This window comes from Marmota monax, unplaced genomic scaffold, assembly GCF_021218885.2.
Source record: "Marmota monax isolate L192 unplaced genomic scaffold, Marmota_monax_Labrador192_F-V1.1 WCK01_AAM20220418_F8-fsc00097, whole genome shotgun sequence".
NCBI lineage: Eukaryota > Metazoa > Chordata > Mammalia > Rodentia > Sciuridae > Marmota > Marmota monax.
Genome location: NW_026694162.1, coordinates 3028970 through 3097652, shown reverse-complemented (window position 1 = coordinate 3097652; position 68683 = coordinate 3028970). Strand labels below are relative to the sequence as shown.

Here is a 68683-nt window from a genome sequence, read left to right as displayed (position 1 = left end):
AGCCTAGGTAATGAATGCAGGTTCCTAGCAACTCTTTTTATTATGGAGGAAATGTTCCTCTTTCTGACTTCCCCCTTGTGTTCCATTGACCAGGACTAGGCCATGTGTTGCTGCAAGGCGACTGAGGGCTTGAGGAGTGGAACTTTCTGGCAATTATTGGAGGTGGGTTGTATTGTCAAGGAAGAAGGAGGGAAGGAGGGTAACTATTCGGGGAGGAAGCAGATGGCATCATTCCTCATTTACAGAGGAGAAAAACTGAAGCTTATAGAGGTTAAGTAATTTACCTAGAATGTGTGGTGCTGGAGTTAAAATCTAGTCCTGTGGAATTACAAAGCCCAAACTCTTTAGAAGGGCTCAGAGTCCAAGCCAAATGGACTTAGGTTTATATCTCAACTTGGCCTGTTTTTATCGGTGACCCTGATTTGTATAAAGAAAAGTATACCATTGATCTCGTTGGGTTTTGTAAATATTAAGCAGTTAATGTACATACAAAGTGCTGAGCACAGTGCCTGCTGTAGTGAGACTACTGCCATCATCATCAGTAGTAGAAACTGAGAAACTGATGACTCCATTTAAAAAAATAAGTAAATAACAGCAGCTTCTACCTCAAGGCCAGTCCTAAGGAAGGGACATGAAGTTTGTCCTTGGAAAAACTCACAGAGCACTCCTAAGCACATACCCACCCTGCTGAGTTGTTTGTCTGTAAATAACAGGAGAGGCCTGAGGTGCCAGGTGTCCCTGACTCAGTTAGGCTAGGTGAGGGCCCATAGCAACCCCCCTAGCAACCTCCAATCATCATGAGACAGGGAAAATACCTGGGATGCCAGATGACCCCCCAAGTAGTTTATGGTGGTTGATAACATGTTGGGAAACCATTTAGTTTAGCATGTACACCCCTAAACCAATCAGTTCAAATGAATCCCCCTATTGTACTAACCAATCACCCCTGCCCAACTTGTTCTTGCCAGTGAATGTGTTAATCAATGTTAAGAGTTGTTGTTTGATTTTCCTGCGGTATAGAATGATTTGCTGTGTGATGTTGTGATGTATAGAGTATCCCCCAAAACCTATAAAATCTCACTGAACAAAGGACCAGGACTCACTCCCTGGGACCACTGCATCGGGAATAGTTGTGAGTTCAGGCTCGAGCTTGCAATAAAGACTCTTGTGTGATTGCATCAGATTCGGCTCCTTGAGGTCTATTGGGGTCCCATGAATCTGGCATAACAAAACCTTAATCCCTGTGGTGTTGGGAGACCACGTGTTTCACAATATTTGGCGTATGGAGTTTTCTTTGTCTATGGCCAAACTTATTTGGCTTGTGTTTTTCACTTATCCAAACACTCCTTAAGGGCAGGGACCCAGTAGTATTTCTCTTTGTAGTTTAGATCTCTTGAGAAGCATATGGTGCATAGTATGTGCTTGATAAAAACAATTTTTGAATAAAAATATAGGTGAGAGTAGGAATAGCCTTATATATTAGAAACATTAGAAAGCTATAAAAAATTAACACTTTCCAGAAAAATATTTGGTTACAAATATCGATAGATAGTCTAATGACAAGCTTAACCAAGTATTGAATAAAAACCAAGTATTTTCAAATAAAAAATATTTTATTTCCTCATCCTCTAAATAAAGGGCTAGTGTTATATAAATATTTTTCTTTCATTTTAAATCTTAATGTATTTTCATTGATTAAAATTTATAGTAAGGTGTCAACAAATTTTAGCCAAAAGTTGTTTATTGTCCAAGTCTCAAGAAATATCCATATGTACTACCAATTATGGTGCTTAGAAAATTCAGGAATAACATTTAAAAACTACAGTGGAAATACCCTTTGGAAGAAGATGGAAAATTCATTCATTATAGAAACAATTCAAATAACGTTCAAATTAAGAAAAATGTCCATTTCTTAAAGTTGATTCCAATTCTCTACCGTCCTTGCCTCTAAGGTAGTAAACAACTCCCCAACACAGGTTTACTAACAGACAATTATGGCACTCACCCTGAGAGCATATAAACACCCTCCCGTAAGTAGATGCTGCTCTTTGTGGAATTGATATTTCAGTGGAAGTAAACACAGGGCAGACGTGCCGGCATCTTCACCTGCTCATCGTTCTCATCACACAGAATTAGATGCCTCACAGAAAAGGAATTCCAAAGGCTCTAAAACATAGGATAAGTTGCTGAAACTCACTTAAAAAAAAAATTCCAATTAATAGCCAGTCAAGGTGGTGTAAGGGTAAAAGAAATTGAAGTTAAAGTGTAAAAGACCAGGCATTGTAAAGTTTCTAAGCTGCAAGGCCTGAGTTAAAATGTAAAGGACTAGGTATTGTTAAGTTCCTATGCTACATGCAAAACCTGAAATTCCTGTAGCTGTTAAGACAATACTCGAACTGCCCAGTAGATATTCCCCCTGATCGCCTGGTTGTTTAATAACTTAAGGGCTCTGTGTGGTCTTGCACGTAGGCATCGCAGGGCCTGGACCAATCAGTTTGAATGTGTACCCCGCTTTAGAACTGACCTATCACCCCCGCCCGACCTGTTCCCGCCAATGAATGAACTAATCATGTTTAGGAATTGTTGTTTGATTTTCCCGCGGTGTATGATGATTTGTTAAAGGAGACTGTGATGTATGTAAAATCCCCGCCCTACCCCCAAAAAGTGTACTTAAGCAGTGCTCAGCCCCTGCTCGGGGCTCTGGGCTGCTTTCCCTTCTCGAGTGGGCACGGAGCCCCAGCATGCTGGTTCAATAAATCCCCTTCTGCCAATTGCATGAGTGGTCACTTGGTGGTCTCTTTCTCCGACGCTTTGCCGGACCCTTACAGTGGCACAATCCCAGAGACTTGTGAGGCTGAGGCAGGAGGATTGCATGGTCAAGAGCAGCCTGGGAAACTAAGGAGTAGGTTTGTAGCTCAGTGATAGAGCTCCCCTAGGTTCAATCCCTAGTGCCACACATAAAAAAAGAATTCCAATCAAAATTTTAATGGGTTTCTTCTCTGGGAAAACACCAAATGACTAGTGACAACAATGACACTTGTGCAGCGGGAAGTCCTGGTCCGGCTTCCATGGAGGCTTCCTGCAGGCAACTGTAGGGGCCAGGGCATGGCGGCGGGGCTCATGGAGGCCAGGCAGAAGACAAGGAGTGGATCCCAGTCACCAAGTTGGGCTGCTGGTCAAGGACGTGAAGATCAAGTCTCTGGAGGACTTTGCCCATTAAGGAGTCTGAGATCATTGACTTTCTCCTGGGAGCAAGATGACAAGACGCTGTGGTTCTGTGCTGGTATGACTCATCCCTGCCCCCAGAGGTACTGGCATTGTCTCAGCCCCTGTGCCCAAGAAGCTGCTGCTGATGGTTGGTATTGATGACTGCTACACTCTGCTAGCGGCTGCACTGCCTCCTTGGGCAATTTCACCAAGGCCACCTCCAAGACTTACAGCTTATTTGAGCCCGACCTAGAGAAAGAGACTGTTCAGCAAGTCTCCTTATCAGGAATTCACTGACCATCTTGTGAAAACCCACACCATAGTCTCTGTGTAGACTCCAGGTGTGGCTATAAAATAGGAACTAAATAAATAAATAAATGGAATGAAACCCGTTTTTTTTTTTAAAAAAAACTTAATGGTACATAATTTTTTGAGATATTATTTTTTGCCTAACAGCAGATTAGCAAAAATTAAAACATTTGGCAATATGCATTCAGAAGGTGCCGCAGTCTGGCTGGGCACAAAATCATGAGCCACTCACAGCCTTGTAGATTCAAACAGCACTTCTTTATTCCCGAACTCTCACCGGCACTCTACAAACACCTTCTGGGGAATTCACATTCTCTGCCCAATTCACGTTCTGGGCGAAATCCCAAATACTCTCTCTGAATCCCACGAGAACTCAACGGGAACTCAAGGAGCAGGCGCGCCTGAGGCAGCAGGATATGCCCTATTCCCAGCAGGGTACACCTTAATCCTGGAACCGCCCTAAACCCAGATTGTCCTAAACCAGGAATGCCCTAAACCCCGATCCGCCCTAAACCCCGATCCGCCCTAAACCCGGATCAGCCCTGGTCCTTGAGCAAGGTCACCTTACATGCAATGACACTGCAAATGACCTGGGTCATGCCATGCGTCATTCTTACTTAGCAATGGCCCTCAGAATCTCCCCCCTTCTGATTAATTAAACAACAAGCAATGTTTTTTTTTTTTTTTCCTAAGGTTTGTACATTCACCCTTAGTTGCTTTTTTTTTCTCTTAGTTTTCTTTTGTTTCCTATTTTGTAGGTTTAAAATTATTGTCTTCCTACATCTTTTTTATCTTTCTACATCTTCTTTATCTTTTTTCTTTTTAACTTTCTATACTTCAGTCTTTAAAGTTTTTCACTTTAAATTTTTAATCTTCTTTATCTAAATATCTTTTATCCTATTATCTTCCCATTTTTTTTTTAAGTAATGCCTTTACGATTAACTAGGCTTCAAATGATGCAATCTTTCCTCCGTCATGAAGGCATTTTAACCACCTTCAATTTAACCTTTTAAAGCCTTTTGCAACTTACTTAGATATTTTACAACTTTTTACTTTACCACACAGAGATTATCTCATCTAGATACATTTCTTTTTCTTTTAACCTTCCATATTAAAATATATTTCCACATCTTGAATCTTTTTATATCTTTTTTCTTTTTTCCACCCTGAAGGTATCTCAACCACCTTCAATTTAACCTTTTAAAGCCTTTTAATTATCATCTATACTGTACTTTTAAATGTACTTTTTCACCACCTACAACTTCACTCTTTTAAACGAGGCTTAGATTCTGTTTACATCGCTTCAATGTTAGTTTACATGGCTGCCCTTCAACCAAAGGCTTTTTTTTTTAAACTCCATTAAGAAGCTTTGTCTCAATCTGCCATGTACAAATATCTTTTTTTTTTCTCAAGCTTTAAAGTAAGTCTAGTTTCCTCAAAATCTTTTTAAATGGCATTTTAAAACTTTTAACTTTACCACACAGAGATTATCTCATCTAGAAACATTTTTTTATTTAACCTTCCATATTAAAATATATTTCCACATCTTGAATCTTTTAATACCTCTTTTCTAGCTGTTAACCCTTTTTATAAATTTACATTTTGAAACAACTCTTATAAAATTTCTGATTTAGACAAATTACTCCACTTTAATAAGATGAAAGACTTTCATGTTTTTTATGATACTATAATACTATAATTGAAACCCAACTGAAAATTTTTCTACTGTTTGTATATAAATTACACATGATAGAATCTTAACTCTTAGTAACCTTGTTTTAGCAAAGACACAGACACAAAGCAATATTAAACATTTTTCCATTCACCAATTTATGAAAATACACATAATGTTTAAATATGTTACCTTATGGAACTTAATAAGTAAAGAGTACTTGATTTCATATTTAGTGGTTGATATTTTAACACTTTAGCTTTGTAAATTAATCAGATGTCTGTAAAAACCAAGATCTTAGACAAATAGAGTAAACAGAACTAGCCCTCTCTTTCTTGTTGAAGAAAAATCCTTCTAAAGGATACCATGATGGTCCCATTGATATACTTAATAACTCGTCTTTAAAAAGCCATGGGCTACATTTTTGTATTGTATCAACATATGCCCTAATTGTTCTTGGTCTCACTGGGGTGCCTCCTTCCTCTAACAATTTCTCTTGCTCGGAGGCGAACAACTTCAAACCTTGAGTCAACCATTTTCCCCAGTTTGCCTGAGAAAGTTCTAGGAACAGGCAACTTGAAATAAAAACAAAATAAATCAAAACAATAACACATTGTTTTTTGAAATGTTCACCCATTCTTTCGCTCTTCCTCAGGGGCGAGCAATTTCACTTACCTCTAAGCTTCAGAAGTTCCCCGTACGGGCCGCCAAATGCCACAGTCTGGCTGGGCACAAAATCACGAGCCACTCACAGCCTTGTAGATTCAAACAGCACTTCTTTATTCCCGAACTCACACCGGCACTCTACAAACACCTTCTGGGGGAATTCACGTTCCGGGCCCCAATCACATTCTGGGTAAAATCCCAAATACTCTCTGAATCCCACGAGAACTCAAGGAGAACTCAGGAGCAGGCGCGCCTGAGGCAGCAGGATATGCCCTATTCCCAGCAGGGTACACCTTAAACCTGGAACCGCCCTAAACCCGGATTGTCCTAAACCGGGAACACCCTAAACCCCGATCCGCCCTAAACCCGGATCAGCCCTGGTCCTTGAGCAAGGTCACCTTACATGCAATGACACTGCAAATGACCTGGGTCATGCCATGCGTCATTCTTACTTAGCAATGGCCCTCAGCAAGAAGGATTTGGAAAAACAGGGACTCATCCTAGTAGAAATAAAAATTGATCTAATTTTGTGGAGTATCTGTAAAAATTTCATATGAATGTGCTTATTAATACAGCAAGGCCTTTTCTAAGCATTTACTGATATATTAATTCATCTCTAGATTACTTATAATGCCTAATTTAATATGAATTCTATGTAAATAGTTGTTATACTGTGTTAAAGAATAATAACAAGAATAGTCTGTACACATTCAATACAGGCTCGATTTTAAAAAATATTTTTTCAACCTGCATTTGGGAATCCACAGATACAGAACCCATGAATACAAAGGGCTGATTATATATGCAAAAAGTATCTTTGGAAGAACGCACAAGGAACTGGTAATATTATTTGGCTTTGAGAATGGAGATCAGATCACTTCATTGTATCCTTTGAATTTTGAAGCATTTGATTTTATTGTCTGTTTTAAAAATTAAATGGAACAAAATTAAATCTTTTAAGTTGAGTAGGTTCCTATAACCACAAAAAATAGGTTGAGTCATAATGGGGCAGTCCAAAGAAGAATAAAAGAAATAACTCAGCAAAAGGTTAATAACCAGGACCTATTGTTCCTCTAAATACCCAATTGTTAGGTAGTCTGGATTATCTACTCTCCATGCCAATCTCGTAGCAGAACACTAACCAGTGCCAGAATTTCCATGGCAGCTGAAATTAGGCCTTGAGCAGCCCACCCCTCCCTCCCTTGGCTTGTTAGCAATGAGGCCAACTCCCAGCCTCCTCATTCTTTAGCAAATGGAAAACTCAGTGGAACAAAGTATTGGAGCATGTATTAGTCAGCTTTTTGTCTCAGTGACTGAAATATCTGACAAGAACAACTCAGAGGAGGAAAAAGTATTTTGGCTCATGATTTCACAGGTTCAGTTAATGCTCTGGGCCCAAGGTGAGGCAAAACATCATGGCAGAATGGTGTGGTGGAGGGAAGTTGCTCAGCTTCTGGCAGCCAGGAGACAGACAGAACATGTGAGTTTCCAGGAACAAAATATAAACCCCAAAGGCATGCCTCTAGTGACCTACTTACTCTAGCTACACCCTACCCACCCACAATTACCATCCAGTAGCATAGCACTGTAAAGTATTAATCCAGCAAATGGATCAATCCACTAATAAGGTCAAAGCTCTCATAATCTAATAATTTCATCTGTGACCATTGCTTCATTGTCTCACATGAGCTTTTGGGGGACACCTCACATCCAAACTACTCTGTTCTGACAGAGCAGCTGGGGCAGTAATTACAGATCTTATGTCATCTCCCCTTATCGTACCAGCCCCTAATATCCTCTAGTCTTGCTCCAGTGACTAGAGATCCGATTGCATCAGTCACCTAGCTATAAGTAGGAGGAGGCAGATAGATGAGACCCAGGTGAAGCTGGTCTACACACATATCTTTACTTTTCTCCTTTTTTAAATTTGAAAGCAATACATTTACTCTTGTTTAAGTGGCAGATGGATTGCTCTTTAGCTATAGGCAAACTTCTCAGAGGAAAGTAACCCATATGGCCTGAAAGGGGAAAAGAGGGCAACTGTCAAGATCTGCATCTAATTGCTTAGCAAGATCAGGTAGAAAGCAACTTCCAAGAATACATTACTCCCCCTGCCTCAAATGTTTTACCTTTATTATTTCTCCACAACTAAGGAGTAGTCATTACTATGATTTCCATTTTGCAAATGAGGCACCTGCGGCATGGAAATGTTATCTAATTTGTTCAAAGTTACCCAACATATAAATGGCAGAACTAAGATTGACTCCAGAAAACGTGGCTACTCCACTGTGCTCTCATCAAACACATGGCATCCTGTGTCATAGGTTTACATAGAGTATGATGTGAGCATGAAAAATAAATTTTGCTACATTTATCCAATTCTGAAGCTCACAGATCACAGTGTATAATCTCCGTTTCCTTTAGTCAATGTTTCCTGCTTTGCTGACCAACATTTTTTCTTTTGAAAATACAAAAGAGCACATACAACAGGAACCATATACAACACTAGTTTTCCTGAAATAAACACTAGTTCTCCTTATCCTGTTCCCCTCATTTTTATCCATCCCTTTAAATCAAAGAAGTGTTTTGTTTAACATATGTATCATCTAGTGTGAGAGAAGAAAAAAATAAATAAAACAAAACAGGAATCCTTTAAATGACCATGCCAAGCCTAGTGGGCTTCTTGTTCAGAGCCAAAGGACACTGCCATCCTCTTTTCCCCTAGATGTGGAGAGGATGCACTGGGAGAGATTTATGTTTATGATACTCCTATTTGCAAAAGCCATGCAGTTGGTGATAGAGAAGCTTGTTCAAAAGCTGACAAGAAGAAAGCACAACAAAAGAAGGAAGGCATTGTAGAATTGATGGAGACTTAGTTCTTAAAACTCAGAAGTAATAAGATAGCTGGAAAATGTTAGAAAGCTCCTGCCACATTCTGAGTCTTCTGAAGGAGAACCTGAAAACTAGAAGAGTTAGCTAGACACCAGCACAGTGGAATTAGGACACTAGCTCTTGACTCCCAGTCATGACTTACCTGGACTAGACAAAGAAGACTAAAGTTAGGGCAACCTCACCATGCTCTATCTGGTTCTCACTTTGAAATTGCTCTGGTTCTCTCCACGCTCCTGATAACTTTTAAGATCCTCAGGAAAAGCAGACATTGGGTGCTGAGAGCCATTAGCCAAGTAGGTATGACAATTTCCTTGCCAGCGTACCCCATGTTGCAGTGACATTGAATGTAGGTGACCTTGCTCAAGGACCAGGGCGGATTAGGGTGTTCCCGGTTTAGGATAATCGGGTTTAGGGCGTTCCCAGTTTAGGTTCCAGGTTTAAGGTTTAAGATTATTCCTGCTGGGAATAGGGCGTATCCTGCTGCCTGAGTTCCCCTTGAGTTCTCACGGGATTCAGACAATATATTTTGGGAGATAGAAGCCCAGTGGAGTGGATTTGGGCAGAGAACGTGGATTTCCCCAGAACGTGATTGTAGACGGCTGGTGTGAGTTCGGGAATAAAGAGTTGCTGTTTGAATCTACAAGCTGTGTGGTGGCTCGTGATTGTGTGCCCAGCCAGACTGCGGCAATTGGGATGCTGAATGACAGAGCATAAAACCCATCAGGCTTTTTGGTCAGACCACTGGCTATTTCCATGACTCCATCATCCTCTTGCCTGTGATGTAAGGGACATTACTTCTCCAGCTCGTTCCTGGGACATATATTGGATATAATAAGACTAACCACACAGGAATATGGGTAATTTTGAAGATAATGTAAGTGAAGCAACTGACATAGTAGGTGATTTTTAAAAAGAGACATATTATTACCAGCATATTTCTCTAATTTATTTATCTTTTTTTATTCCTCAAATCACTGCATGTGTAAGGCACATCTATAGCACTTAACTGCAAGTGTGTGCTAATTAAAAAAATGATTATGAACTATTTCAAACATACAGGAAATCATGACAAATAATGTTTATCATCACCAATGTATATATTCATTTAAAATAGTATCATATTTTAAAACTTTGAAAATGGTATCAGGTTGTCTATATAATTTTATAATATACTCCCCCCTACACTAGTTATGTTTTCAAGATTTACCCAGGTTCATACATGTAGTTTTGCTGATTATTTAGAATATTCTATAGTGTTCCATTATATGAACCTACCATCATGTATTTCTGCATTCTCCTACTGAAGGTCACCTAGATTGTTTCCAGTTTTTCACTATTACAAAGAATATTACCATAAGCATTCTCCTTATATGTGCTTCTTTGGGTTTCTGTGAGAGTTTCTCTAAGGTAGAATTCTAGGTTCTTAGGATATGCCTCTCTTTAACATTGCTAGCCATTGCCAAATTGTGTTTCCAAATCACTCTAGTGTTTGTTGTTGTTGTTGCTTCTGTATATATATTTTTAGTTTCATTGCTGAGATACAGTTTACATACCATAAAATTTGCCCTGTAAATGGACAACTCAGTGGTTTCAGTGTATTTGCAGAGTTGTACAACCCTCCCACAATCTAATTTTAGAACATTTTTATGTGCTAGTGTTATTTATAAGTATAAATAAACATACAGAAATCTGTAAATCTGGTCATGTGTCCTGTACAATATACCCAATAAAAATCCCCCAGGAACAACTAGTTTACTGAGATTTATTTGTTTTAAACCCGTAGTTTTGAACAAAATAGCTGGAAGGAACATTCCTAATTAGATTATGAAACTGCTTAAGTGCAGGTTCCTGTTATTTGCTAATTTTAAAAGCATTCCTATTTATTCACCTCAGCGTAAAATGACTCACAACCCATTTTGTTTGAAGAGAACAAGGACAGTGCTATACTTAATAAAGAATAAATTTCCCCAGAACCATTCTTGCTCATGCCAGAAGGGAAGGGAGCTGTGAAAGAGGACAGATGTGGGAGTAAACAGTTGTGAGAGCCAACACACTGGCAAAGGAGGGAGACCCACAGTCTTTATTTTTATTTTTCACAAGTTAACCTGTTGGAAGTTTTAATCAAGTACTTTTCATGCTCTGAGTTATTACTAATGGTATTTTCAAATACTATTTACCCCCACTAAAACTTAATGAGTTAATTGTCAATGAGATTTGCCAAATATGATTTGGAATAACACACACACACACACACAAATGTTGAAAAAAATATATGTTATATAGATATGTAATACACATATATGAATGTTGTTCTTACCCAGACTCTAAATGTTCAAAATTTTGAATATATATTTTTCCATTTGGATCTTATAAGGAACATCAGGTTTGTGGACGATGACATTGGTCCTCTTCTCTTCATTTTAATCATTAGCTGAAGGGCACCCATTTCCAGATGCTCTCATTAGTGCTTGGCAGATTTCTGAAATTTCCTTTTTGCTCTTCAGACCAGTAGGGAGGGTAAAGTCACATTCTGTGACAGTGCGGCCAGTCACCTGAATGAAGAGGAGGAAAGCTACAGAGGCAGCACTGATTACTACAGTGAACTGCCTCCCACCTCACAGCAGTGCGGTCCTGTGGTTAGCTTCTCATAGGGCCAGCCCCACCCCATAACAGACCAACAGTCTTCACCCAAAGTTGGAGACAGCCTAATTCAACAGTGTGTCATGTGGTTTCTTTGTCTGCACTGAGATTTTTTCTATCTGCAAATTGCACAGGCAAAGAACCTGAACTGTGCACCCTCTGTCCTCCAGCACTTGGGCTTCAGATTTCCCCCACAAGGAGTATGGGAAAGCACCTTGATTTCTTTTTGCAGGATCTTCTGCTGGGCAGAGATGGCTTGGCAAAATCTCACCTGTGTGTAATTTTGTAATTGCTACCTGCAGATGAGAAGATTGGCTTTTTCTGACTTTGGAACAAAGTCCACACTGAGCAACTGGGCTTGGGGTTTAGGATTGAGCTGCAGAGGATGAGATAGTACAAAAAAGTTGCTTCCATAACCAGTGGTGTTGCACCCTGTGCAGTAAGAAGATTTCAGGTCCATTCCAGGACCAACTAATAGCCTTGCAATTGCAAAGGCGAAGGGCAAAGGACCTAGATAGAAAACAGCCCTGAATTGCCTTGGAAAGGATTGACCCAGGCAAGCAACCTGCTGAATCCTGGGTAGAAATGAAGTTAGATGGGAAAACAAGGAGCAAAGCAGATCTGTGCTTCTCTCACTCCTCCCAACTGTCCAACCCAAGGGAAAGATTGTAAACTTCAGCCCATTTCCAAATGAGGCAAAATTATCTTGGAGTTGTTGAGCCCACAAAGGGGCTACATTAAATGGTATACTCCTTCTGCCCAAACTCCAGTGTATACAGAACATTCACAGTGTTGTGCAAATACCATATTTCGGCAAACTTTTTATCATTCCAAACTGAAACTATGTACCCACTAAAAAACAACTCCCTATTTCTACCCCTCCAGCCCCTGGTAACTTAATATATATCTGTCTTATGAATTTTCCTCATGTAAGTGGAATCATACAATATTATCCTCTTGTGTTTGGCTTATTTGACTTAGCATGATGTTTTCAAGGTTCATCCATGTTGTAGCATGCATAATAATTTTATTCCTTTTTAAGTCTGTGTATATTCCATTGCATGTTAAGAACTTGGATTTGAATGTCATTTTTAAGCTGCCATACCTGGAAAAAATCTTGTTAAGTTTGGTAACTGTATCTATGGTTTAGGCCATGTGGCATTGGGTTTTCCAAACTAATACATAAACACAACTTACAATTACCATTAGATGCCCCATGATGGGCAATAGGTGTGTGAGCTTTAATGTGGGTGTGGTGTGGAGGAATCTGGTGGCACGGAGGAGAAGGGAGCATGGCCTCATACCTCTAACAACTTAGGAAAGTTGGGCCATAAACTAGAGAAGCAGGAAAACAGAGCCTAGCAGTGTCAGCTTTGAAGCCAGTCCAGGGGAAGGATGGTCAGATGCAGATGCCTTCAGCTGTGTTTCATGGATTAATTTACCATTTTAATCATTTTTTAAGTGTACAATTAAGCAGCATTAAGAATATTCTGGTGAAGTTCCAGGATGGGCCACAGTCACAGAGTGCTCAAAATGAAAGCTCCCTAGAATTTCTGCATGTGTGTTTATTTATATCTATGCATGTGCACATGGATACACAAACATGAAGAAGCACACACCTTTACCTCTTTTCAGCCTTGGTTTAGCTATTTTGATATTCTCTTTTTATTTTTTAATTTTTCTATGTCAAAAGATGGCAAATTCAGCTGTGAATTAAGGATATGATCCATCTAGAGGGAATTAAACATGCATGTAGGCAAAGGAAGGCAAAAGAAATCAAGTATCCTCTGTTTCCCAAAGACCTTAGGCATGCCAGGTCTTCTTCCAAGTTGCTACTTGATATTCTCTTTTTATAATTGTTATTTTTTCTCTCTTTTTCCCCTTCTTTCATAGGGTATTGAATCTAGCAGTGTTCTTCCACTTATATCCCTAGCCTTTTTTATTTTGAGAAAGTCTAGATAAATTGCTAAGGCTGGCCTCAAACTCGTGATATTCTTGCTTCAGTCTTCTGAGTAGCTACATTTTTTTTTAAGTGCTGGGGATTGAACCTAGAGGTGCTCTACCACTGAGCTGCATCCTCAACCCTTTTTATTTATTTTGAGACAGGAACTCACTAAGTTGCTGAAGCTGGCCTCAAACTTGTGTTCCTCCTGCCTCCTGAGCGCTGAGATTACAGGTGCATATCACTATGTCCAGCTCAATTTAATTTCAGCAATACAGTTATTTAGCATTAACATTTTGCTTCACTCTAACAAAATACCGAACTCCAAATTGGCTGAGACATTGTGCCTGGTGCTCTCTGGAGGAGTACAGATTGATGCTTCTCTTCAAAACACTTTTCCACAGTCTTTATTGGAGCTAGAAATAATCAAGTTCAGTCAAGGATAAAGGATAAAAACATTTATTTAAAAAATACTATCCAGAATCAATTCCAGTTCAGCAGGCATAAAGGGTGGGTGGTTAATGTTTTATTATGATGTGAAATTTGAGATACAGGAAGCATTATTGCAAAAAAAAGTTAATACTTATTAAAAAACTGAAAAAGAAAAGCGAGTAGTAAGCTACTGTAACAAAAAGAGACATTAAGGCTGAGAACATGTCACGACGCAATGAAAATAATCTCGTCCTTTAATACGCACTAATAGAACAGGAGGTCTGATTTACTCACATTTGGACTGTGGCTGGGAAGAGGTGAACTGCAAGAAGATGTGAGTAAGCCCAGTACCAGCAGGGGATACAGAAAACTGGGGATAAGGTGAAAGAAAAATTAGACAAAGAATGCCTTTGCTCAAGGGGCCCTATAAAAATGTATTTCCAGGGCTGGGCTTGTGTCTCAGAGATAGAGTGCTCACCCAGCATGCATAAGGCACTGGGTTCAATCCTCAGCACCACACAAAAATAAAACATATTGTGTCCACCTCTAATTAAAATATAAATATTCTAAAAGAAGTATTTAAAAAAATACTTGAGAAATATATGACTATGAAAGTTTAATGGACAGCACTAAAATGCTAAAAATATAAAAATACCCTTTATTGTAGGCATACACAATGCCTTCTGCAACTATGATAAAATACCTTGTGAAATTCTCTGTGCTTTGTTTCCTTTTTTTTCTTTTAAATATCTTTGCTTTATTTATTTATTTATTTATTTATGTGGTGCTGAGGATCGAACCCAGTGCCTCACACATGTGAGGCAAGCACTCAACTACTGAGCTACAACACCAGCCCTGCTTATTCCCTTTTTTGCGGCCTAGTTTTTCACAACGAGGAGGGGACAAAAGCCTTTAGAGGCCATCAATCCAACTTTGATTTCACGGCTAAAGGAGAGTAAGTAACTTGTTCCCTGTCACATCCATCCTTAGTGGCAGAGATTGGGCCAGAATCATGTCTCCTGCCCGCCATGAATGCTTTTCTCATTTCATCCCCCATCTGTACTTGGTGGCACTCCCACAATGTCGGATGGGCAGAAGGGCTGTGAGGAAAAGGGATAGGTCTGTTTGGGGTCTCTTTGGCTTGTATGAGCATGAGGCATTACAAGCAGAAGTGATAAAACACATTTCTACTTCTCCCTTAAGCCTTTAAAAATAATCAGAAACACACACACACACACACACACAGAGTCAGGTCACAGAGTAGAACACTGTAGGTGAAGAAAACTTCTAAAAGACTATTATAAGAGCGGTTATTGATTTTAAACGAGAATATCTCGCTAATCACACACAATCATGCTTTTCAGAAGCTCTGAAAATAAAACCCTGGTTACAGATGGTGACTAACATGGAGAGTCTGGGGCCAGGCACATCTCCAGAGTCCCTAACTGCCACACTATGGAGTCCTACCACCATTCCATGGAGTCTCTAAAGACCACACTGTCAAAAGGACTGTTAATCAGTGGTGGGAATTGCCTCCAAATATGCAAATTCCAGCAGAAAGAAAAAACACATTTGACTGTATTCTTTTTAAAAACCCTCCCATTCTCACATCTATTTCTGATTTCACATTCATCAGCACTCAACATTCTAAATGTTCTATTCTGGCAACCAGTATTTCTGGGTCTCAGTTCCTGGAATGCTTTCTTGAAACATTCACAAGTGCCTCAAAAGGAGGGTGGTCAGACTTCTTGGGGTCATTTTCTTTTATGTGTCTTTTGAGAACAAAATTCAGAGACTGAAGTGGTGTCACATTTTGAAAATATCTGTCATATGTGCTTTTGTTCAAGGCTCGATTCAAGGAATATGAAATGAGAATATCTTTTGTCATATCTGTGAACAAGGAAAACCATGAGAGGAAGGTTCTTGAGTTCACTGAAACATCAAAGAGTACCACAATTCTACAGATGATCCAGCAGAAATGTATGTTTCTTGTGCTCCACAGGTTTCTGTAAGGGCAGGCTCTTTTATTAAAACATTTCTCAGAAATTGCTTTCTCAAGAGAAGATTAATCATTTGGCTTACAACTAAACAGGAGCCCGCCATGTGTTCTGTGTTTCATCTCAGGCAATAAATTGTCTTTGTGCCAAATTCCTTGTCTCTCTCCATATAGTTTGTTGTGTCTTATATACAGACTCCTGAAAAATTCTTTCTACTTGTGTAGAAAAGCCACGACTTTCTTCCTCTAAGGCGTTGATGGTTTGCAGAGCAAAGGGAGTCCTTTCCCTGGGAAGGGGACTGTTCAGGGGCCGCATAGGTATGACAGAGTTGTATTTGTGCTGCCTGTTCACCGAATTCATTAGGGATGTATAGAACTGAAAATTACACCAGGTATCTCTTAAAAAGTTCTCAGTCAATAATAGGATTGTCCACGCAGACCCATTGACAGCATCATCTAAATTCTGTAAATGTGGTCGGCCACATGGCATCTCAGCAAAGATGATTCCAGGCTTGATACCAAAGTCATTTTGTAGCAGATTCTGGACCCGGAGGGCTTCATCTGTGTCATCTTCTGCATGCAGTATCACAAATTTAAGGAACACCTCTTCTTCTGCTTCCACTTCAGGAATTTCTTCCCTCGACTCAGCTCCTTCCTGCCCACCTATTTGCTCCTCTGTGGTATTGTTCTGCTCCACAACATCACCCAAGGAGATGTCTTCCAATTTCTTGGGCTCTGACTCACGATGGTCTTGACTTGTATAAACACTGTGGCTTTTACCCCAAGAGAGAGAAAAAGGGCAGATCCCTACTTTAGATTTCCCGATACCCATGATAAATGTCCAAGGTGGAAGAGGAAAGTTTTATTTACTTCTCAGCATTTCTTTGCAATCTAAAAGAAGAAACAACAAAGCAGAAGATTATTGTGAATTTAATTACAACATTAAAAATGAAAACTTTAGTTCAACCCCAAAATCTCAAAAAGGCTACAATAGTCAGAAAGAAATGGCAAACAGGTAATTGGGAAATTAAACTACTAGTCTTCTGAGAACTTTACAAGGCCTCCCAGAGGGAGTCCTTGGTGAGCTAAACAGAGGGTTCAGTTTAATATAGCAAGAGATATTTGGGAAATTTAAATGACATTATATTAGCATTATATTAACTTCCAGGTTAAAATAAAATTCTTTGGCATTTTAATGAAAAGCTAACATACTAGTCTACCAATATGGGGTCTAAATTCAATTTCTCCAACAAATTATTATATAGACTAGAAGCAGGAAAATATTTTAAAAACCAGAATATTCAAATATTAAATAAGAATTTATTTTTGTATAAAAATAAGCACAAATACCAAATAAGATGCAAATATCTTAGAGATGGATATCAGCAACTTTAATGATTCAGCCCAAAGAGAAAATATGAAACAGTGTCCACTTTTCACTTTTTTTTTTTAATGTCTGGAGTCAGGCCTTATTGTTGTAGCAAAGCTGGTAGAGAAATTATAATTAGGAGGTGTGAAAAGTAAGGAACATATTTTTCCATCTAATCCTAGAAATACTGAAGAAAATTTATTTATTCACCTACAGTTAACATCTCAATAGGGAAACAAAATCTAGAAACCAAGACTTGTAATTTTCTTTAGTGAAATCAACAAAGACCAATGTAGTCTAAATTCATTACTTTATAATCAAAAATTCTAAATTTTGAGTGAAAAAATTAGATTAGTTGTGAAAGAAAAAATACCCCAATGTGAAGTGTTGTTTAAATAACTCTACAGAAAATTGGCAAGGTTACTAGTGATTCCTGCCCCCCATAAGCAGTTCTTCTATCAAAAGATAGAAAGTTTAGAATGAATACAGGTTTCATTATTTTATAATATGAGCCACAGGCTATATTCCAAAACATTTTTATTAGTTATCTATGGGCAAAGTCCAGAGTTCAAAAAGGAAGTATAATTATATTCAGAATGACTTAAGTAACACAACTACATATACCTAAAATCATTCAGATTGAGAAGAAACTATTCAACAGAAGTAGTGAAACTGTTAAGAAAACATTAAAGAAAAAAAAACACAGCATTTCATTTTAATGTATATAAAGAGTAAAAGTGTTTGCTGCTGCCTCTGTCTAATAAAGGGATGAAAATTGCTGGCCACTGCCTGTCAACACTACATCTGTACTTCAGGATGTGGTTCTTTGGTATACAGTTCTAGTTACAAAGAGGTATTCTAAGACATAATAACTCTAAAATATGACAGCCATACATCTCAAATAATAAAACCAAATTAATTTGGGCTCTCTCCATTGGTTAGGATTTACTGGTGACTTCTGTTACTGCATTATGAAAAAGGTTCTACCATGCAAAACTGCAAAAGAAGCTTCCTCCGCATAAGAACACAATTGTTAAACCAATTGAGGCATCTATTTACCAGTGTAGTGCCAATTAAAATGATCTTTGCCTATCACTAGCCAGTGCAAAGTGATGCTCTTCATCAAGAAATATGTAACACTTCTAATATAAACTTGTATGCAAGCCAGATCACAAAATGATTTGAAATAAATTAAACAACGAGAATCATGAATTTGTCTTATTTTTCTTAAATTCTAGTCAGCATAAAAAGAAAAAAAAAAGACTTCAGAAATGTATAATGTGTTGTGCCAACTTGAAAGCACTCTCAGCTGCCTAGTCAGACCAGAGAAGAAAGTGACAACTTCTGAAAAATGCTGTAACCTTCTAATTTGGAGAGAGGGAATAAGGAGCCAGCCAACAGGAAGAGAAGTGTAAAGCTCTTTGCTAGAGATCCATGTTTGCCACCAGCACCATGACTCCTGTGACTGATGTGGGGAGATGGTAGGACTCATCACTGTGGTTCCTAGGGCTGGGAGAAAGGAGAGGACCGGACTGTCCCAGCTCTGAGCCAGCAACTTCATTAATAAAAAGGGCAGCAGAATAGAATAGACATTATGATTGCTGTATGTATATAGGTGACTCTATGACCAGTGTGATTCTGCAATCTGTACAATTAGAAAAATGAGAAATTATACCCCAATGAATTAAATGTATGAATTACCAAGATCATTGTAATGTCATGTGTAGCAAATAAAAAAAATAATAAAATAAAACAAATTAAAAAAAAAAAAGAGGGCTTGCCCTGCGCAGTGGTGTGTGCCTGCAATTCCAGTGACCTGGGAAACTGAGGCAGGAGGATTGCAAGTTCAAGGCCAGCCTCAGCCACTTAGCGAGACCCTGAGCAACTTAGCCAGACCCTGTCTCAAAATAAAAGATGAAAGAGGCTGGGGATATGCTCAGTGATTAAGCACCCCTGGGTTCAATCCCTGGTACCAAAACAAAAACAAAATAGGGATAACAGGAGTGAAAGAACAAGACAGCAAATGTGCTATGGCAAGCATGCAAAAAGATTGCAGGCAATTAAATAACAGGTAAAGGCATATCATAACATATAGAAGACAAATTCAAAACTCCTTTTCTATTAAAGCAATGCAGCCCAGAATCTGACAGCCTGCATGTAAATCCCAGCCCTGCTATGAAACAACTATGTATCTTATTGTACAAGCTACTCTATATCTTTGTGCTTTGATCTCATCATCTGTAAAATTATGATAATTACACTACCTATATTTAGGGTTTTTATGAAGAGCAAAACGGCTTAAAATGGCACATGGCACATAGTAAATGATCTCTAAATGTTAGCAGCTTTGTTATGAAATACATAACAAAGAAGCTGAAGAAAAAGTAACCAAATAAATATTTTTGTTCTATGACAGTGTTACTCAAAATGTTGTTCATGGACAAGCTGCCAGACTTTGGACTGTTATCAGTCTATAACAAGATAAGGAGACTATGCCTAGATTTAAATCAACTATATCAGTAAGCAAGCCACTTAGTTCAGCCTGTGCTTTTTTCATAGCAAGATACTCTCAGTGAAGGAAGAAACATGGTTTTCATTCTAGTGCATACTTCTTATGTTGTCAAGGACAAATATTTTGAGTGACGTTGCTCTAGGAGACACTAAAGAGAACATGTAATCAATGAAACAAAGGTATCAGAGATGAGGTGAAAGAATGAGATGAAAAGAAAGACTAGACACATCAAGGACCCCAATACTATTAGGAAAAAATAGAAATAGAAAAGAATGAAATAAACACAACTCAAAGCCAAATCAGTTAAACATGGCAAAAAGGACTGAGAAAAATAACAAAGTATGAAAAGGAAAAAGACCATGAAAATAAAGAAGTCTGAACACAGATATAGCTATGGTGATAAAAATAACCAATATAAAGAAAACCAGTGCACCTGAAACAAAGAATTTAATGAATGTAACAAAAAGATCAAAAGACACAAGGATCCCAACCCTCACTTAAATGATCAGTCTTAGTGTTGCTGATACACTATGTGCCTCCTGATGAAATCTGATATGCCAAAAAAGTTTAACCTGACTCTAATAATTTCTTTTCTTTTTTTTTTTTTTAATTTTTTATTGTGGGTTGTTCAAAACATTACAAATTTCTTGACATATCATATTCCACACTTTGATTCAAGTGGGTTATGAACTCCCACCTTCACCCCATACACAGATTGCAGATTCACATCAGTTACACATCCATTGATTTACAAATTGCCATACTAGTGTCTGTTGTGCTCCGCTGCCTTTCCCATCATCCACCCTCCCCCCTCCCCACCTCTCCCCTCCCCTCCCCTCCTCTCTCTCTACCCCCTCCACTGTATAACCCTGAGGGTCTCCTTCCATTACCGTGCAATTTCCCTTCTCTCTCCCTTTCCCTCCCACCTCTCATCCCTGTTAAATGTTAATCTTCTTCTCCTGTTCTTCGTCCCTACTCTGTTCTTAGTTACTTTCCTTATATCAAAGAAGACATTTGGCATTTGTTTTTTAGGGATTGGCTAGCTTCACTTAGCATAATCTGCTCTAATGCCATCCATTTCCCTGTAAATTCTATGATTTTGTCATTTTTTAATGCAGAGTAATACTCCATTGTGTATAAATGCCACATTTTTTTTTATCCATTCGTCTATTGAAGGGCATCTAGGTTGGTTCCACAGTCTTGCTATTGTGAACTGTGCTGCTATGAACATCGATGTAGCAGTGTCCCTGTAGCATGCTCTTTTTAGGTCTTTAGGGAATAGACCAAGAAGGGGAATAGCTGGGTCAAATGGTGGCTCCATTCCCAGCTTTCCAAGAAATCTCCATACTGCTTTCCAAATTGGCTGCACCAATCTGCAGTCCCACCAGCAATGTACAAGTGTACCCTTTTCCCCACATCCTCGCCAGCACTTGTTGTTGTTTGACTTCCTAATGGCTGCCAATCTTACTGGAGTGAGATGGTATCTTAGGGTGGTTTTGATTTGCATTTCTCTGACAGCTAGAGATGTTGAGCATTTTTTCATGTACTTGTTGATTGACTGTATGTCCTCCTCTGAGAAGTGTCTGTTCAGGTCCTTGGCCCATTTGTTGATTGGGTTGTTTGTTCTCTTATTGTCTAATTTTTTGAGTTCTTTGTATACTCTGGATATTAGGGCTCTATCTGAAGTGTGAGGAGTAAAGATTTGTTCCCAGGATGTAGGCTCCCTATTTACCTCTCTTATTGTTTCTTTTGCTGAGAAAAAACTTTTTAGTTTGAGTAAGTCCCATTTGTTGATTCTAGTTATTAACTTTTGTGCTATGGGTGTCCTATTGAGGAATTTGGAGCCCGACCCCACCGAATGTAGATCATAGCCAACTTTTTCTTCTATCAGACGGCGCGTCTCTGATTTGATATCAAGCTCCTTGATCCATTTTGAATTCACTTTTGTGCATGGCGAGAGAAAGGGATTCAGTTTCATTTTGTTGCATATGGATTTCCAGTTTTCCCAGCACCATTTGTTGAAGATGCTATCCTTCCTCCATTGCATGCTTTTAGCCCCTTTATCAAATATAAGATAGTTGTAGTTTTGTGGATTGGTTTCTGTGTCCTCTATTCTGTACCATTGGTCCACCCGCCTGTTTTGGTACCAGTACCATGCTGTTTTTGTTACTATTGCTCTGTAGTCTAGTTTGAAGTCTGGTATTGCTATACCGCCTGATTCACACTTCTTGCTTAGCATTGTTTTTGCTATTCTGGGTCTTTTATTTTTCCATATGAATTTCATGATTGCTTTCTCTATTTCTACAAGAAATGCCGTTGGGATTTTGATTGGCATTGCATTAAACCTATAGAGAACTTTTGGTAATATCGCCATTTTGATGATGTTAGTTCTGCCTATCCATGAACAGGGTATATTTTTCCATCTTCTAAGATCTTCTTCTATTTCTCTCTTTAGGGTTCTGTAGTTTTCATTGTATAAGTCTTTCACCTCTTTTGTTAGGTTGATTCCCAAGTATTTTATTTTTTTTGAAGATATTTTGAATGGAGTGGTTGTCCTCATTTCCATTTCAGAGGATTTGTCGCTGATATACAGGAATGCCTTTGATTTATGCGTGTTGATTTTAAATCCTGCCACTTTGCTGAATTCATTTATTAGCTCTAATAGTTTCTTTGTAGAGCCTTTTGGGTCTGCTAGATATAGAATCATATCATCTGCAAATAGTGATAATTTAAGTTCTTCTTTTCCTATTTTTATGCCTTTAATTTCTTTCGTCTGTCTAATTGCTCTGGCCAGTGTTTCGAGAACTATGTTGAAGAGAAGTGGAGAGAGAGGGCATCCCTGTCTTGTTCCAGATTTTAGAGGGAATGCCTTCAGTTTTTCTCCATTCAGAATGATGCTAGCCTGAGGCTTAGCCTAGATAGCTTTTACAGTGTCCAGGTAAGTTCCTGTTATCCCTAGTTTTTCTAGAGTTTTGAACATAAAGGGATGCTGTACTTTGTCAAATGCTTTTTCCACATCTATCGAGATGATCATATGGTTCTTATTTTTAAGTCTATTGATGTGGTGAATAACATTTATTGATTTCCGTATATTGAACCAGCCTTGCATCCCAGGGATGAATCCTACTTGATCATGGTGTACAATTTTTTTGATATGTTTTTGTATCCGATTCGCCAGAATTTTATTGAGGATTTTTGCATCTAGGTTCATTAGAGATATTGGTCTGTAGTTTTCTTTCTTTGAAGTGTCTTTGTCTGGTTTAGGTATCAGGGTGATGTTGGCCTCATAGAATGAATTTGGAAGTTCTCCCTCCTTTTCTATTTCCTGAAGTAGCTTGAAAAGTATTGGTATTAGTTCTTCTTTAAAGGTTTTGTAAAATTCTGCTGTAAACCCATCCGGACCTGGGCTTTTCTTAGTTGGTAGTCTTTTTATGGTTTCTTCTATCTCCTCAATTGATATTGGTCTGTTTAGGTTTTCTATATCCTCCTGACTCAATCTGGGCAGATCATATGACTTAAGAAATTTATCGATGCCTTCACTATCTTCTAATTTATTGGAGTATAAGGATTCAAAATAGTTTTTGATTATCTTCTGTATTTCTGAAGTGTCTGTTGTGATATTGCCTTTTTCATCCCGTATGCTAGTAATTTGAGTTCTCTCTCTTCTTCTCTTCGCTAGCATCGCTAAGGGTCTGTCTATTTTGTTTATTTTTTCAAAGAACCAACTTTTAGTTTTGTCAATTTTTTCAATTGTTTCTTTTGTTTCGATTTCATTAATTTCAGCTCTGATTTTCATTATTTCTTGCCTTCTACTTCTTTTGCTGTTGTTTTGCTCTTCTTTTTCAAGGATTTTGAGATGAAGTATGAGATCATTTATTTGTTGGTTTTTTCTTTTTTTAAGGAATGAACTCCAAGCAATGAATTTTCCTCTTAGAACTGCTTTCAATGTGTCCCATAGATTCCGATATGTTGTGTCTGTGTTTTCATTTATCTCTAAGAATTTTTTAATTTCCTCCTTGATGTCTTCTATAACCCATTGATCATTCAGTAACCTATTGTTCATTCTCCAATTGATGTATGCTTTTTCCTTCCTTCTTTTATCGTTGATTTTCAGTTTCATTCCATTATGATCAGATAAGATGCATGGTATTATCTCTACTCCTTTATATTGTCTAAGAGTTGCCCTGTGACATAATATATGATCTATTTTTGAGAAGGATCCATGTGCTGCTGAGAAAAAAGTGTAACTGCTTGATGTTGGGTGGTATACTCTATATATGTCAATTAGGTCTAGGTTATTAATAGTGTTATTGAGTTCTATAGTTTCCTTATTCAACTTTTGTTTGGAAGATCTGTCCAGTGGCGAGAGAGGTGTGTTGAAGTCTCCCATGATTATGGTGTGGTGGTCTATTAGACTCTTGAACTTGAGAAGAGTTTGTTTGACGAACATAGCTGCACCATTGTTTGGGGCATAAATATTTATGATTGTTATGTCTTGTTGGTGTATGGTTCCCTTAAGCAGTATGTAGTGTCCCTCTTTATCTCTTTTGATTAACTTTGGCTTGAAATCTATTTTATTTGATATGAGTATGGACACACCTGCTTGTTTCCGAAGTCCATATGAGTGATATGATTTTTCCCAACCTTTCACCTTCAGCCTATGTATGTCTTTTCCTATCAAATGCGTCTCCTGTAGGCAGCATATTGTTGGGTCTTGTTTTGTGATCCATTCTACTAGCCTGTGTCTCTTAATTGGTGAGTTTAAGCCATTAACATTTAGGGTTATTATTGAGATATGGGTTGTTCTTCCAGCCATATTTGTTTATTTCTGTTACTAAACATTGTTTGTTTTCCTCTTTGATTATTTCCCCCCCCCTTTACTGTCCTACCTCCCACTGTTGGTTTTCATTGTTATTTTCCATTTCCTCTTCCTGTAATGCTTTGGCGAGGATGTTTTGAAGAGATGGTTTTCTAGCTGCGAATTCTTTAAACTTTTGTTTATCATGGAAGGTTTTAATTTCATTCTCCATCCTGAAGCTTAATTTCGCTGGATACACAATTCTTGGTTGGAACCCATTTTCTTTCAGTGTTTGAAATATGTTATTCCAGGATCTTCTAGCTTTCAGAGTCTGTGTTGAAAGATCAGCTGTTATCCTGATTGGCTTACCCCTAAATGTAATCTGCTTCCTTTCTCTTGTAGCTTTTAAAATTCTCTCCTTATTCTGTATGTTGGGCATCTTCATTATAATGTGTCTAGGTGTGGATCTCTTATGATTTTGCACATTCGGCGTCCTGTAGGCTTCTAGGATTTGGGATTCTGTCTCATTCTTCAAGTCTGGGAAGTTTTCTTGTATTATTTCATTGAATAGACTGCTCATTCCTTTGGTTTGGAGCTCTGTACCTTCCTGTATCCCAATGACTCTTAAGTTTGGTCTCTTAATGTTATCCCATATTTCTTGGATGTTCTGCTCATGGTTTCTTAACAGTCTTGCTGAGCTGTCTATGTTCTTTTCCAGTTGAAATACTTTGTCTTCATTGTCTGATGTTCTATCTTCTAAGTGTTCTACTCTGCTGGTAGTATTCTCCATTGAGTTTTTAAGTTGGTTTATTGCTTCCTGCATTTCTAGGATTTCTGATTGCTTGTTTTTTATAACCTCTATCTCCCTGTATAGTTGATCCTTTGCTTCCTGGATTTGTTTGCGTAATTCGTTGTCGAAGTGATCTTTCATTGTCTGATTTTGCTGTTTAATGTCTTCCTTGATACTCCAGATCATCTGAAGCATGTATATCCTGAATTCTTTATCTGACATTCCATCTGCTGCAGCTGTTACCTCTTCTAAAGTTGCGTTGACCTGTATTGTTTGTGGTCCTTTCTTTCCTTGTCTTTTCATACTGCTTGCGTATCTTTCCTGCAGGTGCGGGCGGCGGCTCTGCTCTCTCCTTATTCCAATTGGGGTGTCGTGGCTACCATGCCAGCAGGTCACTGGGCCTGTTCTGGGAGCTGGTGGCGGCTCTGTTCTGCCCCTACTCCAATTGGGGTGACGAGTGTACCACGCCGGCAGGCCACCGGGCCTGATCCGCCGGTTGGTTGCAGGTTTGCCTACCCTGCAGGCGCGGGCGGCAGCTCTACTCTGCCCCTACTCCAAATGGGGTGACGTGTCTGTCGTACCAGCAGGCCACTGGGCCTGTCCCGCTGGTCGGTCGCAGATCTGCCCACCTTTCGGGCACGGGTGGAGGCTCTGCTCTGCCCCTACTCCAATTGGGGTGTCGTGACTACCCCGCCTGCAGGACGCTGGGCCTGTTCCTGGCAAGGGAGGCGACTCTGCTCTGTCACTACTCCAATTAGGGTGGTGTTTGTACCACGCCGGCAGGCTCCTGGGCCTGATCCGCCGGTCTGTTGTAGGTCTGCCTACCTTGAAGGCGCGGGCGGCGGATCTGCCCTGCCCCTCCTACCACGCCTGCGGACCCCTGGGCCTGATCTGCAGGTTGATCACTGGTCTGCTCACCCTGCGGGCACGGGTGGCGGTTCCGCTCCGCCCCCACTCCAATTGGGGTCACGTGACCACCACACGCAGGCCCACGCAGGGCCTGATCCGGGCGTGGGAGAAGGATCTGCTCTGCCCCTACTCGAGTTGGGATGATGTGTGTACCACACTGGCAGGCCACTGGGCCTGACCCGCCAGGCTGTCACAGGTCTGTTTACCTTGCAAGCGCGAAGGGCGGCTCTGCCCTGCCCCTCCTACCACGCCCATGTACTACTGGGTCGTGGGTCTGCCCACCTGGCGGGTGTGGGTGGCGGCTCCGCTCCGCCCCCTCTCCAATTGGGGTCACGCGGTCACCACGCTGGCGAGCCGCTGGGCCTGCTCCGGGGGCTGGCGGCGGCCCGGCTCCTTCCCTCTGGCTCGAGGACAAATTGAGGAGACTCGGGTGACTGAGCCTCACCCCCCTTACCAGGAGACCAACTGCTTATGTCACCGCTGGTATTGATGAAGATCTCTCCTCCACCGCTTTCTGCTGACATCAGATCTCTGCCATGTTGGTATCCTATGCGAATGGCAGCATTTCGTTCCCCTTGCCGGGCAACCCAAGCAACGGGTGAGTCCTGACCGGCCCTCAGCAGGACCCGGACCGAGAGGCAGTTTCCACGGGCTCCTAGCCCCGGTCCAGGGAAGTTCCGGGAGCCGGAACTCGGCCGCTCCGTGCTCGGTGTAAGCTCCTATAAGTGTAAGCTCCAAGAAGCAGTCCCCGCGGGCTCAGTTCCGGGAGCTGGAATTCGGCTGCTTAGTGCTTGGTGTTTGCTCTGATAGTAGCAGGGTCCAAGAAGCAGCCTCCGCAGGCTCCGCAGCCCTGAGCCAGGGCGGTTCCGGGACGGTTCCGGGAGCCGGAACTCGGCCGCCCCGCGCTCGGTGTTCACTCCGATAAGATCAGATTTTAAGAAGCCCCCAGGCGCTGAACCCTAGCAATCTGTCTGCAAGCCGCAGGCGAATTGCAGCCTGAAATTACCTGTTCTATGGCTGAATGAGCTGCGGTCAGTCGAAAACAGGTGTGGTGACGTCAGTTTACCAACATGGTGGCTGCTGGCCTCCTCTGTGGTCTGACCGGTGTGGAGAACCGAGATGGACCGCTTCCTTCCCCGTCTCTAACCCAGAATTCAGCCCTGAGTGCGGTGCTTGCGCGTCTGGCAGAAACTGCAGCGCTGTAACCCTGCGTCTCTATCCCAGCGCGCGCTGCAGACTCTAGCCGCGGGGCGATTTGCTGAATAAGCAGTTTTACCCTCCGTGCGACAAACCTCTCGCGTTTGAGTCCCCGTAGCCAATCCTCGTGCGATGGAAATCCTTCCTCCAGGTTCCGGCGCACCCCACTATTGCTGGAAATTCCTAACAAGATATCCTTTAGCCGTCCTGACTTGTCATACTCCCACACAGTGAAGCAGCACACGGGGGTAATGCACTCCCCTCGCCGCCATCTTCCTTCCCCTGAAGTGAAAACCTCTAATAATTTCTTTAGCTATAATTGCTAGTTTACAGAAAGTAAAGAAGACAAGAAAAATGTTCTTAAAGAAGTGAATGAAGAAAAAAATGTGGTATATCCTTATCATGGAATACTACTTAGCAATAAAAAGGAATGAACTATTGAAATATACAATGACATAGATGAATTTCAGATCAGTATTTTATAACTCCATTTGAATCAAAATCCAGAGAATGCAAACTGATCTGTAAGACAGCATTTCTTTAGATCTGTTTAGGAGGCAGATTTATCACTCCACTTACTTCCCTCTTCTTTTTTTTGGTGCTGGGGATTGAATTAGAAGCCTCACATGCTAAGTTCTACCTCCAGTCCCAGGTATCCAATCTTTGTATGATCTTCTTGAGAAACATTTTGTCCTTTATTTTTAAGAGTCTACTTTAATTATAGAGTTATGTTCTACTGTGGTTCTCCTGAATTCAAAAATTCTGACCTGCTCTCTCACGGAGCCTTAGTTCCATTGTATCAGCTCTGTTGAATGGAGTTTTATAATTTGAAATATGCTGAGGTTGGAAAATGCAAGCAAAGTTCTAAAGAGGTATACCATTTTTCTTAGGACTGAGAGAACAGCATGTAGCTTGATAGGTAACACTGAGAAGACACTGTCTGAACACTCAACAAATATTCACTCATCATCTACAAAGTTCTAGAAATTGAAGTTCAGGGAACATAAAAAACATCTTGCTCTTATAGTGTCAAAGTTTGGTGGGAAAGACAAATACTAAACTAAGAAATATGTTTGTTATACAACATATAAGTACATAAAGTATACATATACATGTGCATTTACTTATATACTACATGAAAAGGTGTGGAAAAATAAAGAAGAAAAGGTAGAACTGTTAGATGGATTTTGTTGTTGTTTAAAATAAACCTGTTGGGCAAGAAGGATGACATTTGAATAAAGACACCAATGAGGTAAAGAATTAATCTGTGCAGATATGTGGAGCAAGAACAGTCTAGGCAGAGAATCACATGCACAGAAGCCCTGAGGCTGGGAGTGTCTGGTGCTGAGGAGCAGTGGGGATCAAGTGAGCCAAGGACCCAGCAAAAGGAGATAAGTGAGAGGAGAAGCCAGGGGAGCATTTGAGCAGAGGGTGACATGGTCTGACTAGTTTCCCTAGAGTCCCTCTGGTGGTTCACTGAGAATATAACAAAGAGAAGCAAGGACAGAAGCAGGGACACTAGTTGGGAGTCTGTTGCAGATACCCAATAGACAGTAGTGGTGGCTTAGGACAGGGTGGTACCAGAGGAACTGTGACAGGGGCTAAATTTGGAGTCTTTTTTACAAGTAGAATTGACATAATTTGCTGATGATGTTGGGCAGGCATTGAATATAGAGTCTGGAGTTTTGGAGAGAGGCGTAGCCAGGAGAAATATATCTGGCATTTATCTTTATATAGATTATATTTGAAACCTGAAGACTATGTTAGACCATTAAGGGAAGGAAGATGGATAGTAAAAGGAAGTGGTCCAAGGGCTGAGCCCTAGGGCACTCCAATATGATGGAAATCAAGAATGGAAAGAACCAGCAAGGAGGCAAAAGAGCATTAGTCAGGAAGGTCAGAGGAAAACCAAGAAAATGTAGAGCCCCAGATGCTGCAGGAAGAAAACAGTTCAAGAAAAGAGTACTTAATTGTCTGCAAATGCTAGTAAATGTTCTGGTAGGATAAGCACTAAAAAATTGCCAATGAATGTTGTCATGTGGCGACTACTATTGACTAAGGTTAAATAGACCTGGCAAAGTGGTAGGCAAGGGAAGGTGAAAGACTGCTTAAACAGGTTTAAAGGAAGAAGAGAAATTGGAAAAGGAATATACGACAGCTGGACATGGAGGAATACACCTATTATCCCAGCTACTTAGTAGGCTGAGGTAGAAGTATAGTAAGTTTGAGGCCAGCCTTGGCAACTTAGTGTGAGTCTATCTCAAAAATAAGAAATAAAAAAGAACTTGGGATATAGCTTAGTAGTAGAGTACCCCTGTGTTTAATCCCTGGTACTGTGGGGGGAAAAAAGTTAAAAAAAAAAAAAGATAAATGAAAGAGAGGGAGAGAGAGAGAGAGAGAGAAGGAAGGAATATAGAAAATCCTTTTGAGAAGTTTCAACAAAAAAGAGGAGAAAAATGCAGTAAAATGCTGGGAGGTGATTTGGTATAAAGACGTTAATGATAAGAGAACTGAAGTGATATCCTGTGATTGTCTAGTGTACAATGAGAGTCACCTGCCTTTGCAAGGAAAATGGACAGAGAGTTCCATGGCGACAATCAGAGAAGGCAGAGTTAACCTGTATGGAGACAGGTGAACTGGGGCTGTGGCAGTGGATGTCTGAGGAAGTTCTCTTCTAACTGCTTCTCTTTTGTCCATAAAAGAAGAGTCAAGACCCTTCTAAGAACTGTCTCAAGTCTCAATCTCATTCTGAAACAAATAATACAGGGGAAAGCCTGTTGGGGTGAAATGATCATGTCTGCTGGTTATTACTCCTTCTCATTCCCAACAGTGTTCGGTTCCCAAGTGCACACTTGCCCTGGGAGAAGACCTTTGTTCTGGGAGGCAGGTAAGGGCAGCACAGATTCTTCTTCCTGTAGAAATTTCCCAGGGGACTCCTCTGGGGCAGTTCCACCTGCCAACTCTCTTACCCTACCCACAACTAAAAATGGATACACCAATTGAATTTCTCTTTCATACCAAGTTCAGTTTCTCTTGCCATTTGTGATGGTTAAATTTATGTGTCAGCTTAGCTAGGCCATCATGCCCAGTTGTTTGGCCAAATACCAGCCCAGATGTTGCTAAGAAGGAATTTTTTAGATGCGGTTGATATTTACATCAGCAGACTTTGAATAAAGCAGATTAGCTTCCATAATGTGGGTGAGCCACATCAAATCTCCTGAAGGTCTTATGAGGAATATTGAGGTTCTCCAAAGAAGGATTCTGCCTGCAGAAGCAAACATGGATAGAAATTCTGCCCATTTTTAGCTTTTTTTTTTTTTTTTTACTGGGGATTTAACTCAGGAGCACTCAACCACTGAGCAACATCCCCCAGCCCTATTTTGTATTTTACTTAGAGACAGGGTCTAACTGAGTTGTTTCTTGCTTTGAACTTTGATCCTCCTGTCTCAGCCTCCCAAGCTGCTGGGATTATAGGCATGCACTTCCATGCCCAGCCCATTTCTAGCCTTTAAGATTCAAGAATACATCAACTCTTGCCTTAATTTCTAGCCTGTCCTTTATATTTCAGATTTGCCAGCTGATTATTGTGAAGTTTGTTGCTCTAAAATTAAGAGTTAATGTTTGGGCACAGTGGCTCAAGCCTGTTATTCCAGCTACTCAGGAAACTGAGACAGGAGGATCCCACGTTTGGGGCCAGCTTAAACAGGTAAGCAACACACGTTTTAAAAATAAAAACTAGATGGGGCTGGGGATGTATCTAAGTGGTAGAACTTCCCTGGGTTCAATTCCCAGCATTGCAAAAAAAGAAAGTGAATAGTTAATGTTTACATTTTTAAAATATTTTGACCACTTAGGAAGAGGCTCTGAAATGATAGTAGTAAAATAATTATCAGTAATATTTGATAAATAAATAAGTATATAAATATATATATATATATACACACACACACACACACTCATATAGCTTTCAGTGTACTCACGTGTTTATCACAGGAAAAACTTAGGCAGTTAAATCACTGCCTTTGAAATTTAATACATTTGAAATTACAGCATTTAGTACTTGACTCCTTTACTCAAAAGCCTTTTTTCTTTCGTATCTGAACAGCACCATCTAGTGGCGAATATATGTAAAAGCAGTGATTTCTTCACTTGTTCAATTAATATTCTGTTATCCATGTTTCACTGTTTTTAATAAATAAACTCTGTTGGAAACACTCAGTGCTGAGACCTGCTGAATTTTAGGAATGTAAAGCCAAGGTGACTGGACAGACAACTTGAACTCACAGCATAGATACTTTATTTGGAATATCAGGTGCCACCTACAATACTGGACATTTCACAATCACAAGACAAAGAGAGGTAGACATTTTTTAGGTAGCAGGAACAGAATTTTAAAAATGCCCGGGTGCCATAGGGCAAATTATGATAGGATAATTTTGCACTAGACATTTATATGGTTCAAGTGCACACGTGGGGATAGAGAGGGAGGGGGGCAGTAGTAAGAGACAAGGAGAAGGAGAATTAAGAGAGCAGAAGGGACTTAAAATACACTCAGGACTTCAGATTTAGTCACACTGGCAGATAAAGAGCCCTGGTGGCTGTTAAGAAAGGGAGTGACATGCTCTTGTTGTAGATTAAAAAAATTGTGGTAAAAAAGACCAGACTGTAACACCTAGAGTAGGAGAACAGCCAGTTGAGGCTATTCTAATAATCTAGGTAAGAAAGTAGGGCCTAGAAGTAATGAAGTGAGAGTGGAGTAAAGAATATCTAGGAGGCGAAAGAGGGAAGGTCAGGGATGGCTCCCAAGTCTGTGCCTTGTGTAACTTGGTGGGTGGTGGTTCAGTATAAGCAAGGTGAGGTGTGGATGGAAGTGAACAGTTAATCCAGTGGGATCCATGGAGTCTGAAGTATCTGTGAGCTAGAAGAGGGGTGGACCTGTAGATCCAGGGCTTGGAAGAGCACTTTGGATCAGGATAGAAAGTTGGTATTTGATCAAATTGTGTAACTGAGAGCAGGGAAAGAGCAAAGACAGGGGGAGCTGAAGACAGTGACATGGGGTGACATGAGGACATGGGGGCATAATGGAGAAGAGGATACGCTAGGAAGAGCAGGACAATCAGGCACAGGGTGGGATATGGAAGCCAAGGGAGGACAGAGTGTTCAAGTGGTAGTCAGCATCTGGGGCTGCCAAAAAGTCAGTGCCCACTGCATTTAACACCTTGGAATTCATTGAAGCAGTTACAGAGGAATGATGGGTCATCAAAACCAGACTGCAGTGTCTGAAGTCTACAGGAAGAGAGGACATGGAGAGAGAAAAGTTTGGCTAAGAAAGAAAGGAGAGGGTAGAGATCACAAAGGAATGGAGGGGAAGAAGAAGATTTCATTAAGATAAGACATGCTTAGAATGCCTAGAAATGGAAGCAAATTTGATAGTAGAGGAAAAGACAGTGAAAAATGTGAGTGGGAATTTCTTAGTTAAGCTCTTACTCTCTTGTTCACTGGGAAAACTCTGTCTGTCTCCCAATGGAGACAGGAGAGGAAGGAGCCACTGAATTCCTTAGCGTGCTAGGTTGCAGGGTAATGCTGTGATGAACATTACAGATGATATGGTGACTATGGAACTCTGGGGTTATTTTTGGAAAGAAGCTAACCACACTTTTGTTTGTACATAGATAGCTGCATTATATTGGGAGAGAGCATACCATCAATAACTATTGTAGTTATCTGGGAGTTTAGCTATGCAAAGAAGAGCATATGTGGATGATAAGTAGCCAAAGGTGTGTTTTATAGCAAATACTGCAGATATACTTATTCCAGACTTATTCCAATCTCCTTTTAATACCTTCCTGTACCATAAATACTGAAAACTCTATTTCCAAGACTCCTTTGAAGTTAAGGTCCCAGAAGTAATTTATGTTCCACTAATCAGAGGAACTGACATGTTTGAGTTAAACATGAGGTACCTATTTTCCTGATTAAGATTCTGGTAGAGTTGATATGATTCAGGAACTGGTGGCTTCCCCATCTTCCAGGAGGCTTCCTGGTTGTGCCAAAAGCCCAGGTCCAGCAGACCAATTCTACACAGCTTTGAGAAGTCCTGAAACCTTATAATACCTTGTAATATCTTTCTGCTTCGAGTTGTCCATAACTAAACAGTAATGCACATAACATCCAAATACAAGGCAAGGAACTACAGCATGGATTAGCCACAAAACAGCTTACCACCTGTTTTTGTAAATAACATTTTTATTGGAAGACAGTCATGCTTGTTCATTTATGTATTGTTTGTAGATAATTCTATGCTACAGAGGCAGGATTGAGCAGGTGGAACAGAAAGTATGGCCCATAAAGCCTAATATTTATTATCTAACTCTTTACCAAAAAAAAAAAAAGGGTGCCAATCCTTCAACTATAGCATGACAGTGACAAGCTCTGCTAAGCCACCAGGACAAATCTGGGTAGTGAGATGAGGAACACTGGACTATTCTTGAACTCCTGTACACTAGAAGTATTTTTAAATCCCAATTAGGCTGATAAATACAGGATGGGTAGGATTTGGATCCATCTTCATTTAAGAGTGTGATAATAACCTTGAGTATCACCTGCTATTTATCTTTTCCTTTTGGGGTTTGCAAAGAATCCATAAGCAGGCAAAGAACCAGCCTAAATAAAAGAATTAATTATCAAATATTACATATTGATATTTATTTACCACCAAAGTAAACCAGTACTTGCGCTTTTCATTCTTAGATATTAGAACTTGCATTAGAAAATTTGATAGATGGAATCTATCAAAGTCTAGCATTTTCTATCTTTCCCTCATGGCACAAATTATAACTATAACTAATTATGTGTATGATTATATGCTTAGTGTCTCATCTTTCCCACTAGACTATCAGAAAAAGGACCAAATTTATCTTGTTCACTGCTGTATTGCCAGAGCCTAACATATAGTTAGCATTCAATAAATGCTTTTTGAATAGATAAATGATTAGATAATTCCAACTATAAGTCTAACAGAATTCTTTAGATTTAGAGAGATAGCCAAGCAGCTCTTTATCATCTCTACCATATAAATTGTTGATTCAACCAGAATAGGGATTATCAATTCAATTTATTATTTTTTTGGTATCAGGGATTGAAACCAGGGGTACTTAACTACTCAGCCACATCCATAGCTTTTTTTTTTTTTTTTTTTAATTTTGAGACACGGTTTTGCCAAGTTGCAGAGGCTGACTTTGAACTTGTGATCCTCCTGCCTCAGCCTCCTGAGTAGCTGGAATTACAGGTACACTGTGCCCAATTTAATCCAAATATATTTTGTTGATTAATTATCCAGAACAGTAATTTCACTGTGGCATATTTCTACTTGTAGGATTTTAAAATGAGCAATTCTGTTTCATTTTTAAAGATCATGTGAACAGAAATATGGCACATTCATTAAAGGTTAAGTTAAAAAATAGAAAGGATTACAAAGTGGAGAAAAGAACCATAGGACCATCATTCCACCATCAAGAAATGAAACACAAAACCTTTCTACAGGTTAGAAATGATGGTGAAATGTGATGGTCATTATTATCCAAAGTACATGTATGAAGACATGAATTGGTGTGAATATACTTCGTATACAACCAGCGATATAAAAAATTATGCTCTATATGTGTAATAAGAATTGTAATGCATTCTGCTGTCATATATAAATTTAAAAAAAAAACCTTTCTACAGCACTTCTCACTCTGGATTCACATTTTCTATACAGGCTGGTGCCTTTTGGATAGAAAGCAATATTACTACACATTCTTCTACATTGCCTTTTTTTTTTAATACGGGAAATCCTTTTAGGGAATACATTGTGTTAAAAACTCAAGTTCACTTTCTTTTTTACCCACATCCTATCTATCAGCATGTAGATGTCTAAACTGTTTTCAATCAGCTCTCTTTGATATCTATCAGGTTCTTTTATTCATCTGGTTTTACTTGCCATGTTGTGCTCATTTAATTATCCTGTAGATCCATAAGCCTACCCCCAATCCTCCGCTGGGTTTTCTGAACTAAAAATCTCTCTCTTGGTCTGTTCCTCAAATGTCAGAATGTGTTTATATGCAGTTTCCATTTCTAGTAATGATGGACCAGGTAACTGGACCAACACTGCTGTTGAGGGCAACTGGAAAGCTGGAAAAATATAAACAACATAGGCTCAAGGAATCAGAGAATAACATAGTGGAGAATTATGGAGCCCAAATCTGGAAGGAAGAAATCCAGAGAACACTCCCCCCCCCCCCCCCGGCTACTTTTCAACTTGGGGTGGGCGTGAGGGGGAAGGCTGTGCGGTGCTTTACATGTCCACTTACAGTCAAGGAGACAAAAGTGTGATCCTGGGGTCCACCCAAGTGACACAAGGCTGCATACTTTGGGTTGGGACCCTGAGGGCTAACGGTTGGTGTGAGAGTAACCTAGATATAGACGGATCCTTCCAGGAACAGAGGCACCATTTTTAATAATCCCCAAACTAATGTCAGATTAAAGTGACCACAGATTGTTATTGCTTCCAGGAAATCTGGCAGGAATAAAGATAAATTTTCGTTGGAAGAAGAAAAGAAAATCAGCAAAAGCAAGCGACAGTAGGAAAAAAACCTACAGGTTTTCTAGGCATTTATTAACAACTCTGGTTGCTGTGTTGAAGGGGATGAAAATAAGTTTGAGAATTTTTTCATAAAAATGGAAACTTTTAAAAAGATTAAGGCAGGTAAAAATATTGTAAATTGAAAATACAAGAATTGAAATTAAGAAGTTAGTGAATATTTTTTTAATATCTTTATTTATTTATTTTTCTGTGGTGCTGAGGATTGAACCCAGTGCTTCACTCATGCGAGGCAAGCGCTCTACCACTGAGTTACAACTCCAGCCCTATTTTTAATATCAGATTAAGACAGCAGTAGAAAGAACTCAAAAAGAGTTTCAGAAACTGGAAAACAGGCTAGACAAAGCCATTCATAATAAAGCACAGGAGAGAGAGAATGGAACAAAAACAATACTTTAATAGAGAATATGAAGGCTTTGCAACAATGCAGACATCAAATCACAAATTGTAAAAGTCCTATAAACCTCAAGAAAAATAAAAAGAAATCCACACCTTGCTTCTTCACAGAAAATTGCTAACAGTTACCAATAAGTAGCAGTCATTAAAAAAGCAAGGGACAATAGATTATCCTCAAGGGACCACAATTAGAAGGTTTCTGAAGAGATACAATGATAGCTTCATAGTGCTGAAAAAAAAATAGCTGACAATCTAGTCATACAGGAGGTAAAAGAAAAGCACAAAAAGCCATTGTTGGAAATGAAAATGGAATCTCACTAATGACCTTGCAGAAATGAAAACATAATAAAAAACTATCACAAGCCAGGCACAATGGTGCACGTCTGTAATCCTAGCTCCTCAGGAGGCTGAGGCAGGAGGATTGCGAGTTCAAGGAAGCCTTGGCAACTAGGTGAGATCCTCTGTCTCAAAAAATAAAAAGGGGTGGGGATCTAGCTTAGTGGTACAGTAGCCCTGGGCTCACTACCCAGTACCAAAAAGAGAGAAAGACTATCAGAAGCAACTGTATACCAATAGAAGAGAAAACCAGCATGAAATAGACACATTCCTACAGAGAGACAACTTCCTAAAAGAGCCACAAAAAGAAATAAGAATCCGAATAATTCTATTATTATTAAAGAAATGAATTCAAAATTCAAAATTCCCCCACAAATAAAATTCTAGGTTCAAGTGGTAACCAGGAAAGTCCACCAAATATTTAAAGAAGAAGTAATAAAACCAGAAGATTTTGAAAAAAGGAAACTTTCCAGCTCATGTTCTTGAGGTCAGCATAATTATGACACCAAACCTGATGTCTTACAAAAGGGGAAAATGCATGTCAAGCTAACCCATGACTATTCAAAAATCACACACACACACACACACACACACACATACCACACACACACACACCACACATGCACACACACACACACACACAAACCAGTAGAAAAATAAATCTTTTTAAAAAAGGGACAATGTATCACAACCAAACTAAGTTTTTCTTAGGAATGCAGGATCTAACAGGTAAAAATCAATGAACACAAGTAATCACATTGACAGAATAAAGGATAAAAATATTTTGATATGATTCAACATCTATTCATTAAAAAACTCTTAGCAAACTAGGGATAAAAGGACTTTCTCCTTTATCTGAAGAAAAAGTTATCAAAAATGACTATAAGTTAAGAAATTTAGCAAGATCATTATACAAGAACCACATAAACAATTCAATTGTATTTCTGTATACCAATAACAAAGAAAAAAATTACCAAAAAAAAGGGCCATTTTAACAGGTTCAAATACACCAGATATTTGGGCATAATAAAAAGGGTGGTGGGTGGGAGGGGCTGGGGTTATGGCTCAGTGGTAGAGTGCTTGCCTAGCACTCATGAGGCACTGGGTTTGATCCTCAGCAACACATTAAAAAAATTAAATAAAGGTATTGTATCCATCTACAATTAAAAAAAAAGTGGACAAGACTTTATAAAAAATGTCTTTTTAAAAGACAATCCTTAAGGTATATAATACTTGGCAAAATGATCAGAAAACAGTTATATGGTTGCCTCCTTTTTGAGTTACTCAACTATATACTTTGTACTGTGCATTTTTTGTTATATATTATCACTATATTAAAAAACTTTTAAAAAATGTGAATAACATGCTGAGCCCTCTTCTCTTCTGAATGACTCTAGCCTCACTGTTCTCTAATTTCACACATGAACTGAAATGTGTTCCATTTGATTGAAAGGACCTTTGAAACAATGTCTTTATTAATCTTTTAAAGATAAATTAAAATATACAATATTTACAGCATGATCCCAATTCTGTTAAAATCATACTGAATATAAGTCTTTGCTTATGTTAGTGAGTATATATGTATGCATGTAGATTCGTATACTTACAAAGACAAACAGTTGTGCTTTTAAATACAATACCAACTCATGAGGGCACTATCTTTCATAATTTGAAGTATATATATATATGTACATATCTATTTTTCAAACATATATACGTGTGCTTTCTGTGTACATGTATGCATGTATGTGTGTATGTATGTATGTATATGTATGTGTGTGTGTTTAAATCTATAATAATACCAAAAGTAGACAGGTTTTTCTGTAATAGATCAGACAGTTCAGGAAACTTAAGACTAAATTCTGTCACTGGCTCTTGGCCAATAAATACAAAATTGCTCCTTATTGAGCTTTCCTCAATCTGAATGGCAGCTTGACAAGGTGTTTTTATTTTGTGCCAGAATTTTGTTTTCTAGCAAACAGTTCTCATGAATAATGACTAAGGACAAGAATTAGTTTCTGGGCCTGACATACAAAAAATATGATAGGAGTTTTTAGCTAAATGTACCTTCAGGAAATGATCAAAGAAACAAAGCATATGCGTACCATCAGGCAATCAAGAATTGGTAGAAAACCTCTGGCATTAAAAAGGCATCATGACTACCCCTGCAGCCTTGCAGGATTGACTTCAATTGTGGAAGAACTGGCCGAAGATAATATGGTGACTTCAGGAGACCTTTCAAAGATGGACGAGCTTGTATCCATCTGAGATGAAGACTGCAGATCTGATTAAACTAGTGATCCTGTTTCTAAAAGTCATCCCCTGCAATAGGTTTGTAGGACTCCCAGCTCTGCACACTGCTCTGGTATGATTCAATGGAGGCTGAGCCATGAATACAAATGAAAGATATTAAAATGTGTCTTGGAACAGTTAACCTCTTACAAGCTCAAGTCAATAGTATATGGTCAATAATGTTCTCAATAAGATAGATGGAAAGAAGGACTAACAGTTGGATAAATTAATCAATCTTTCCTCTTCAATCTGTTCTACCTTGGATTTCTAGATCTTTGTCAAGGATAGTAATAACTATCTACCTATGAAAAGAGAAACCTAGAATCATTCTAACATTCTTTTCCCCTTTCAAACCAACCTTCCCCACAACTCCACCCAGTTAATCCTTAATTCCTTCTAATAATTCTGTCTTCTAAAGGCTAGCCTTAGCAAAAGCAAGTTACTAAGCAACTCAGCGAGACCCTGTCTCTTAATAAAATACAAAAGAGGGCTGGGGATGTGGCTCAGTGGTCAAGTGCCCCTGAGTTCAATTCCTAGTCCCCACCTCAAAAAGATTTTTGCAATGAAAGACTATTTTTTCTCTTGCTTAAAGGTCCTCTTAATAATATCTTACATCTTCAAGAAAAAAATTGCTTCATATTAGAATAATATGCCAGCTCCTCTATGATCTCATCTCTGCTTTTATCTATAACATCTGCTCCTACTACACTAGTCTGTGGAGCCAGAATATCCAACTATCTTCAGTTCCCTAAAATGCCATTTCTTATTTCTGTGCCCACCTGCTCAGAATATGCAATTCCCCACTATCTGCAAGAATAGTTCCTTTTTTAAGGATACCATTCAAGGATTCTATTTGTCAGAAAGCATTTCCTTTCACCTTCCAAGTTGAATTAAGCACTCCTCCTCTATATTCTCAAAATATCCTATTCACATCTTACAAAATATAGACAGCACTGTATTCTCAAAATATCCTGTTTACAGCACTCACCTTGTTTTCCTTGCTGACCTGGGAGGTGGTTTCACCTCATTTTCTCTGACTCCTTCATCATGATAAATGGCACCATTGTTTGCTTGGTTGTGAAAAAAAACCCTGAGCTGTCCTTGACACCTCTCACTTCTCCTACACCTTCACATCCAAGAAATCACCAAGTTCAATCTCAAAAATTTTTCCACTTTCCATCTCTACCATATCTTCATTCTAGATCAACATCTCTCCCCTGGTCAACTGTACTGCCTCCTAATAGGTCTCCAACTTTTGGTCAGTCTAATCCATTCTTAAATCAAACTGGTCTTTCTAAACATACATCTGATCAAGTTAATGCCAATTCAACCCTGCTTCCTATTGTGCTTCGAATCAAAATGTACTAAGAAGACAAACAGTGATCTGCATGACCTGGCTCATATCCTGCTACACTTCCCTTTACTCCTCCAGCCCTCTGCAACAGGGGTCTTTATGGGCCTTCCCATCCCCCGGCAATTTCTCATACCGACTCAGCATTTTGTCACAGGATCTATGGAGACTTTTTATTGCATGTTTGAAATATGAGTTATATGACTATATTTTTTATCATAAAAGATCTTACATATGGTATCACAGACTAGCCAAAATTCTATTGGAGGTAATCAATTAAAATACTCCCAAACTTGGGAATGATAACATAAACTATTTCATATTCATATGATCAAATCTTGTTAAATCATTAGAAATATTTAAGAATGTTGTAAATAATTTTAATGACATGAGAAAATGTTTCCATGAGTAATATGTGAAAAAGCAGACTACAAAATAGTATATACAGTATTATTTCACTTTTGTAAAACAAAATAGGGTAATAAAATAGATAGAAAAATAAATTAGATAGGAAAAAAGTATTCCAAAAAGTTAGCATTAGCTGGGTGCAGGGGTGAATGCCTATAATCCCAGCAACTTAGGAGGCTGAGGCAGGAGGATCACAAGCTTGAGACCAGCCTTAGTAACTTGGAGATTTAGTGAGATCCTATCTCAAAATAAAATTAAAAGGGCTGGGAATGTGGCTCGGTGATAAAGCAACTCTGGGTTCAATCCTCAGTTAGCATTAATTTTCTGTGGAATATATATATATGTATATATATATGATTATAAATATATATAAATTTATATTTTTCCTTTGTTCACATGTGTATGAATAAAAATATGTATATATACTCTTCTCACACATATACATATATAAATACACCTTTTTCTACAATGATTTTGCAGCCTGAAAAAATGAGCTTTTAGTAAATAAAAAAATATTTTTCAGCTTGGAACTTTTAAATACAGGGCATGTTAACTTGACACTCAGATAGTATCTTCTTTATATGCCATATGTATAAATTTCAAATAGGTTCAGCCAATCTTCAGATTTAACTCTATTTCATCTGTTTTTTATATATACGCAAACTTTCTAAGAACATGAGTTTGTGAACTCTAAGCCAAATAGAGCTCCTCCAATATTTTAAATAATTATAATAACTATGGGACAGTACATTCATCTCCATAATATCTAACATAAGCAAGTAAATGCTTAATTAAAAAACTGCTCCTGTTGGATTGAAAAACAAAAAATATAAAACTAATATTACCTGGGCACCTGCTTTTCCATCTTGAGGACCTAGTCTCTCTTTGCTCAGTAGCTATGAAGCTCCATTTTACCCAATAGCCTTCAAAAAATGACTGCATATTCTTTCTGGTAAACTGAATAATATTTTCCTTTCATTTTCTGTATTTAAAAAGGAGAAATGAGAACTGGTATAAAGGACAAATCTTCTCAAAACCAGGAAGGGATTTTATAAGAATACAAAATTTAAAGGCAAATTGTCCAAAATAACATTGAAGAAATAGATGGCTGTGCATTTTTAATATCAGAGAGCGTTAGCAACCAACAATGCCTTAAAGATGTCATAAATTTAACATGTTCCCCCTTTTCTACAATTTTTCTTTCCCTGGTTTCAATTACATGGGGTCAAATGCAGACCTAAAATATTAAATAAAGAATTACAGAAATAAATAATCCATGAGCTTTAAATTGCTTGCTGTTTTGAGAAGTATAATTAAATCATGTTCTGTTCAACTCAATCCCACTTAATACACAAATTATCCTTTTGTCCAATGTATCTAAGCTACAAATACTACCTTCCTGTTGATCACTTAGTATCTATCTAGGGTATCAGATCAACTGTCACGGTATTGCAGGATTTTTGTTCAGGTAACCCTTATTTTACTTATTATTGAGCCCAAAGCACAAGAGTAGTTAGTAATGCTGGTGATCACTACTCCATATTATAATATATTGTTATTGTTCTATTTTATTATTATTTATTATTGTGATTTCTTACTATGCCTAATCTATAGACTTTATCATAGATATGTATGTATAGGAAAAATCTCATGATATATAGGGTTTGGTTTTTTATCCAGTTTCATGCATCCATTGGAGGTCCTGGACCATATTCTTCAGATAAAGGAGGACTACTGTATTATAGAGTAGCACAATATCTAATATCAGCCTATTCCACAGGGACAGTAGCAAAAAGGATCTTGTTCTAACAGGACAATGAGTACTGAGGCAGCATGTAAAGGAGAGAAATGAGAGAGTTCAGTCTTCAATGGTCTTGCAGAGACCCCCTGAGGGCAAAGAAAACAACAGCAAGACCAGTGTCTCTACAGTGGAGTGGGCAACAGGGAAGTTAGGAGATGAGATCAGAGTAGTCAGGGGCTAGATCACACAGGGCTTCAAAGCCATTGTAAGTATTTGGTTTTTATAATTCTGAAGAGAAGCCAGAAGGTTTTGAAGGGAAGTGAAAGTTCTGATGTATCTGAAAAAAAAAATTACTGTTGCTTGGAGAAAGACTATAGAGCAAGAAGGGCAGAAGTAAAGACTTTACTACTGTGGGACAGTGGTATAATCAGATTTGAGGTATCTTTTTCAAGGTACAGCCCATAGAATTTTTTGGATGCTTAAATGTAAAGTCTGAGTAAAAAGAAGAGTCAAGAATGATTCCTAAAAAGAAAAATCAGGAATGATTGATTCCAATTGTTTCAGCCCACTTGAATGGCAGTAATTTTAACTGAAATAAGGAAGATTACTGAGAAGAAAGCACAAAAGAGGACTAAGTGGGTGTGGTATCAATAATTGTGTATGTACATATTAAATTTAAACGACCATAAGACTTCCAAGTGGAGATGTTGAAAAAAGAGCTGGATACTTGCATATTGGAACACTGAGAACTAAATCTAGAGGTAAAAATTTGGAAGTCATCAGCTTATCAATGTTATTTATGGCCACAGAATATGACCTAGGACAGAAACCACCTTGGGGAAAAAACATGTATAGAAAGAGAATAGGGCCAAGAACTGAACCTCATGGCACTCTAACATTTTGTGGTTAAAAAGCCTGGAGACAGGGATGATCAAAATGAGGAAGAGGGAAATGCATAAGAATTTGGTGACCTGGAAGCCAGATGAAGAAGAAAGACTGTTAGTGAAGAAGAATATTAAAGAGGAGGAATTGTCAACTCTGTCAAATGAGAGTGAGGTGTCATGAAAAATGAAAACTATCCAGACACAGGTTTCACATGATGGTCACTCATGAGAAGTAGGGGACAAGGAAGACAGCCTGAGATGGGAGGGAGGAGAAGTAAGTAGAGAAGAGGAAATAATAAAAGGAAGCAAAAAAAGTGGAGTGGGATGAAGAAGGGGATGTGAAAGATATAATAGCATATAGTTGTTAATTGAATCAAAACAGGAGCATGACAAGCAAATGACTCAATAGATGAGGTATTAATGATTTAACAATATGAATATGATTTCTACTTCAAGACTCATGAAATTGAGTAACATTTAACATTTAATATTAAATGTTAAATGGTAATAACCAGTAATATTTACCTTATTTGCGTCAAATGTAGGTAAATCATTATTCTAGATTTGCTCATCTATTTTCTGACTTAAATAAGATTTTATGTTGAACATACTAAAGTGTTAAAATGGAAGGGTCACATGTTTAAACTCTAACTTTGGGAAGGTTGGTGGTAAAGCCCCAGTATCTTGGGATGCTCTGCCTAAGTGCCCCCCCAAACACTTTTTTTTTTTTTTTTTTGAGATGGTGTCTTGGTGTCTTGCTAAGTTGCCCAGGCTGTCTCAGTCTTTCTAGTGTCTGGGTTTACAAGTGTGCACCACCATGCCGGGTAACTCTGATGTCAAGAGATCATAACTAATACTGAAAAACAGTTCAATACTGCCAGATCAAATTATTTTTATTCAAATTAAGGACACGAAGCCAAATAAAACCCAAATCAAAATCTTTCGCACTGGCTCTGTGCCTGGCTGAGGCTCACACCAAATCTCTAAGCTATTTATGACCCTGGACTATTTGCCTATGGTTCTGCGGTTTCTTTCGAAAAATAAGTTTTCTAGTCAAAATGAAACAAGGGCGCAGTTGGATGGGTTTTCCCATCAAGGTAAAGCAACCCACAGAAAGGAGGCGCTCGGCCAGCCCACGCCCTGGAGCCTGCGCAGCACAGCACGTTCCCACATTATGGCCCAGAGCCTTACCCTATCCCAGCACTGCAGCGGCTCCCGCCCAAGCGCCTGAACTTGCATAGCAAGACGGAGCTGTGCTGCCAGACCTGGGCTCTTTTGTCTTCCTCCCTTACCTGTGAATCCAGCAGTTGTGCGATTTGCCCTAAGGGTCCTGAGAGAGGGGTTGTCCAGGTCACGGGGGTCGCAAATCTGGTCTCAAAAAGTCACTGCCACCTGTTATCTACCGCGCCCAAGGCGGTCGCATGGAAGTCTGGGACTGCGGAGTCCCCAAGCTCTTGGAGAAGCACTGATAAGTAACCTTTGGAAGTCTCTGCTGCTCGCCAGATGGGGTTGGGGTACTCGGGGCTCCGTGTAGCCACAGCACATTTAGCCACGATCTGCCTTGCGGCGGCTGCCAGCCAATATTAAAGTGGCCAGATCACTCTCGGCCAAAGGAAGTCGCTAACCAAAATGGGCGGAGAGGAGGAAATTCTATGGGGGAACTGTCACCCAGGCAAATAAGAAGTTTCCCCGCGCTTCCTTATTTTTTTCTTGTGTTAAGCTCCCTAAATTCCAGCTTAGAGGCTTGAGGACATTTGGAAATGAATTCCACTGTGTGTGTTCCTTGCAGACCCAATAAACCGTAGATTCTCTTGGTTCCCCAAGACAGTCAGTCCCTTGATGGTTTCCTGTCGCTTTTGGGCCCTACTGCTGCCTTACTACATCCCTGATGGGGTACACAGCCCCTAACCCACAACCTCCCCCCACCCCAAGAAAGGGCTTTTTTTTCGGGGGGGGGGGTCATTTCGGGTTTTCCACAATCAAACTCCAGTGAATATTAACTGAGAATAAAAAAATTAATATACGTAAGTATTACACTGTCAAAATCTTTTTACTATTGCTACTTTAGAGTCCCAATCTTAGTCATACCCTAGAAGCTCAGTTCACAAATCTCTCCTCCTCTTTTAATTTTCAGGCAATTCCTACTCTCTGCCTAAGGAGAGAAACATTTACCAAACCTCAGAGGAGGGCCACCCCCTCTTCTGGCCAGTAGTAAATTGAACTGGACAGTTCATACTTGGGTCTGGGGTATACTACAGAGAGAGCTCAGAGTTTCTCCCAGCCAACATGGTGGATCACTGAAGGCAGGCACTGGTAGAAAGTAATTACTTGGCTAAATGCAGCTGTGTGAGATATCATATTAAGTACCATGTCAACCCATTTGTTATCCTCTGACAGTTGTTTCTTCTTATTATACCTCCCAACAATTCCCCCAAGACTGTTCTGATAAACAATGGCCTCTTGTTACTAAATCCAATTGATACTTTTGTTGCCCTTATTTCCTCGGGCAATTGACCATTGCCTCTTCTAATTATTTCCCTGAAGTTGCCAACCCCACTTCACCTTATTGCTCTTGTTAAAATTCTTCTATTTCAGGTTCCTCAGAGTATTCCCTTTTCTCTGGAAAACCTTAAAAATCAGTGTTTCTCAAACTTTTTCATTAAAATACCACTGATGACAGATTAAATCAACATGAACTTCCCCATTCACCACATATGTTAAGGGCATAAATGAACCGGAACTAATGTCAAGGTATATTGACTTTAGCTGTTCCATTTTCTTTTCTAACTTGCTCTAAATTTTGCATTGTTCCTCATAACATATGCTTGTGTTGTACCAAGAAAATATTAAATTGGTTTCAAATTTAATTGCATTTTCTCTCCAGTTTTCAAAAAAATCCACCACTTATGCCACAAACATTTAGACTGCCTTATCTAAACACTAGGGATATGGTGGGAACAAGAGAAATGTTGGACCGGTACTAATGGGGATTTTATAGTCTGATCTGGGAATCAGAAAGACATATAAACGAGTAAGACAATTTCAGATGCATCTACTTCATAAATGGATGAAAGCAGAATCAGTGGGGAGAGCTAATTGAACCAGGGAAAAGACAGCTCTCTGATATGTTAAGTATTTTTCCAATGGCTTCACACCCTTGCAACCTTTTTGCATTAAATGCTCTTGTTTTCAAGGTCTCAATCTTCTGTCCTCTTCAGTTTATAATTTCCCTGGATATTTCAGAGTCTCATCACACACACACGCAAATCAGTAAGGACTGACATACATAGATTATGGCACCCAATACAATTTCAGAATACATATTCAAGGACACATTAACAAAGCTGGGTCATGTGTTGGGCCATAGTGCAAGTTTGCCAAAATGTGAAAGGTTGAACATGGCATGATGGTATACGTCTATAATCCCAACTGCTTGGGAAACAGAGGCAGGAGAATTACAAGTTTGAGGCAAGTAGGGGCAAATTAGTGAGAATCTGTCTCAAAATAAGTAAATTTAAAAGAGGAGGGAGAAGTGCCTGAGGATGTAGCTCATTGGTGGAGTTCCCTTGGGTTCAACACTGAGTACTAAAAGTGTGTGTGTGAGGGGGAGGAGTTTAAAGGTTGAAATAATAAAATTCTCTGACCATCTTTGTATTAGTCTGAAAATCAAAACTAAAAGATAACTAGAAATAATCACCTACGTTTTGGGAAAAAATACATTTCTAAATAATGCATAGATCAAAATATAAACCATAATAGAAGTAAAAATATTTTGATGTGAATATTATTAAAAATTCTATGTATCGGGGCTGGAGTTGTGGCTCAGTGGTAGAGTGCTCACCTGGTATGTGTGAGGTACTGGGTTCAATCCTTAGCACCACATAGATTTAAATAAATGAAATAAAGATGTTGTGTCCATCTAGAATTTAAATTTAAAAAAAATTCTATGTATCAAAAAACTTGTGGGACATGGCTAAAATCATAATAGAAGGAAATTTATAGTCTTAAATGCATGTATTAGGGGAACAAAACCTGATAATCAAGTTAACTAAATGTTCATATTAGGAAATTAGGGGACGAAAAACAGAGAATGAATCTAAATAAATAATGAAAATATGACTAATAAAATAAAACCAGATATTAAAGGAAAAAAAATAAAGTAGGCTCAGTAAGAACAAAAGACGGTTCCTTGAAAAGAACAATTAAATAAACCATCAGTGAAATCACTCAAAAAAAAGGGAGAAAGGGAGGAAGGAGAGAACAGACAAATATCGATACCAGAAATAAAAAGGAGACACCACTGCAGATCATATCCAAAAGATTTAGGATACTGTTAACAATTTCATCCAATAAATTATTCAGATGAATGTGCTATCCTTTGAGGGTTTCTAGTGCTCCTGCATGTCTTGCTGGGCATGCCAACTCTGACTAATACTCTCCACTATCCATTTCTTGGGGTAGTGTCTATAGTGAGCAACCTCGAGACTGGCTAACTACTTGATATAAAAGTGGTAGATTCCTTAGCTCATTATTCCTCAACGGTGACACAAAATCACTGCATCTATAGCATCACTTAGGCCCCTTCATGTCACCCCTATAGTGCTTGTGGGCAAGAGGAACCAATGAAAATATTCTGATAGTAGTTATTATTCATTGTGCTATAAGTATTAATAAAGTTCTTTATCACTGTTCCAACAGTCTCACATCCTCAGCCAGTATTCACAAAATAGGCTAACTTGGCAGAGTGAAAGTAGTATAAAATAAAATTCCAAACCTGATAAAAATGGACAAGTGAGACTTTTAGTGATGGTGTGAAGTGATGACATTATCAAATGCCCCCCCCCCAAAAAAAAAAACCACATACAAAAATCGTCAAAATTGTACATAGCTATAAATATAAAATATCTCAGTTGGTATAATAAATAGTACTACCAGAGTGGGAGGAAAATGAAAACCAGGAACTATACTGTTGGAAGGCAAGCTAACTTGATTTGGACTACATGGCAAAAAGTCAGACCTAGTGATGCTGTCAGAAAAAAAAAAAAATTACAAACTTAGGAGGAAATAAATGGGGAAAGCTCATAGCTGTGTTGGCCTGAGATCATGGTTTTACAGAAGTGAGCATCAAACCAATGGACTAGCCAGAAATTTAATAGGGAGATCTTAGAAATAAGAAAGCCATCAAGGATCAAGATGAAGCTTTTCACATATCTCCACATCATTGGAAGCCTACACAGGGAAAACACAAGAGAATTCAAGATCTCTATACATTCCTTGTTAACTAGAAATCTGTGTTTATATGCAGAAAAGATCTGAGAGAACTCAATGAAAAGACTCTACACATCATTAGCTAAATGGAAGGCTGAATACACATGTAGAAGAAACTTAAGAGGACCTGGCAAAAAAGTAAAGACAGAGTTTAAAATACCTTGAACTTTGAATGTATGTCTCAGCTCATAAAGATTCATCAGAGAATATATGCCTTCCAAGTTTGAAGTGTATGAATGCAGTCTCTGATCACTGGCTGACCACTAAACTATGCTGACACAAGGGTACCCCTAGGAAGCCAGGCATATGTATATGCTACATTTACTCACACATGTAATGCTCACAGTAAAACCAAAGCCAAAACTAATAATAAATATAAATAAATAAAAACTGAGCAGAGATACCAGCAGTCACATCCCAGGGTTAGGTAGAATCTATAGATTAAATCCAGGAGAGTTAATATAACAAAACATTCTACCAGGTTTCCAGCAAATCCCACTGGAAATAATGCCATCATAGGGGAATGTAGATTGATATAGCCATTTTGGAAAACAATATGGATTTCTCCTAAAAAAAAAAAAGTTAAAACTACCGTACAATCCAGCAACCCCTTCTGGGCTTGAAAGGGAATGAAATCAATATCTCAAAGAGTTATCTGTATCCTTTTGTTCACTGCAGCATTACTCAAAATAGCCAAGATATGGAAACAACCTAAGTGTGCATCAACAGATGAAGGGATAAATATAGAATGGAATATTATTCAGCCAAAAAAGGAAAAGAAGTTCTGCCATTTGTGACAACACAGAGAAACTTGGAAGACATTATACTAAGTAAATAAACATACACAGAAGAACCAATACTACATGATCTCACATGTATATGTCATCTAATAAGTTAAATTCACAGAAACAGAGTAGAGGGGTGATTGCCAAAGACCACTGTGGGAGAGACAAGGAAATATTGGTCAAAGGGTACAGACTTGAAACTGGATTCAATAGTGCACAACTGTAATCCCAATTACTCAGGAGGTTGAGGCAGGAGGATTGAAGTGTGAGGCCAGCCTGAGCAACTTAGTGAGACTCTCTCAAAATTTTAACAAAGGGCCTCGCACGGTGGTGCACACCTGTAATCCCAGCAGCTCAGGAGGGTGAGGCAATTTAGCGAGACCCTGTCTCTAAATAAAATATAAAAATTTTGTATATTTATATATATATATATTTATTTATATTTGATACTGATATATCAACTGACAACTCTAAGATGCTAAATAAAGTACAAGTAGGAAAATACAATGGGGCTTAATCCTCAATATACTTCTTGTATTTAACTATTAAGTTAAATACAAGAAGAAAATTGAAAGCAGTCACAAGAAAGACAAATCTCAATGGAGCTGAAAACTAAAAGCTAACTTCACAGCAACAAAAAACATCAGGATACTATGGGAAGACATCTTCAAAATAACAATCCACCTGGAATTCTATGCCCAGCAAAACTGCACTTCAAGAAAGAAGGAAAAAAAAAAGATATTTTCAAAAACCAAGAACAAAGTGAATTTGCCACCAGAGTAACCACATCAAATTCTAAATGTTATACTTCAGGCCGAAGGAAAATTATTTTAAACAAAGGCACATTAAGGAATGGGGTACAAAGGATGTGACAAATTTGTGGGTAAATCTAAATGAATATTAACTATATAAACAATAGTAGCGACTTGCATTTAAAGTGATACAAAATGTGTGACAATAGCACATAAATTAGGAGGGAGACAGAATTAAAGTGTTCTATGGCCATAAGTCACACACACATATTGAAATTTCTAGCCAGGAATAACCATTAACAGAAAAATATACAGCTTCTAACAAACAGAAAAGAGTAATTTTTAAAAAATCTATTCAAAAAGAAAACAAGAAAATAGACAAAGAGTAGCATGTGCTAGGAACATGCTATCACACAAGAAAAATTTAAATTCATATGGAGACTACATTCTCTGATCACAATGTACTTAGGGTAGAAATCAATCATAAGAGAGAATTTAAGTACCCATCTTTAGAAATTAAAAATTATAGTTCCAAATATCTACGGATCAAAGAGCAAGGAGAACTGAGATCAGAAAATCCCTTGGAGTTATTAACAAAAATGCTAGATATTGAGACTTATAGAATGTGGCTGGTGTTAGGAAGAATTTTAAGATAGGTGTAGAAATCCCTTCTCAGCCCTGTGTCCTTTCTTTGGAGTGGGTACTACATGTAACTTGATTCTTAGTGAGGAAGGATAGAATAAGAAATAGGTAGAAAGGAGACATGAAGGAAGGACAAGAAAATAAGATTTTAACTTAGAAGTTCTACATGCTTTTCTAGACCTGTAACGCCCTAATCCTATCTGCCTTCCACACCTATTACTCCCAAATTCCTGACAATTCTATAAATCTACCTGTGTACTGTTAATTAAATCCCCAATAAAATTATTATGTAAAAGAAAAATCTATAATTTAGGGGACTTTCCAGCATTATCTATTGATCAGATAATGAAGACCATGTCAGCCCCAGAGTCCTGAGAATGACCAGACCACCATAAATCATCCTGAGATCACCAGACTGATATTATTCTTACATACCTTTCCATACCCAACACACATTAAGTTTCCTTTAAAGAAGAGCCAGGAACACCCAAGGTGTGTCTCTCTCTTGAGATCACCTTCATTTTCCCATGAATGTGTTATGTTTTCCTAAACAAACCTCTTTCCATATTTCTGAGTGGTGTGTGATGAAATTCTTTTCCATCAAGTAAGCTAAGAACCATGCTGGGTACTAAGTTGAGCTCCTCCTTTCCTCAGGGACTTCCTCAGACCCTTCTTTGGAGACACCACTTCTCCTATGACATTACCAGGATATTATGACAAAAGTGAAAGGATTTTGTAGATGCAATTAAACTCTCTATGCAGTTGTCTCTAAGTTAACTGAAAGGGAGATTATCTGGTAAGGGATACTAGGTGGATCTGACCTTATCAGGGTTTCCCCTAAAGAAGAGACTCAAAATAGATGTCGTCCTGCTGTCCTTAAAACAAACAGTCATGCTGTAAACTGTCTTTATAGAAGGGAGACCTGAAATAGTTGGTAGCTTCAGTTCTACAGCTGTAAGGAACTGAATTTTGTCAACTAGGTGGGTTTAGAAGAAGATTCTGGGCTCCAGATGAAAACAAACTCAGGTGAATTAACTGAAGCCAGGTAGGACCCAAAAGAGAGGACCCAGCTGAGCCATGCCTAGATCCTTGACCCCTAGAGATTATGATAATAAATTATGCTCTAATTTGTCATTTATTATATAGCATAAGAAACAATGTGGAGATAAAGTAGCAATTGGCGGGAACTCTACACTTTAAATATGTGAATTGGAATATAAAATTAAGGATTTGAACTAAACATCCACTACAATAACATAATGACAAATTAAATTCAACCTAGAAAATTTTAAAAAATTGAAATCAGTGAAACAGAAAACACATATATAACAAAGAAGAAAAAACAAAAGTATTGGCTATAAAAATAATAAAATGATAAACCACTGGTAAGACTGATCAAGTAAAAAATAAAGAAAATACAAATAATTGCAGGATACAAAATCAATATAAAAAACCAATAGCTCTCCTATACACAAATAATGCATCTGCTGAGAAAGAAACCAGGAAAACAACCTCATTCACAATAGTCTCAAAAACAAAAATGAGAAAGAAATCAGAAAAACAACCCCATTTACAAGAGTCTCAAAAACAAAACAACAAAAACACACACCTAGGAATAAATCTAAACAGGGAGGTAAAAGATCTTTACAATGAAAAACAGAACACTGAAGAAAGAAATTGAAGAAGATACTAGAAGATGGAAAGACATCCCACGTTCATGGTTGGCAAAATTAGTACTGTTAACATGCTTTCCCTACCCCTACTGGTCTTAATAAGACCAACCATAAACACCAGGTATAGAATGATACCAGCTGATACCATAAATTCTCGGGCCTTAATTCATAATGTTAATTTGTTAAAATCTTTCATGCTGTAACCTCAACTAAAAGTATTTTCCTACTCTTCCACTTTTACAACATATGCCTTGTCCCATTCCTTTATTCTTAATCAGATCAATCATAAACTCCAGGTGTAAGGTAATATCAGAGGGGTACAAGTCTCCCACAAGAAACTCTTGAATTATCGTAAAAATGTCAGACCCTTCTTCACCCTTCCCAGCTACTTTAAAAGAGACTGACTCGTTATTTTGCTCAGGGGCAGTTTTGACTCCTCTTCCATTCAGGGATGTCTGCCCCCACCTCATCGAATTAAAGCTTAGTCTGTATATTTGTGCTCACTAGATTTGATTCTGTTTTACCAGCACTGAGTTAAAGTTTCCGTTCCTGTCTCTGGCATCACTAATAAATTTTAAAATACAGATTATTGAAATGGAAAGACTTTTTAAGAACATTCAATTTATCAATATTATAGAAAAAACAAAAAAAATGTGAACTCTAATGATAAAAGAAAATGAAATCAGCACCTCAAAGAAAACATGAGGCCCAAACAACACTTCACTTTAAGCATTTAAGTAAGAGATAATACAAATCATATAGAAGTTCTTCTGTTAAATAGAAAGAAAGCCAGTTTCTGACTCATTTTGCAAGATAAATACAACCTTGATATTAAGCAAAAAATCTTAAATTAAATCCAAATAGTAAAAACAAACGAACCATATCATATTAGGTTGGTTTTACTCCAGGAAGAGGTTGGCTGCTTTGTTAGTGCAGAAAATGAAATTAGATTATGACAACCATAACCTAATCAGTCCACCCTAATTTGAATGGGCTAACCAGCGGTAATTAGGCAGTCAGGTCATGGTTGGAGGAAGTTAGGTCACTGGGTACATGGCCCTTGGAAATTATGTGTTGTTCCCTGGCTCCTCCTTCTCTTTGCTTCCCTGTTACTGGGAGGTGAGCAGCTTTCCTCTGCTGTGCCCTTTTATCATAATACTTCACCTCACCTTAGGCTCAGAATAATGAATGGAGCCAGCAGACTATGGACTGAACATCTGAAACCATAAGTCAAAATAAATGTTTTTTTTGCTCTAAGTTGTTTTTAATGGGATATTTTGGTCAGCAACAAAAAGCTGACTTAACACAGTTGGTTTAATAGTAGGAAGCCAATTTATATAACTGACCCCATTAAAAGAATAAAGGCAGAAAAAACATGATTTTTCTCAAAATATATAGTAAGAAGTTTTGATGAAACTCAACCTGACTTATGATGATTAAAAAACTTCTCAAACTTAGAAGAGACATTTCTAAATTTAATAAAAAGACTTTAAAATGCTTGCTTACAGGATGACTTAAAAGCATTCCCAGAGAATAGAAGAAAAACAGGCCATGCTTATTAAAATCAGTTCTATTCAATATTGTGCTGGAGGTCCCCACGAATGCAATTTCACAAGAAAAAAAGATGCGAGAACAGAAAGACAAATAAATTCGTTATTACTTGTAGATGAAACACACTTTTATATATAAAGTCAAAAGAATCTACAGATAAATTACTAGAATCTGTAAGAGAATTTGGCAAGGTTGCTGAATAGTAAAGTCAATTAAAAAACTGTATGTAATTATATCTCAGCAACAAACAAAAATAAAAAAACTTAAAAGATACCATTTTTAAGCCAAATATGGTGCCATAACCTGTAATCTCAGCTACTCAGGAAGATAGATGAGGAAGATAACATGTTTGAGGTCAGCTTGGTCAACTTAGTGAGACCTTGTCTCAAAATTTAAAAGAAATTTTTAAAAAAGGCTGTGGGGTATAGCTCAGTGGTAGAGTGCTTGCTTAGCATGTACAAGGCCATAAATTCCATCCCTAGTAGGACAGAGGGGTAAAAAAAAAGGCAAGATACCATTTATAACAGCATCAAAAAAATATGAAGAATTAAGAAAACAAGATTGATTTAATGAAATACATGAACTTCTTCTGTGAAGAAAATCATAAAACTTTATCAGAATTTAAGAAAGACTTTTACTCTGGAAAGATTACACATTAGTTCACCAGAAAATGCACTATTATAAACAGAAAATTGTTCACAGACTAAATATATTCCAATCATAATCTTAACAGATTTATATTCTTTAGTTGAAATTTGATGTACTAATGGTAGAATTTGTACAAAACTGCAAAGGACTGCTGGTAGTCAAAATCTTGAAGAACAAGGTCTAGAAAGACTTGTTTTTACCAATAACATTCCAAATAAAATTCAAGCTATCTAATTTTTAAAAATGGCCAAATGGTTTGGACAGGATTTGTCTAGAGAGAAAATCCAAAGGATGTGGAGATACTTAATTCAAAGAAATGAAAATTAAATAAGGAGTTACATGTTAAATATTCATCATTTGAAATGCTTGGGACCAGAAGTATTTTAGACTGGTTATTTCTTGAATTTTGAAATATTTGGTTTTACTGTTTACAAATCTTTAATCAGAAATCTGAAATGCCTCAAAATTAATAAGTGTTTGAGTGATAGTGCATTTCAGATGTTCAGATCAGGAATTTACCCATTACATATCCAGAGGATTTTTTTTTAAGTTTTGTAGTCTGACAATACCAAATGTGGAATTTTCTTTTTTTAAAAATTTTCTTTTAGAGAGAGAGAGAGAGAGAGAGAGAGAGAATTTTTTTAATATTTATTTTTTAGTCCTCGGCGGACACAACATCTTTGTTTGTATGTGGTGCTGAGGATCAAACCCGTGCCGCACGCATGCCAGGCAAGCGCACTACCGCTTGAGCCACATCCCCAGCCCCCAAATGTGGAATTTTCTAACACTAGTTGTGCAAATATTGACATATAACTATTTTGGAAAAGTTAGGTATTACTTAGTGAAGTTGAAGAAACACATATCCATCCATTCCATTCCTAGATGTATTCTCAAGGTCCTATGCATGTACAATATAACTTACATACAAGGATGTTCACAGTGGCTTTGTTCATAATAGTAAAAAACTTGGAACAATACAAATACCATTACAGTAGAAGAGACATATAAGCTTGGTATATTACTAAGATGGACTACTACCAGTGAAGAAAACAAATCACAGCCACAGCACAAACATGAATGCCACAGTTTGGATGTGCTTGGTCTATCATGGGGCAGAATCTTTTAAGAGGTGGGTTACTGAGTAATTGGGCCATTGGGTGCACTGACCTGGAGATAAGATAGTTTTGTAGTTTTTGTGGAGATAAGATAGTTTTCCTAAAGAATGGGCTGTTATAAAAATAATAAAAAGCAAGACTGTCTTCTCTTTGATGTCTGGCTTCCTGTATTTCAGTATGATTTATCCCTCTGACAAATACTCCAGCCACAGTTTCTCAAATATGATTATTTAATCTGGATCTTTAAACCTTCAAAACTGTGAGCTAAATAAACTTCTTTTAAAACACCTAGTTTCAGGTACACAAGTAAGACAAAGTTAGCTAATACAATGGATGACTCTCAATGTTGAGAGAGTCACAAAATGTGTAACATTTTACTTATTAATTAGAATGTAACATTTTAAAGGAATGCAGATATCGATCAGCATACTCAAAAGTGCAGTCTAGACACTGATTAGTGAACTATTATAGGCTGATGAAAAGTTAAGTATGTACAGAAGTAAGCATTAAGAAACACTGAACAATCTGACATTGCTAATACCTAACTTGTCTCTGCAAGAGTTTGTCATGGTTTGGAAATTTTTTTAACAAAAGGTGTGAGAACTAGTACACATAACAGCTAAAAAATACATAGAAAAATAAGGAAATTATTTTCATTACAAGAACAATGATTATCTCTAGATTCAGGGGTGTGACGAGGAAAGCATAGGGAGGTTTCTAAGGTACTCATAAAATTTTATTTTTTAACCTGAGAATTGCATATGAATGTAATTCATAATTTTCTCTTTAAATTGTATATGTATTGACAGATTTCAAAGTTCTAAAAGTTTAAAAATTTGTTATATAGAATATCAATTTATTTTAAAATGTTTGTAAAAATCTATATAAAGAGCTGAACTATGCCAAAATGAATGGTGAAATTTTATTCTCTAAACCATTATCAAATTCTTACGTTGGTGCCTTTTCTTTTTTAAATAGTAGTGATCATCAGTAATTATCAGCACTGAAAACAGATTATACCAGACAAGTGCTACTTCTAAAAAATTTGGATCTCAGCAGGAAATTTGATTCCTGGCTGGGGATATAGCTCAGTTGGTAAAATGCTTGCCTTGCATGCACAAGGCCCCAGCACTACAAAAAAAAAAAAAAAAAAAAAAGGAAAAGAAAAAAAAAAAAAAAAAAAGAAAAAAAAAAATGATTCCTAATGATAGTATCTTGTGTGGTAGAAAAATGTGGACTGAAACACAGAATAACATCCCTGCATTTTCCTCCAGAATATGGATTCCAAGATGAAGTTACTTAAGAGATCAAACATCACCTCCATTGTTGTTAATAAGTTTTCTCTTTTTTAAAATTTTTTTTTTGAGAGAGAGAGAGAGAGAGAGAGAGAAAGAGAATTTTTTAATATTTATTTTTTAGTTTTCGGCGGACACAACATCTTTGTATGTGGTGCTGAGGATCGAACCCGGGCCACACGCATGCCAGGCGAGCGCGCTACCGCTTGAGCCACATCCCCAACCCCAATAAGCTTTCCAATCTGTAGTAACAGGAACTGGATAATACTCCATGAATAAATAGGAAATTAAACAGCTCATTGACTGGCATAGCCACACAACCATTGGTGTCCTTTGTGGAATGTGAAGTTAAACTCATTAAAGAATAAGTCTTTTGATCTATCTATTCTCTTCTTCCTCTAGAAGCTTTGAAATACCTCGGACCCCTAAAGTCCATTCTGCTCTAATACTTCAGTCATATTTGTTGTTCACATAGCTAACCTAACATAACCAAGTTATGTTCCTAAAGGTCAGACTATCTTCATTTTTTAAACTTCTAGCAGACTATTATGTTGGTGATAAACATCTAAACACTTTCATATTAGTGTCACAGGTTAAGAACCATATAAATAGATGCCACATTAAGAACATAACTGAAGATTTAGAATTGGACTGATGAGAAAGATAGTTACTCAGATAGTTACACAGTGCTTGTGTATGTGAGACATCCATCCTATATGTTTAATAAATATATTTCATTCTTATTATACTGAAGCAGATGAAGACATGGAAACATGGAAAACTTGTGCAAGTTCATACAATCATGATTCAACTTGGTATGACTCCTAAGCACTGAACCTCTATGACAGATTTATCCAAATTGGTATTTAGGCAATCCTGTATAGGGGCTGAGAAAGAAGGGCTCTGGAGACTGACTAATGAACTAAGGTTCATTTCAGACTCTGCTAATATCTGTGTTATATGAGATTTTGTAACCTCTATGTCTCAGATTCCTGATATACTAATTCATAAGATTAGTGCAAAAAGGAAATGTATAAGTAAGTAAAATACTTAGTGTAGCACCTAGCCCAGGGTAAGCATTCAACAAATGTTAACTTATATTTACTATCATTTCCTTGCTATTTTTGCAGAGCTGTGCCTAGGAACCAGATGTTTTCACCTGGTTGCATTATGAAGGAAAAGGGGGAAAAACATAATCAATGCTCCTGGATGTTATACAACTTAAAAGTTAATTTACTTAAAAATTTAAGAGTCTTTCAGAGCAATTGATGGCCTGTGTCTTTCACCCAGATAGACTTTCAATAAGAAATGCAAAGAGTAGATACAAAATGAGGCAATGTGCTTCTTTAACTGTCTTTCTTGGTTAGTCCCTCAGAGAGCTTAATGAAATACCAAATAAATGATTACTCTTGTTACAGAACTACTCCAAAGTATGTGTTTATAAGGAGCTTTAGAAAGATTTAAATCCTGACAGAAACAAGTGAAGTCAGTTTGCTGAAAGATTCTTTTATTCTATGAGAAAATGATGGGTGCAATTCCGTGGAACCAACATCTGTTAACTTAGAGAAATTATTTTTTTTTCTTTTTAAAAGTAAATGAAAAACCCCTTTGAATTATTTATATATTAATTTAATTTTTGAAAACAAAATTCATAGGGTCCGCTTTGTCCTATTCAACTATAAATGCTATATACGTTTACAAACCAAAAGGAAACAGATAGTACAGACATTTCAATGAAATCTTTCAAAGAATAAAACTGCTTTTCAATCCACTGTATTTTCGAAGCTGATTATCATCAAGCCCAGATGAAAGCTGTAAACCAAAAACCATGTTTCTTTAATAGAAAAAGAATGTACAGAATAAAGTAACATTTTAAAATGTATCTTCACTCAGTTGAAATTTTAGTATAAACCTGTGTATCAAGTTGCTTCCCATTATTTATTCTACTTTAAAAATATATACAACTATCATATTCAAATATGTATTCTGAGTCATATGCCCAAACATAAATACTTGGGAAATTCAAACTGCTGCAACAAATTATGAAAGAATTAAAAAAAAAAAAAATGAGCTGCAGACTATGTAGTAGGAGGAAGAAAATAAAATGTTATTTAGCATTTATGTCTTGGATATGTATTTTTAAATTTATATTTACATACCCAGTTAATTAGATAGCTGTCAAAATTTAGTCAGCTATGGAGAGATTAGACTAACACTCAACTATTTTCAACAAGATAACAGGGGCGATTTCAAAAACTTTAATATATCTCAATAGTTCCATCAAAAATGGTGATAATAGTCTGATATCATGAAGTTTGGAGAGGCACAGGTTAAATGAGTGCACTATCTATGCCAAACTTGGCAAGATCTATACCTGACTCTGTTTAATTATTGTGTAAGTATCAAAGCCATTAGAGTGCATGGGCAACCAGAAAATGTCATTTTATATATATCCATACTTATCAATCACATTAACATTAGTGCTCAAAACTTCCATATCTAAACATGAAGGGATGCTTACAAAGCTGAAGGACAACTTTGACACAAGAACCTGAATAAAAATAAATCTGCAAAACTTCTCTTCTTAATCCATTGATAAATTTTGTTTAAGGAATAGCTACTTGGTCTTTAAGAATATTAAAGGGTTGAAAACATGTTCACCCCTTTCTACACTGTGACATCTGATATTAGCAAGCATGATAACTTGAATTCATTTTGTTCTTACATGCAGAAGTGTATATATATATATATATACTTATATATATACTTATATACATATATAAGTATTTATATGTGTGTGTATATATATATGCATTTTAAGTCATCTTAGAATTAAGAGTCAGCATCTAGTCAGTAATGGTTAAGTGACTAGAACTGTTATTCAATCAATGTTCTATGGTATCACATATCAAAGTCTACAATATGACAGTCTTGTTTAGTAGTTATCACTTTGGGTGAAGAAGGGAGGCACAGAAGAAAAACAATTGCAATTTTTGTTTTTTAAACACCAGAAAATCCTTAAATAGCTACACAATTTTGCATTGTCTTGTATTCTATTCTGAAATATTTGGAAAAAAGTCTTTATTTCAATTAGCTTAATCCATACATGTTATAAGATACAAACAGTCTAAAACCTATATTGTAAAGAATGAGCTATTTCTCATTAAATGAAGATCAATAAAAATTATTAAATAGAACACACACATAGCATTCTCAATTTTAAATCATTTTAGGGTTGCTAACCAGAGATTATAGAAACAAAATGTGTAAAACAAAAAGGAAAGCAAAGATAGGGAAAAAAAAAAAAAAAACAAACAAACTTCTCAGTGCATCACACCTATGAGGATAAAATATATGGCACTTATGTGATACTAAATTACAATTGTCAATTTAAGCTGGAAATGACTTGAAGACATTAAAGCCACAAAAGGGTAGGTACTAGTCAATTAAACTTTTTTCTTAGTAAAAGCACTGGAAATGTAATGAGTGCAGATAACTCACTACAAATTTTCCTGTTTCATTTGCCCCCACTGTAGTGTCTCAAATTATTCTACCATTACAACATTCTCATCTTTAAAGTCTGTATAAACTCTATTTTGCTACAGAAACCACTGTTTGAAGTGTAAGAATGCCTTTATATAAAAAAAGAAAACCATATATAGAGCTAGTTATAAATCACAGAATAAACCCCAAAACAAAAATCTGATATTTTTACAAGCTAGTGAGAAATAAATTATACTATGATATATCAATTAAAAATTGTATCAATGTTAACTAACATTTCTATGGTAGATTTTTTCCCCCCATAAAATTAAGCAGTGCAGAATAGGGCTTGGGCTACAGTTAATCACATTTGGTTTTCTTAAAAACAACTTTATTCACTATAAACAATTTAAAGGCAGTTTTCTCCCTCCATAACACATGTAGAGATTAAATTTAAGGTTTTTAAAATATCAACTACCTATAAGAAAAGTACTTTTAAATGGCTAAAAGGAATCAAAATACCAAAGTTTAGTGTGTGAAGAGTAGATACAAACAACCAAGAAAAAAAAGTAGGTCATTGGTGTTGAGTATTTAACATGAATAGCCCAAAGTAAGTTCCAAAGTTTTTCCATCTTTACAAATTAAAAAAGGTGTCCTTTCCACAGTTTGGGGATATGCATTGTACATCTCTCCCAACAATTGCATGAGTAAAATTTTAAAATGTTGCCAATATTAAGTTCTTCAGTACCTAAAATTAGAGGACAGTAATATTACAGTGGCAATGGTGCATCAACTCTTAAAAAGTAGTTATGATCCAACACGAGTTGTGGTGGTTCTTTTATCTGAGAAAAAGCTTTTCAGAAGAAATACCTGCCCTATGCTAACCACCAGAAGAATGAGGGCTTCTCCTACTGACCAATAGGCCACTCTTGTATTTAGATCTTCTGCTCGACTTCGGCCTTGAGCTTCTCTCAATCGGAAATGAGTCTGATAGTCAATGACAGACTTGAGAGCTTCATGAATGGAAACACAGGCAGACTCCATCTAAAGAGAAATATTTTCAGTTAGTATATTTAGTACTTTCTATACACTCCATATCTAGCATATTCATCTTAACTTTCAATTTGATCTCAATTCCTCATTATATTAACAATCTCATAAACTGGCACTCAATCTTTCACTCACTTTTACCTCAGCTGTCCTGGCAATGTAACTCTTCTACTCATTCCCCCAACGACCAACTGTAAGCCTAGAGATACTATGAAGCAGTTGTCTATCCCTAACACAGGTGTGGTGTTAGTAAGGTGGTAGACTGAATACTAAGTTAACAACCAGAAATACTTACTAGCTAAGGTTGGTAGCTATAGACTTCCAAGCTCAAATTCTTCAAAGAATTAGGAAGAATAGCATAAAAACAGATTGAGTTCATCAAAGTTATTTAAAATATTTGTGTCTAATTTTTTTTATACCAGGGTTTAATATTTTTTTATTGCTTAAAACTTTAATCCAGTGATGAAACACATACTTTATTACTATTTTATTTCACAAACCATGTATTAAGAATTAAAAAAAATCTGAATTTGCCTTAATTCTAATTAAGGTATGCAGAGATGAGAAAGTAATTTAAACATTTAATAAAGTTCTACCAATGAAAGTATGACAGGAATAATTATAAAAAATTCAATTAAAGGTGCTTTAAAAATGTGAGAAAGTATAATGTTGACAAATTGGATTTATCTATTAGAATACTCATATGTTTTTGTTGTTCTTGTTCTGTTGAGGTCCCTAGGAATAAAAAATTACCAAAACTGTTCTAAAACAAGTAACCTCTAAGGACAGAGAAAGAGGTGCTTCTAGCATTTCTTTGCTTTCTATGAATTCTCAAAATGAAATGTAGTTCAAGGGTTCTGCACTTGGCAAGTACAAATAAAAGCAAGGATTTGACACAAATTCAGAATGTGTAAAATCCTTCTGAATCCTCTCCAGGAATTTGGATTAAGAACTGCCAGAGTAGAGAAAAATCACAGACATTAAGGAACTAAGTTACATGAATTCATATAATTTTTGAGATGTGCAGGATTTTTTTTTTTACACTTTTAAAGTGGAAATTTTCATACATATTCAAAAGTACAAAGAATAGTACAATGAACTCCATATCAGTAATTATTAACACAGAGCTAATCTTGTTTCATCTATATTCTCCCCACCTATTTTCCTCAATCATTTTAAGCAAATCCCAGATATTTTATCATTGCAGCTACAAATATTTTTACACTTCAGTTCTAAAAGATAACACTTAAAAAACCTCTCAAAAGTAACTCCAATGGCATTACACATAATTGAAAATAGTTCTAGCAAGTCAATAAATGCAAATTTGCTTTCAAATTTCCTCTAATATCTCAAAGTTATTTTCAAATTGGAGTTCAAATAAGGTCAACACCAGTTTTTAAAGTTTCTTTAACCTTTAGTTTCTTTTCCTTTGTTATCTATTTGTTTCCTTTGTTATCTATTTGTTGAAGAAACTGGGTAGAGGACCTATGGTATTTCCCACTTCCTGGATTCTGCTGATTGCATTCCCATGATGTTCTCTTATCTTCTGTAATTACTGAAAATTGACAGGTGGAGTTGGAGACTTGATGGAATTTAGGTGTAATGTTCTGAGCAGGGAACTCCTCATAATGTTGTATACTTCTTATAGCACATGATCACAATGTACATAATGTTGATTTTTTCTCCACTGGAGAATGACCATTAGATTTAAGTGATATCAGTTCAATCCATCCATTACAAAGTTTCTTATCAGCCTTTCATCTTATGATTTTAGCAGTGCCTGCCTATTCTAGATCTATTGCATTATTAATGGATAACAAATGGTGAGAGTGAAATTCATTCATTTATTCTCCACTTATTAGCTGAGATTTTTCTCAATTTTAAAGTATAAATAATTGCTATATGAGTAACCCTACTATATGAAATTTACTAGCTTTTTGAAAGTAGAAAAATGAGACAAAGATTAAAAATGTGATACGAATAAAGGAGGCTAAACTGCTTTACAGTAAAGCACTCATTTCCTATTTACCCGCTTAAGTTTATAGAATAGCTACTTTCTTATGTAAGTTAAAATTCACTAAAAACTAGATATAGGTTAAGCTATAAACAATAATCCCAAGGAAAAAATCAGTTTACTAAGCAAAGTGCCTTTCACACAGAATCCTAAAGAGAACTTTATAAAAATAAGAGCATTTGAATGTATCTTGTTAATGCTTACACTAGGTTTATGAATTAAAGCACATATAAAAATTTATACATTTTTCTAACTGCCTCTATCACCTGGACGTTAGCAAGAGACTCAATAGAATTTCTAAACGCGGAGTTTAACAAATACGTGGCAAATAATTTCTTCTGATAACTTATTAAGTTACCTTTTAGATATAATCTAAGCTTATACTGTATTTGAACTGGAAATAAAACTTCTCATCACCTAAGCAATATCTACTCACTGGCTTTAAATTTCTTTCACTATCTTTCTCTTATTAACCTTTTTAAAAAACAAAATCAAATTTACCTTCAATAACTATTGTTAGATGATTTATAATTAATCTTCAACATTTTATCTTAAGTTATAGCAAATTTATTTTGAGTAAGTATGATATAGACTACTGTGTGGTATATTTACATATTAATTTAGGCATCATTTTGCTTCCTATTACACCAACCTACCAAGGTATTCACAGGTACAGAAAATGCATCAGAACACTGAGTAGCCTTCCTAAGATTCCTTTACTATTGATGTTTCTATCTTAGTGACTGTAATGGTTTAGATCTTAAATATTCCCCAAAAGTCCATAGGCTAAACGCTTGATTGCCAGTCTGTGGTGCTACTGGGAGGTGATGGAACCTTTAGGAGATAGGGGCTTAGTGGGAGGAAGTTAGGTCACCGGGGCATGCCTTTGAAGGAGATATTGGAACCTAGGTCCCTTACCCTTTTTCATTTTGCTTCCTAGCTGCCATGAAGTAAGCAGCTTTGCTTTGACAAGTGCTCCCAGTTATGATATTCTGTCTCTCCACATGCCCCCCCCCCCCCAAAAAAAAATAGTACAGTCAGCAACCATGGAGAGAAATCTCTGAAACAGGGAGCTAATATAAACCTTTTCTCCTTTTATCTCAAGATATTTTGTTTCAACAATGGAAAACTAACAATAATCTCTTATTTTAATGCTTCTTCCTTTCTTTACACTTAAATGTTCATAAAAATCTTAACATTGATTTTCTACATAAAATATGAAGCTGTCTGTGAAATGACTAATCTACCTTAAGAATTAAGTTTCAAAGATTGTGTTAAAATGTCAAAATTCTATATTCACCAATGAATTCATGCATGATATTAAGTTACAATTTACTTCTTTTTTTTAAACATATCAACATTATTTTGCTAACTTTTAATTTACCTGGGTAAGAGCACTGACTCGGTTCTCACTAGGAAACAAAGGTGGGTCTTCTCCAACTTGAAAATCAAAATATACGGTTTTATGTGTGAAAGTAGAAAATTCATTGCTGAAGCAAAACTTATATGTTCCATTTTTGGAAGCTGTAAAGGTGAAACTATCATACTGTTTCTTCATCTCTTTGTATAACACTTTACCATCAGGATCTTCTAATCGACAATCTACATCATAATGACCGCCAGTAATCACCTATGAGAGAGAGAAAAAAAATCACTGCAACTCATGAGCTTGAGAAATTAGCCAGGTTTCCTGTTAAGATGGTAATAAGGTTATGTATGGGCAAAGGACTTTCTCTGTCAAAGACAATTTTACAGTTTTTAATTTTCATCAGTGGATGAAACTTGAAAGGAGATTTCAATTAAATTAAAGCTTTATAGAAACTGCCCTTTAAACTACTCAGACAACTGTGCTAGTAAATATGAGTCGAACATATCACTTAATTTAGAAAGAAGTGATGAGGAAGAGGCATTAGGTTTGAGAGTTCCTAACTACCATGAGCCTAGGTGAACAAGCTTGTTATTTTTAAGCTTCAACTCTCCTGGTTAACATAATATTTACATTCTACATCCTTATAACAAAGAGGTCAAATTTGGACTTCAAAGAAAGATCTGCTATTTATGTGACCTTTCATCACTAAAGAGAGGTGACAACTAATTGAACTATGTTACAGGATCATTTTGATAATAAAATTATGTACTTAGGGAATTGTAAAAATATGTAAATATTTACATATGAAATGTTTTGAGATTAAAAAAGTGTCTCATCAAGTGGGCATTTATCACACCCCAAAAAAGTCAATAATCTTTTCTCCAGGCAAAAATAATGACTTCATTTTGATATAATCAATTATTCATCCTCAATCATTATATTTTGAGTAATCAAATACATACATAAAAACTGTATAGTATCAAAACTGATCATTACTCCACCTTTCTTTCATCATAACAAACAAATAATCCTATTCCAGTTAATAGTACCCTATTAAACCTCTCTGGTCACCTATGATTGGAACTGCAGATCATCCCAAACTTAAGTGTTCCTACCTGTCCAAACAATGACAGAAATTTCTTGATCTTACTGCCTCTTTCAAATTTGTCCCATTCCTTTTATTTATTTATTTATTTATTTATTTATGTTAGTTTTCAGCAGACACAACATCTTTGTTTGTATGTGGTGCTGAGGATCGAACCTGGGCCGCACGCATGCCAGGTGAGTGCGCTACCGCTTGAGCCACATCCCCAGCCCCTGTCCCATTCCTAATCCACAATACGCTGTTGTTATAATTTCCTAAAAGGTCTTTCCACAATCTAATCTCTTCTCCCCCTAACTCTGGGTTTTTTGCTTTGGCCTTACTCCCATTTTGGGCTGTAATGTAGCAGGGGCTATGCTGTCCTTGCACTTAGTACTCATTTAGAAACCTTTTGACAATTCACATGGCCTACCAAAAATCCCAACCTGTTTAATGGTGTACCATTCTCCTGTTCCTCCTGTAGCCTTGGCATCTCTTTTGTTCATAACCTTGCTCGTTCTGTGTTCCTAAAATACCAGACTACCAGAAGTTCTCTGAACTTTTGCTTCACATCTGCACTGACAGTGGCATTTCAATAACATTTGTTTACTCAAGAATGCTTGCAAATAGATAGTTTACTACAGGTAAAGAGTACAATACAAAACATCATTGACAAAGGCTGTCTGGAGAGGTCAGGTGTGGGCTCCTTTTCTTCCCCGTGAGGTCTGTAGTCAAGATCTCTCTCAGATCAGGAACTATTCTAAAGTGCAAACAATACCTCAGAGCCAGGGAACCCAAAATAGAATGTAGGCTGGGTTTTTAAATACTCTGTTACATAGGCAGGCATATTCTTACTAAGCAAACAGTCTCAATAATAGCCTTTGGCGGGGGAGGGGGCAGTCCTCAAAGAAACCCAGTGCAAATCATCTATCTTGTTGATATGAAAAAATAAAAAATGTTGACAAACTGATACAAATCACCCACAAAGCCCTGAGACCCACATTTACAAAGCAAAACTATTACTATTCAGTGTATTGCAGTACCGCATACAAATTTTGTGTAAGAGTTCAGGCTAATTTCAGGCCTGCTAGAACTCTCAGAAATACATCTGCCTAGAGTGCCCCTTTCTCCTTCCTCTGTCATATCATAGAGCATTTAAATTCTATTTATCCTTCTAGACTTAGCCAAACATCAGCTCCTCAATTAAATTTCCCTTAATGTTCCTTCTGCTCTCTGCCATTGTTCTACCTTGTACACACTTTTATTTTGGCATTTATATAACTCTAATTGTCTATGAAAGCTCTTTGAGGTCAAAGTAACTCTTATCAGGGCTGAGCATGTGGCTCAAGCGGTAGTGCACTCGCCTGGCATGCGTGCGGCCCAGGTTCAATCCTCAGCACCACATACAAACAAAAGATGTTGTGTCCGCCAAAAACTAAAAAATAAATAAAATATTTTTTAAAAAGTAACTCTTATCTTTGTGAGGTAATATAATAAAATAGTTAAAAGTTTAACCTGGGATTGTACAATTGCTTCTGTTGCTTTTAAGTTTGGTGACTTTGGGTCTTATCCAATCTATGCCTGAGTCTCACCAATAAAACAAGAATAAAAACTCTATTTCACATCAAGATTTCCTGCTGGATGTGGTGGCACACACCTGTAATCCCAGCTGCTCAGGAGGCTGAGACAGAAGGATCATGAGTTCAAAGCCAGCTTTAGGGGAGGCTGGGAATATAGCTCAGTTGGTAGAGTGCTTGCCTTGCATGCACAAGGCCCTGGGTTCAATCCCCAGCACCACCAAACAAACAAAAAACCCCCAAAACAAAGCCAGCCTCAGCAATTTAGTGAGGCACTAAGCAACTCAGTGAGACCTTGTCTCTAAATAAAATACAAACTAGGCCTGGGATGTGGCTCAGTGGTTGAGTGCCTCGGAGTTCAATTCCTGGTAACCCCTCAAAAAAAAAAAATTTCTTGAGAATTAACAAATACACCTAAACACTTGGCATACTATATACACATAACAGATGCTAATTTGTTAGCTCTAATAGCATCCTCAACATATAGACAACATCTATATATATATGCATTCAAGAAATGTTTATTAAATTCAAAATAAAGGAAATTTTAGATTACACTTATAGTACAATTCCTGCTATCTTCTTTTTTGTCTCCTGGTCTTAATCCATAAAGTGAAGCAAGCCTAAGAGTTATCCTTAGCCTCTTCTCCCTCAAGCACTATAGCCAAATCATTACCAAGTCCTACTGATTTTACCTATTATTACATTATCTCCAATCCTTTCATTTTACTCCTTCCCCACTGCTACCACTCTAATCTAAGCCTCTATCAGTTCTTGCCTGGACATCACAGTCTCCTCATTAGCCTTACAGGTCTTCTCTGAAACACCTTACCCACCCTTTCTACCTTACTTAAGTTATAATCCATGCATCCTATGTTGATCATATTTTCACTCCTCTATCCTACCTCAACATCACTGAACTACTTAAAACCCTCTGATGGCATCTCATATTACTAAGTAAAACTAAAAAACCCAACATGACCAGCAAGACTCTACATGT

The 68683-nt window shown here is 37.4% G+C and overlaps 2 protein-coding genes and 1 non-coding gene across 5 annotated transcripts in view; all 3 read right to left on the bottom strand.

Moving 5' to 3' along the window:
• Positions 1-13130: 13130 nt before the first annotated feature.
• On the bottom strand, positions 13131-13240 carry LOC124107697 (small nucleolar RNA SNORA67). Its single transcript, XR_006856514.1, has one exon. It is a non-coding gene; the product is annotated as a small nucleolar RNA SNORA67 (small nucleolar RNA).
• A 531-nt stretch (positions 13241-13771) lies between these two features.
• On the bottom strand, positions 13772-44995 carry Ticam2 (TIR domain containing adaptor molecule 2). 3 transcript variants are annotated; one of them, XM_046465831.2, is made up of 2 exons: positions 44673-44995; positions 13772-16647 (listed from the first exon to the last, which is right to left on the bottom strand). In XM_046465831.2, exon 2 carries the CDS (start codon positions 16586-16588, stop codon positions 15881-15883), a length of 708 nt encoding a protein of 235 aa, XP_046321787.1. In that variant the 5' UTR covers positions 16589-16647; positions 44673-44995; the 3' UTR covers positions 13772-15880. The 3 variants fall into 3 exon arrangements, with proteins under 3 accessions (XP_046321787.1, XP_046321788.1, XP_046321789.1); XM_046465832.2 differs by lacking the exon at positions 44673-44995 and adding an exon at positions 41601-41747; XM_046465833.2 differs by lacking the exon at positions 44673-44995 and adding an exon at positions 39985-40639.
• Positions 44996-58599: 13604 nt separating this feature from the next.
• Positions 58600-68683, bottom strand: part of Tmed7 (transmembrane p24 trafficking protein 7) — an 11788-nt gene continuing 1704 nt past the window's right edge. The window contains exons 2-3 of the mRNA XM_046465834.2: positions 65041-65286; positions 58600-61636 (exon numbers count right to left, since the gene is read on the bottom strand). Coding sequence (XP_046321790.1) covers positions 61400-61636; positions 65041-65286 — 483 coding nt within the window. The 3' untranslated portion in view covers positions 58600-61399. The remainder of the gene's footprint in view (positions 61637-65040; positions 65287-68683) is intronic.

What these genes read in the sequence shown, in the direction of transcription:
- Ticam2 (XM_046465831.2), bottom strand. Translation starts at nt 16,588, where the DNA reads ATGGGTATCGGGAAATCTAAAGTAGGGATCTGCCCTTTTTCTCTCTCT.